Source organism: Phasianus colchicus, chromosome 4 (genome assembly GCF_987193195.1).
Source record: "Phasianus colchicus chromosome 4, bPhaCol1.hap1.1, whole genome shotgun sequence".
Classification (NCBI taxonomy): domain Eukaryota; kingdom Metazoa; phylum Chordata; class Aves; order Galliformes; family Phasianidae; genus Phasianus; species Phasianus colchicus.
Window position 1 is genome coordinate 49,467,761 of NC_143439.1, and position 72,089 is coordinate 49,539,849.

A 72,089-nucleotide genomic window follows, 5' to 3' on the forward strand; every position below is an offset into this window, starting at 1 on the left:
TATATTAAAAAAAGAAATTTTGAAACTTATAGAGAAAATACAATGCAGCTAATCAGAATGTACAAGCTACAGCACGAGTTCTATCAGGCATGACTTAACGAAAGATAGAGATATCAAAGGAGAAAAAAATGGATGGATTTCTGGGTGGCTCTGTGTAGAGCCAGGAGTTGGATGCAATGATCCTTATGGGTCCCTTCCAACTTGAAATACTCTATGATTCTAAGGAAAGTACAAAGGTGCTAACAGTCAAAATGTTTTTGTCTTTAATGTTATTTATTTTATGCTTGTACTCCAAAATTCAGAGTGCTTTTACTGATTAGCAGTCAAAGTGTTAAGAAAGCCTTTATGAATAAAACACATTTAAATCTGTGTGGATGGCGGGACAATGGCAAAAGAGCTGAATAGATTAGTAGTGTGAGTGGACCAGATAGCTATGAGTAATCATTCAAATAAAATATCTAAGCAATGTTGCAGAGCAGATTTCAAAGGAATAAAGGATTTGATATTGTGTTCTTAATAAAATCTGCTACTCTTTAGATCCTATATAACATAGCAGCAAAAACGGTCATATGGCACTTTATTTAGTAATAAAGGTATGGGAAAAGAAACTGATTTCTTTTTAACTATGCTGAGACTTCCATTTATACTGTGGAAATGTGTACAGTTTAAGTGTCCACATAGTAAAAATACCTTTTGAAAATTCTCTGATGAAAAATAAATGATCTAAACGTCGGAGAAATTGTGTTTTACTAAGGGTTTGAAAGCCCAATCTGTTCAGTCCAAACAGAGGGGCTTGAGAGGTGACTCTACTGCTTGTAAGTACCTCCACAGAAATAAATTATGTATTAAGGGGATGTTTAATATAGTAGAGATATAATAAGAACATATGGCCAGACCATAATATCATGCCAGAAAAATCTGGCATTTTTCCAGTAACGAAGATGATCAGTCATTACAGGGAACATCTAAGGGAAGTGGTGGGTTTGTAACTGTTTCATGTCTTTGTGTCAAGATAAAATGTCTCTCCTGAATGTATAAATTTGTGAAATGCAACCCATTTGGCTTTAACTAAGTGAAACAAGATGATTTAAGATCATTTGACATCTATAAATCCTGTGGATATGTATACCCGAACAAGAGCTGTGCATTGTCTGTAGGGCCCTGTGGGAATACAAGGAAGAGTCCTTTATGCATTGAAAGAGTCATTTCTTTTTTCCTCTGAATCTATTAACCTGCATGGAAGAAAATCTATGGCTATGTTCCCACCTATGTGGGGATATCTGAAAACACCTGGCAATGTAAACATTTTGCATAACTAGACAAAATCAACATCAGATTTTATATAACAATATAGCCCTATTTTCCACCTTTAAGCTACCAACTCTCACTGACTTCCCAAATAGAGTAGTTTCTGTATGTAAATATAAAATAGATTTTGTTTGGAGCTTTAGTAAGACTTGATCCTTGACAAATAGTGGTGGATCATCAAAAATAAAATGTTTTTCTTGTTGGTTGTGCTAGTTTATGGGAAGGTAGCTAATTTGACTCAAATTTCCCTTTCATTTTTTTGTGTATGTGCTTTTTGTTTGTGTGTCAACTTTTGTTTCGTAATGAAGCCTTACTCTTGCTTTGCTGGAAGACCAGTAGCCATTCTGCTTCCCTGAGAACTCTGGCTTCTGTAGATCAAGAAACAGGTGTTGTGCCCATGTGTTTTCAAGTCATCCACAGCTCTGGCACAGAATCTTGTTTTGACAGTGTTTTGACTAGTAATCACTCTTCAAATGCTGATATTTATGTCTTGTTAACATAAAATGTGAGTTATTAAATTCTTTTCCATTATGGGACTTGTCTTATTGGAGAACATATTCTGAAGCATTCCAGTCACTCAGCCCATCTATCCTCTACTGGAAAAGTATCTTTGTCGTATCTTTGGCAATCCAAAAGGTCTATGCTGAAAAGAAATGATGTCTCATTTAAAGATAATGTAGCTGATACAATTAAATAAAATTAGAATAACTCTCTTTCTTCAGACCACTATCAGCATGAAATTCAGCTGCACAGCTTGTCTTAGAGAATGGCTAGAAAATACTAGGAGACTATTCTATGGCAATCCAAAAGAACCTAATTTTTATTTCCTGCCAGCCTAGGCCTTTAAGAGGTACAGTGTTCATCACATTTCTATCCATGTGAAAGAGGTGGGGTTATACAGATAAGCTTGTGTAGGACAGAGAATCTGTGGTGCCTTCACTACAATCTTTAGAGAACTGAAAGTGTGCTGTGTATTTGGAGATAGCTGTACTACAGCTGGTTTTGGTAGATATGAGGTTAGTATGGGAATCCTGGGAAGAAAAGAGAGCAGAAGCACTTATAAGAGGTCTAAAGTCCTGAAAAGCACAGTCATAGAGCTGTATAAGGTAAGAAGTAATACATTTTGGAAATAGCTTGGGGGTTTTAGGGAAAGTCAGATAAAGCAATGAAACTATATTCTGCCTGGCAGGAGATATTTGGAATCATATATGTGTCCTTTTGAAAGGAAATCATTAAACTGCATAGGGTTATATAAGGGAAACATATATATGTAAATATATAGAATAGCTTTTTCTTAAAGCCTTGCTGATATAAAGTGCTGTGTTCCAGTTCTGTTGACTGGGAAGAAAAGTAAAACTTCAGTTTTCTGGGTGCAGAGAAAAATAAAAGGAAGCAGTAGCCCAAGGGAAAGCCAGTGCATTCTTGGTTCTGCTTGCTGCAAGCAAAGCTGAGTTTGTTAATTTGGCTTTCAAGGATGTGAAAAACATCAGCAGGAAATTACATGGTGACAATCATGTTGTGGGAATGCAGCCAGCCCTGCAACATCTGTCTTTTCCCAAGTTTTGCTGAAACCAATTACGTTTCCTTATAGCCAGCTGATCTCAATGTGACCACACACTGACTGAGCCAATGCAAGCTGAGCTTTCAGTGTGGGGCAAGGAAGAGTTCATTTCTGCCTCTGCTGCCCAGCTTAAATACAGCAGCATTAATCTTGCTCTGGTGGTCTTCCTTCACTAAACTGCTATTATCTTAAGGGTGAGGCCAAGGCCTTTTTCAAAGTACCTTCAATCTACCTTTGTGTTTTACCCCATGATCCAGGCAACCTAATGTAAACAGACAAAAATACCTAGCTATTGTTCAGTAGCAATAGTGGCCATCGTACTGATGTCAGAGTGCCCCAGTAAATGTGAGACTTTAAGTACTTTCCCAGTGCCAAGAAAACTGCAAAGCTTTATTTTCTAAAGCAGTATCTGAATGCTCCTACTCATTATGGCAAAGGCCAGACAAGCTGTTTGACGCCAGACCAAGCAATCTGTTTTGCTCCAGGTGCCTATCTGAGACAGCTTCAAAGATGACTTCTGGTTAAATTCACCTGTCCTTTGGCTTGCTGTCTTTATTTAAAAAAAAAAAAAAAAAAAAAAAAAAAAAAAAAGTGAAATCATTTGTACAAGTGCTACCTCATTTTCTCTCCTAGTAGGTTTAATTATTCAGAATAGAGGGCAAAATAATACAGAATCCTGGTTCTATTGTCTTTCTGTTCCTGTGCATCAAGCAAATTAAATTTCATTGAAAATAAAGGTTTATAGTATGGTAGTTTTCATGGAAATCATAGGCATACATTGATGAGATGTTGACAGAAATGTAAGTGAATAACAACCTGGCAAGGGATGAAGCTATTAGAAGCAAAGTGTCCTCCAAGTCACCTATAAAGATCAGTGGGTTTTTATATCCGGTAGCTTTTCTTTACATAGTGATGTTTCAGTGGGAATTACAGGAGCACAGTTTGCCTTATGTTTTTTATCTCACGTGTGAAGACTCTGCATGGTCAGTGCTTGGTAACAAAATAGAAGATGGAAAGAAAAGGAACATGAAAAACATGGTTTTGAAGTTCAGAACTGATACAGGTGTTATTTCTCTATATAACCCAGCCATATATCTCTATATGCCCTCAGCTGAGTAATTGTTATAAAGTTATTTATCTGATATCAATTTATCATCGCTGCCAAGTGAAAAGATTAGTAGTAGATTTGTTGTTGTAGGAGAAAAGTATAAATTATTGTAAAATATATTTTGCTTCTCTACAGGCATATTGTATTTTATCTTTTCATCTGCAATTCACAACATCATCAGTGCTCAATATATTTTCTTGCTTTCTCTTTATGACTAGAATTATATTCTACATAGAGACAGTTCAGTCTTGAAAACTTCCTGCATGAGCATCATTATATATATTATATATATTATATATAAATGTTATATTATCATTATAATCCACAACCTCTTCCCAGAATGCAGGCAATATTTAGACAAAGTTCTAGTTTGTTTCTCTTACAGACCAAGTCTGGAGATAAAACAATCTGTCTTATAAATCATGATCAGTCAGTAGGTGCTGGAAGACCTCAGTGGAAAGTGGCACACTTATCTAAAAAATAATATTTGTAAATATTTTTATTGTATTTTGCAGAAAGCATAAGGGATGATTCCAAAGAAACCTAGGAAATGTACACTCTAAATACAAGCATGAGAATAGCCAATGATACATATCAAAGAATGAAAGGGAAGACTTTAAGCAAGCCCACGTGCTTGTTCATGGTCTGAACACATCATTGTTTATATACATATACACATGTATTCACCATAGCAATAGTATGTACATAGTATTTCTGCATATGTGTGCATATAATTAACATGTCTGCAACCTGTTTAAGATATTCTGAGGCACAGTTTCATCTCAGAATATCTCACCTGCTTATAGTTGCTGTTGTAAACAATAGTATGATTCTGCTCTTACTTTTCCAAACCTGTTTATATCATTCAAATTATCATGTGAATTTTAAAAATGTATTTTGCAACTCAAAAGCAGTAGTATTTACATGAGTGAGAAGAGGACGCACCACAGGGACAATCTCTTCTGTGGGCTGGAAAAGACTAACTTGCTGAAGATTATTTCTTTGAAGAAAATTATTTCATGTCCTGTTCTAGCAGTGTAAGTACCTCCGTTTTGTGTTCACTCGCTGCTTGTCCCTTTAATCTCAGCCTGGGTTTCACGAGTGGCATTGCTCAGATGGCCTCTCATTGTGAGTAAAGGACCTCTGCTTATGCTGGTGTTCACCAGACATCTACTTGTCCAAACCAGGAATAATGGTTTGGATCATCTCTGTGCGAAGTGAAAGTAACAGCCCAGAAAATTCTTGTGTCAATGTCAATGTGCTCTTCCAGAGCTGGCTGCTGTGCCCTTCCCTTTTAACCTCACCCTGTTCTGAAGGCTTCAAAAGCTGCAATCATTCTGTTTCTTCTTCAAATAGAAATTATTTCTCTCTATGCTTTGTTCTTAATGATTCATTTGCGATCAAAGTGACACAAGCTTCCTGAGCAACAGGAAAAGGAAACAGGGTATTCTGCTTATGGAGAAGCAGTTCTGTCCCTCCAGCATTGCAATTTATGTTAGAGGGCATTAGTGTTGAGTCCTCAAGAAGCAAGGTCATCCCAGTGGCGCTTTTGCTACTGGGATAAAAGACAGCTGCAGGCTGAGTCTGCCTGCAGAGCTGCATTGCCTGTGATAGAAACAATTGCTGAAAATATTTTCAACCAATCTGCAAGTTTAGGCAGTTTCTGGGTTTTTTTGTTTCTTTTGTCAGGAAAGGCAATAATATGGCAATAAACCATTACGACGCTATATAGTGACGTGTCCACTGTATCACTGGTCTCAGTGTGACTACAAATTTTGCCCAACTTGCGAACAATACAGTCATTAAGGAGCTTCCTAGCAATTTTGAATTACTCCTGGTATCTTGTAAAACTGCTGACCATAAAATGCTTTCAGGACAGAATTTCACTGATAATATATTGCATATCCCATGTGGATTTCTACCTACTCTGCTGGGTTCTCATTTACAATGAAAGTAAGAACACTTTTATTTGCTGTGCTGTGCTCCAGATGCTGGATCTGTTGTTTTCATCGATACTGTGCTATCATTGTTTCCTAGTATATTGTTCTCTTTGGTGAGATTTCTTCTAATCCCTGCAGCTCATTGGTGGTATTACAAATACTATATATCGCACTTCCAGAAATAGCTGTCACTGTGATGTGACAGTTCAAAACACAAACAATATACAGCAGCTTTTGGCTGTAATTCCCCCTACCACATTACTGTGTGCTTTCCTGATCAGAAATAACTAAGCATCCAGTACTTACAAGGAGCAGCAGTGCAGATACAAAGGAGACATTCGTATCCATTCTGTCAAAGGCAAGTTCTTTCCCATTTTAATCATAATTCAGAGCAGCAGTAGGAAAACACTACAGCTATCTTACTCCCTCACTTAAGACCTCTTCTGTGAGCTCCTGACCCCTCTCGGGATTTCAAGAGGCCCAAAAGGCGCTCAGTAGCTCTATCCTGGATTTGTCAAGCAAGGTAAAGAACTGAGAAGGAAATAGCAGCCTGAGCTATGAGGTTTAGAGTTTCTTAGGTAGTTTTTTCTTTCTGCAAGCCTTTCAGTTTACATAATCTATTCCAAATTCCACAATAAAATCTGACTTTATCAAATTTGTGATGGAATACCTACACTGTCTTTTTTAATTCTGAACAAATCTCTAATTCTTCTCATAAAAGAGGGAAGGGGAATCCTCCTTTTCAGTTAGACTGTCAGTGCTATGAAAGAAGAACACCATTTTGGATGATGCTGGGTTAACATGACAAGACTCAAAGTTCATAACAACTTTGGTACAAATTCAAAGGTTTTTTGCTTTTTCCTGTGAGATACAAATTGTTTTCTAAAAAGATTATCTGAATTCCAAAACCAGTATCACCTACTGAATGAAAGAATAAATAAAAATATAGAGGTTGCTTTCTTCATTTGGTCCAAGATTATAGGAAGTCGTTGACAAAATGACCAACTACATTTTGTATGCCCCTACTTATTCCACCCATTTATATTATTCCTCATATCTACAGGGGAAGAAGTAGACTTTGCTTCAAAAATTGTTGCCTGATTGGTATACCAAGTTATTTCTGAGGATTGAAAACTACCCAAATTTCCAATATATTCTAAATTGCCCTTGTTCACATCCAGCAATATAATAAGTGCCAAAGTTGCAAAGATACCAGTATCAGCTTTTTTTTTTCTTTGACAGCCATTATTTTATTTGCTTTCCACACAGATCATGAGTTGCTGACATGGGAGTTCCAATGTGTGTCATATTACAGAGACTGCATAGTTCCCTTGTGTCAAATTTCAGATTGATACACTGGGTAACATAATAGGCCAGGGCCTGTTGTCAGTGTAGATGTTATGGCTGCATGTGATATTAGGTGTGAAAGATCTAGACAGGAAATATTTTCATCCAATAAAGATATATGGATTTAGGACCAAATGATATTAATAAATATTTGTGCAGTTTGTAATCTGAGTTATGGCCTTAGGTCAGCAGGAATTCTCACAACAAGGATTTCCTCCACCAAATCATTAAAATTCAGTCAACTCATCTAATTGATCTCTTATGATATGTGATATGCACTTAAGACATGAGCTCAGAGCAGCTTAAACTAGAGAGAGAAATCTCCTTGGAGTAAGAGATGTTCACTAAAAACAGCAACTAATTTTCAACAGGAGCATAAAATCCACAGGAAAACATCACTTTCAAAGCAGGAATGGTTTCTCTATCTGTTTAGACCTGCTCACTATACTTGTCATTTACAACAATCTGCATTATTTACATCATTTATATAGATGTATCGTTAAGTGACGCTTGGCAGCTCTTGGCTGTTTTTTGTTTCTCAAAGGTATTTCTACTCTCCTTAAACTAAATAACACTTCTGTCCCTCTGCTTCTGTTATTGGTTTCTTTATGGCAGCTCTAAAAGTCCTTCAATATCCATTTTGCTGTACTACATTTTCTGTTGTATTCAATCAGGAGGACATGTACCCTTTGCATGATTACTATTAGCAGCCTGCCATTTTTCAGCAATATTTTTCAGGATTTCATGACCTTTTCCAATGAATTAAAAATAGATTCTCAAATGACTATCTCCACATCGGGGAACTTTGAATACATCTTGGTGATATTTCTGTCTGGTCCTCCATCTTATCTACAGCTATTAAAGTGGCCAACCTTTTATTTTTTCCTTATAAGTAATCTGTGCTACAAAAAAAAGTATATCCTAAAAATGCATTAATGAGTTAATTTCTGTAGAGAATCTCATTCAGTAATAAGCAGCAGTGTTTGCAACTTAAGGCGTAGTGATGATAACCCTAAACTTGTTATACAAGTTCCCTGAAAGGCCATAATCACTGTTTTTCTCCTACGGGTCTCTCAGTCTCAGTAATGGATAAGGGCTACTTCTCTGTTCAGCCTTTTCTCTCCCTCACAGAAAACTGGTGTCTAAATTATATTATATTAAGAAGAAAGAATGTGGTTTTTACTGTAGCTACTAATTTCTTTATATAGGGATGTTTACAACATTACAAGACAGGAAAAAATAATTATAATTTTCTGGCGAGGACATTCATAGTGCTAGAGTGTAAGGCAACACATTCTGTCTTTTTTACAGGAAACACGAGACAACATTGTCATCCTTGATCTGAATTTCTTAGTGAAATTAAATACAACACAACTTTAATACAATTTTTAGGATTTTTATTAGTTTCAATGTACATTTAATATTATCAGTTGATTTTGACTGAGAGAAACTTTTATTTATTAAAAGTTTCCTGCTCTGGAAAAAAAAAAAAAAAAAAAAAATCTAATCTAAAGAATAGAAAAAATCTGTTCCTTAATTTCACTAGGAAGCTGTGATTCTAGTAATGTGACGTACTAAAATACATTTTTTTGCTATTCCAAATATTAGGAATATAACTATTATATAATGTAATTGCTATGTGAGACAGATTCTTTTTTCTTATTTAATTGTCTTAGCTGGGTTACTGGCACAGTAGAAGTTGGAGATGAATTTAGTATACAGAAAAGGCCCTGGCTAAGAAGTAAAGAGCTACAATTTAATTCAAATTGTGTACTTCAAAGGGAAAGTTTTCAGAGTTGCAAGATGAGTATTTGCCTGCAGGAATGTGAAAATGTCCAGCAAAAACCAAATTAGACATGATTTTTACATGTGATGAAATTTCTTTTTCACTGAGTGATGAATCTGCACAATCTTGGCTTGAACCACATAGTCATTCCTTTTTATTCACTTTTGATAAGGGAAAATTCAGATCCCTGTGAACAATTCAAGATTCTTTGTTAGGAAAGGAAGAAAATTACTGATATAATGAGTAGTTAAGTTTACATTGTGAATAACAGCAGCATTACCTAAGATCTGTGTGTTTTCCTAGTTGTAATGACAATTTTGGCCTTTGCATGGAGGGACACCAGCAGTGATAGCAGTAGGTGCTACTGAATCTAATATGCTACCATAGCACGCCATCCTACTGGTTCAGGAATGTGGCATAAGGGGACATCTAGAGCCTTTGCTGAAGTGCTGCAGTCTTTCACTGTGCCTCATGCAGGATTGAAGGTGTTAATGATGAATTTTAACTGGCTTTCTCCAACAAAGGTCAGGGAAAATCCTAAGTGTTGTGCAAAGAATGGCTCTACTGCATGCAGCTTCAGGTCCACCTCAGAGAATTTTGTAACTGAAAAGACAAATGCCACATGGCACCATGGGACTAGCAAAGCAAATTCATGAGGACAATGGGACAAGTGTTTGTATTATTTTCTTCAGAAACAAAGGAAGGAAAATGGGACTGTAGCTTTGTGTTTAGATCTGTGGTTTTCTTTCAGCCAATAAGTTATGTCACTTCTGGTAAATATTACCTCAGCTTTTCATTATCTTCTTTCAACTGCATTCTGAACAGATTGCACATATATAAAGAAGAAAAGTATGTAAGAGTAAGAAGTCAAATTATTTTTAGCTAATAATCTCAATTTGGTAGATTCATTTAATAGCAAAATACATGAACTACTTCTTCCAGGAAGGGTTGTTGTTTTTACTTCAATTAGATGAAGTACTGAGATTATTTTTGTGTCGTCATTGACTCTTTCTCTTGCAATTAAGGAGTAGTTGTCCTTTGTGGATAAGACATTTCCCAATATTCTGTCAATAGAAAACAACAATTCTTCTGTCTCTGTGCAAAACGGCAAGATAAAATATTTGTGGCCCGTTTCTATTGCAGGATAAAAATCATGACCAAGCAAAATAAGGTTCGGAAGTGACACATTTTTCCAAAAACTTGTGGTGACCTCTCAGTATGAAGCATGAATCCTTGCTTCGGCAGATGTGATATGATACTTAAGCGCTATTATGTAAATAAATAAATAAATAAATAAATAAAAGCCCTAACAAAAAAAAAAAAACACTCAAAGTTATGAGTGCTGAAAACATTAGAAGTGATAATAAGAATCTAATACCTCTAAACACAAGAAAACTGTGACCAAACTTTCTTCTATCAAGCTACTGCAGACATATGTTTCTAATGAGCGCTGAATTTATCTGCTGCTCAGTGTTAAGTGGAACTTAAGTGGAACTTAAAGCTTGAATGTTCAATTTACTTTTTAAGTTGAATGATTTTTGCACACAGACAGACTTTAGAACCTAAATCAGCCATGCTATGAATATTCTTAACAATTTAATTATTTCCAGGCATCTTAGCAGTATAAAATGAAGAAGAAATTAAGGAAAGTAAAACAGTCATAGTTTTTCCAATATGAAGCTTTTGGAAAATAAAATTTTATTCTCTTGAAAAAAGAAAAAAAAAAAAAAAGGAAGAAGGAAGAATGTTCTTCAGAGCATATTTTAGGGGGTATAAGTTTTAGTAAAATCCAGTTTCTTCCCAGAATTATCTATGTGAATCTAGACATCAGCAAAGATTGCTTTTCTGTGGAAATTCAGATCAATTTTATTTGCTTCATTGCGCTGAGCCAAGTTGGGATGTTAAAATGAGGATGCTAAGTCTGACTCACCATTCAGAACTTCTGTGGCGACCTTCAAGGTTTATGAAATACTTTAAGATCCACTAACAAGAATTCCTTTATTACAGATATCATCGATGTGAAATTCCATGTTGCAGGGGAAAAAGTCATTTTGAAAGAGTTTACTAAAACTCTTGAAAAGAAAGCTCACTGTGAAGTTAAGGGGAAAAGAATTAATCACTTTATCAATAGGCTGTTGCTCTGCAAGTGCACGCTAAATTAATACAAAGCCTGACAGCAGCTGAAAATTTACTAGGAAAGAGTAGAATAGACTATCTCTACTAAATAGGATGGACAAACTGAAGGAGAAAAGATGAACTGTGTGAATCCAGGATCAAACATTAAAAACAAGTTATGGTATAGCAAAGTATTCTAGACCATAAGTAATAGTACAGCAAAGGCAGGTAGTAGAAAAGCTCCTAGACAGGGCAACAGGACTTATGGCTATATTCCAAGTCTATAAATAATATAGTAAGTAGCTATACTGAGTTCATTGAAAGTAACTGTAAAGTGCAGTATGACATATTTGGCATTACTGAACATCCTATGATCTGCAAGAAGCATAAGCTGCAATAGGACATACTTATTACTATCATAGATCAGATAAAGGTCTGGAAAATAAATGCAGAAGAATATTAAAGAGTTCTTCAAACCGTACTGCTTATGAAATATGTGCTGGAAGATTGGCTATAAAAACAGGAAAGAATTCTGTTTTTAACTTTTATTTGACACAGAATATGAACTTTTAGTAGAGAATGTAAGACTGGTAAATTTGGGCTCACTATGTCCCAGGCTGGTAAAAGAACATGGGACATGAAGAAAGGAAATAGTACATCACTTGTCTGGCTGCAGTATATGCAGTGCCAGTGGATATTACAAGAGGATTCCTTCAATAGCAAAGGTGTCCCAAAACAATTAGAACAATTAAACCTGAACTTTCTGTTGTATTTGCACCAATCTTCTCAAGTTTTTAACTGATGGCTGAATAACAATAGGTACGTCCTACTTCTGCTTAAAAATACATTTCTATTACTTGATAGTATCCACATATTTTTTTTCTATCATTATGATGACAGATAAAAACTTATCAAGTATCAGTCTGCAATTAACATCAATTTGCATGAAATGCTAAAAGCAATGATTACAGTACCTCAAATATGTGAGTATTTACAATGACGTTTTATTGTTTTTGTGCTTATATTTTACACACACATAAATATAAGACTTTAACTGAGACCTTTGACTTTACAGACTGAGGCACTGATTTTATGCCCTGTCTGCTGACTAGACTCCTGTGGCAGTAGAAAGCACTGGTTGCCAGTGCAGCTCTATTGATGCAAAAGATTCAGCATAAACTTATCATCCCACAGGTTTGACTGATTTTTTGGAAGTATATCTCTGTCCTATGGTGCACTATTCCCAGGTGTCACATAACAGGGAAAATTAATGCACAAATGAACATTGTGAGACTCTGTCATCCTAAATGAATTAGGATAAGGAAGAAAATTTTCCTGTTTCTAACAGACAAGAGATTCATCTACCACATGTAATACTATAAATTAAATGAGTAAATTCTAAGTGGTAATCTTATGAATGTTGGCAATTAAATGGTGTTTTTTTTTAAGATTTATTACTGATCTTCATTTGTTAATTAGAACAGATCATGATCAATAATAAAAATAACAACTGTTGTCAGTTCTTCTATGTGGTTATATATCCTTGTGTGTTTTGAGAAATAAAATCAGATTTCATTTTTCTCCACATCAGAATATAGCCCTTTTTTGGCTACAAGAAGATATTACCTTGAAAAATATTTATATATTTTCAAATTTCAGGCCAGTAATATATAATGTCTTGTGCTTGATGTCGAATTGTTTTCAAAAAAAGAAAATCCTTCTATCAGTGGAAAAAATGAAGCCACAAAGAGAGACACAAGGCAGGTAGTATATGTCTTATTACAGTGTAGCTCCTCTTGAACAGTGAACTTACTGGATTTCATAAATCTTTGAACTCATTCTAAAGCCATTTTTCAGAGCAGAGTAGATAAGTTAGAAGAAGCTTAAGCAGCAAGGTTATTTTTTCATTTTTTTTTTACAGCTCTTTCCTTCTAATGCAATTATTTCTTGATTCATCGCCTATTAGCAAATTAACGCAAGAAGGAAGAAAAACAGGATTAAATATAACAATTTATTTCTAATAACTTCTACTTTTCAAATCATTGCTGGCTTACAATGACCATTACAATAATTTCTAAATTATTTAAAGTAAGATATGCAGACTAAATTCTTTTCCTTCCTAAATTATTTAGGGCATAAATGTTTCCTGTCAAATGCTTTTGTGGTCAAATAATGTATCTAAGGCTAAGTGGAGTATATAAAATTAAATGTAATACAATACAAAGACAGTAGATAGAAAAAATTACCATTATAAATATTCTCATGAAAATTGTAAAACTCAGCTCAGTAAAATTATTTCCCTGTTTTCATGAATAAAAACCCAAATGTCTCAGGAATTTATTTACTTTTTCATATGACACTGAGATCAAAATTGGTGTTTCATTGAAATACAAGTTTACTTGCAGCAGAACAAGCTTTTCATGTTTCAAGACCTGTCACATTCTTTTCAATCATAATAATGAATTCCTGCAAATTAAGGGTGAAAACCTTGGAGGGCTTCAAGGCACATTCATTATTTTAAAAGAGACAAATATGCTATACACTATAATAGAGTTAATTTGGAAAGTCAGACATTCACAGTGCTTCATTGGTAAAGTGAACATGGGGTAGTCCCAGTCAAACAAGTGTTTAAATCAATACAATCATTCTCCTAAACTTGAGAGGAGTGTATTTGGAATTAGTAGATGTTAGAAATAGGAAAAAGTCTTAGCTCTGTGTCTTATACTCTTTTAGATAGGAATTAGAAGGACAATTATGTCCATGCAACGTTGCCACAGAAAACCTTCTAATTGAGAATAAATATAAAATAAGTTGTTAGAGTAGATGGCTGGCAGGTAGAATCTGTCTATCTTCAGAAATGGTGCACAAAGAAAATAACCAGTGATTGAATGTAAATTGACTCTCAGAAACACTATTTCTTATTTCAAAATGGCTGGATTTTTTTTCCATAGCAAAAAAATGCTCATTATGGTTTTATTTAAATAGAGAAAAAAGTTTCTCTGCAACATAGTAAAAAAAAAAAAATTATTAAATACCGTATATTAAATAAAATTGGGAGTTTTTAGGCTCATAGCACAAGTGAGAAATGATCACTCTGAAACATGTCAACATAAAGAAAATGAAGTGAGATTTTAAATTCTGTTTAAGTGATCCTATCACTTAGAGTGACTAATTTACTTACACATTACTGTATTGAAATCCATCCTGAGGCTACGTAGGATGACATTACATAGAGGTTTGTTCAATGTGCAGTCATCTGTTGAAATTTAAAATATGAATTTCTTTCTCAGTATGACACAGCCAATGTTTAAGAACATTCATTCCATTCTTAAAAATTATCAGATCACTATGAATAATGAGAAGAGTAAGATTGTAGGTCAAAGTCTGTAAGAAAATCTGCTATTGCAGCCTTGAAGCCCAACTTCAGGCAAGTAAGGAGAAAAGTTGAAAGAAGATCCAAATCACTGACTGGTCACCAAATTCTCACATAAGTTCTCAGAGTAATTGTTCACCTCAGACAAGTCAGAATGCTCATGAGTGAATGTGTGTAGACACTGAATAGGCACTGGCAGAGACTTTATGTCACATATGGCTTCAGTTCCTAGTCCCTACCACATCAGCATTAGGTTTTGTTGTAAAAAGTAGTCCAGATATTTCTTTCTTTGATGTCCAATGGACAATTGTTCCTTTTCCACAAATTAGCCAGGTAATGTTAGCTATAGCATTCAGTACTTTTTATTTTGTTTGCTCTGTTTTTTTTCCCTCTCTTTGAAACACCCTTTTTATTTCTTTTTAAGTTTCCTTGGTTTGACTCAGTTTGTTCAAAACTTTGATGTAACCAAGCCATGCAGATTTAAATCAGAACAGAAACACACTCCTTCTCTGATCTCATACTAGCTTAGAAGTCATGTTTCTAGATGCCAGATGAGATGCCTTACAACAGGAAGTGTCATTCCCTTATCTGTAGCTATCAGTATTAATTGTTTCTGGCTCCTGGGTTTGCTTTGGCCGTCTCGTTATTCCATTGTCTCATATTCTTCCAGGCTAATTGAAAAAGCCAGACCCAAAACTGTAGGAAAGACAGCAAACCATGAGGTAAAAACATCTTCCTGCAACAATTTTTTTTTTAATTTTTTATTTTTTTTCCAGACTGTTATAATGAAAACACAGCTGGAGAGAAAGGGCCAGTAATTCCTCTGATGACAGAAGCAAAAACAAGTACTGGAAATTTGTCATTGGTTTCTTGAAAGATACAGTGTCTGGGGATTCTCTATTTATGAACATAACTTGCTCTGTAGTTTTATTACATTATCTTCTAATTTTCCATAAAAGTTCTCTGGAGAAAAAAAATAAATAAATAAGCTTGAACTCTTGATTTTATCATTTCTTCTTCAAAATAGAAAAATGAGGAGGTTTCACCATAGTAGGAACTTGTAGGAGTGAAATATCTCTTCTTGAAGGGCTGTGTCAAGGATAGGGTAGTTTCTCTTGGTTTCTTGCCTGGTCCTTAGCAGTAATTCATGGCATAAACTAGATTTAGGGTATTCATCTAATTCTCAAGAAGATGATTTTTCTTATCACCTAGAACATTGGGAAAACATGTTCAAACCCTTCTTCCTGATTAATTAAGAACTTGGTTTCACTGAAAATGTTTGATATGCTCTGACCAGTTACAGTAATTTTTCCTTGCTGTATTTCAGTGGAAGAACAGCGATATGAGCTATCTCATCATGCAATCTGGAGTGAAGACTGGAATTACAGAAATACAAATCCACTGTCATTTTCTTGGAAATTGATTTCCCTCAAAAACATGTTTGCTTATGCCACATGAGGTGTAGTATTCACTGCTGAGAATACACTTAGCCATTACAGCCATAGTATATTACTGGCTTAAAAAATAGCTTTCATGCAACAGAAATGATGACTCTAAATATCACTATTCTGCTTTATGCTACATTTCATTCCTTAATCACACCATTTTGGGCTGCAATATTAGCCAGAAATTGAAGTTACAGATTGATATTATAAGGGGATCATATTTTCTGTTTTTTATTCCTTTCCCATACACTTATAAGTTAAACACATCTGCAATTCAGTTTTATAGCTGAGGTGCTTCTAAGATTCGTGGATGTCCTCCATAGAAAATATAATCTCTCTCATGTTATGTAAAAGACCAAGACATTCACTCTGTTCCTCACTGTAGAAGCTGTAAGACCAGTAGGATCATACAGCATTTTCAAGCCTGTACAATTAGTAGCTCATAGAATACATGTTTGTCCTTTGTATTCAAAAAGATATAGTACCATTCAAAAAGATCTTAGCACCAACAACCACATCTGAATATAGCAAGTGGAATGAAGGTGGATTTGGAGAGGTCTAGAGCAGCATAAGGAGCTGCTGAGGGAACTGGGATTATTTAGTCTGGAGAAGAGGAGGTTCAGGTTAGGCCTTATTGCTCTCTACAACTACCTGAAGAGAGATTGTGATGAGATGGGGATCAGCCTCTTCTCCCATGTAACTAGTAAAGGAAAAGAGAAAATGACCTCAAGTTGTGCTAGGGGAGGTTGAATATTAGAAAAAAACTTCCCTGATCTGGTGCTGGAACAGGCTGCCCAGGGAGGTGGTATAATCACTATCCCTGGAAGTATTCAAGAAATGTTTAGATGTTGTACTGGGGGACATGTTTTAGTGGGAAATATTTGTCATATGAGGACTGGATGATCTTGGAGATCTTTTCCAACCTTGGTGATTCTATGACTCTATGAAAATGGAGAAAACTGTTTTGTTCTGCTTTGTTCTTAATTTGTTCCTAATTCTCTTGTGTTCCTTGTGGGGAAACCCTCCAAAAATGATGAAGTTGTATGCAGTGATAGAGTGTCTGACCACAGACCCTGCTGGAAAGAACAAATGCTCTAAAACAGTTGCACTAGACACCAGACCTTGATCCATAACTCTTACTAAGTTGAATATCAGAAATTTCCATGTGATAAACTATGATATATTACTTCTCACTTGTTTGGTGTTGCTGATGATTACCTGCAGAAGAAGGGAATATTTCAATACTCAAATGTAAGCACAGTAAGTTTGGTAGACAACAAATCTATCTATCAATGTAGAAACAAACACCTCGGAGTTCATAATATAGTCAGGCACAGCTTGAAAGGGTTCCAATGACCAAACCAGCAGAAGCATACTATAAATTGATTTTTATTGACTGAATTAGATAAACAGATTAATTTAAAAAAAAATCATATTACAAACTGCTGCAGTACAATAAAATTGAATTGCACATGTGGAGATGCCCTTTTTAACCTGCACAGCTTCTGCAGCGCTGTAGCCCATTCTCATTGCAAGCTGTGCACTTGAGGGCTTTGAATGAGTCCGTAAAGCAGTTTCGAAATACAGACATCTTGCTCCCATGGCACACTGAGCACGGAAGGAAACCGAAGCCCCCACATGAGAGGCACTCGTGAGGATGCTGGACTCTCTGCTCAAGGAAGAAAGTGAGAAAGATCAAAATGTTACTTCGTCAACCATCATAAGCTCTTGGACAAAGAGGCCTCTGGGACAGCTTCTCAGAAACACATTTTTGTTCCCATCTGGAGAAACTTCCACCTCCCCATCCTAAGTTATGCCACCACGGAAGAACAGTGTGTCTTTTCCTTTGTAGAGACATGCATGCAGGAGTTAGAGAGGCTCACTGTAGATCTGTCAGTCACATTATACCTCAGTAACTCATGTTCACAGTTGCCAAAATAGCTAGCAAAATGAAAGAATATGTACATTGCTCTCTTGTAGTCATCAATTCTATTAGGTACTGGAATTGATTGGTTTTATATCAATGTACATTAAGATATTATGATTTTCATCATCTGCATGCTCATGCTGACTATGCTCCTATTAAAGATTGAGCTGATCATAACAAAAAAAAACCAATTCATAGCTTCTGACAAGCAGTGCTTTAGGAAATAAGTGGTGTGTTCATCTTTATTGGTTTAGAACACTGAAGCTTTATGTGGAAAAGAGAAAGATCATCATTATTCATGTTTGGAGAAAACTGCTGCACACAAGTCTTAGGTTTGCTCAGGTGTCCTAATTCATGAGTAAAACAATGTTTTTTCTCATTTTATTTATTTATTTATTTATTTATTTGGCAGAATTAATGGAGAACACAGAAAGGGATTTTGAAGGCATGCTTAAGTTATACTTGCTGAAAGTATTGCTAATTTATTAAGTGATTGCTTAGTGGTGGTGAATTGTTCTGCTCCAAACCCATACTGCAATGTAGAAGTATGTTCCTACTTTCTTCACCTGGTCAATACTATTGATACAACAGTGCTTTGGCTCGTACACAGCAGCTATTGTGCAAATTTATCTATTTCAGTCTTAGTAGATAAGCAAAATACTTACATCATTCTTTCTTGCCATGTTTTATTGGTCTGTTAGATTATTGTTATAGGTAAGGAGAAGTCATAGGAAGACTAATAGATTATGCAATATATACATTTGTCAAGCAAAAACCAAAGTTTTATGGGAAATTTTTATGGGGGACAAAGAAACTAGAAATGCAGTAGCATGAGAGTATTAGAAGGGTTTTTTGGTTGGTTAGTTGGTTTGTTTTTTCTTCCATTCTTCTTTACTGGACAAATGACTCGTTTTACTCTAGAGGCAATACTTAGAAAAATTTAGTGCAAATCTATCAAGTACTTTTATCTCAGATGTGCCCTTGTCATTCATCATTGCAATTAATCTTAAAATTTTAATACAATATTAGTATTTTAATAATTAAATTCATTATTACTTGTTATGTTTGTAACAACCTTTCCATGCAGAAAGCTAAATATGAGAGCTAAGAAATAAACATTTTATCTTAGTGGCTCAACAATCACTATTTCTCTCTAGAACAGATTGTTTCTATAACCACTCTCTGTATCTTCAGTAATGAAGAAATATGACTGGCCCTCGTAACTGTAGCAAAACCATTTTTTGTGATAAAACCATGCAGGTAACTATGTATTCAAAGTAGTTATTGTATTCAGTGAGCAGTTATCATAGTCTGCTGCAGCCTGGCATCTTTTGTCTTTTAATTGTACCTGCTGTGCGAATATTAGGACCTACACTGGGTTTGGTACTACTGTCATAGGGCCTCCCCAAAGACAGCATATGGGGACAATTATTCCAAACTAACGAAAAATGCTGGGGAGAAGTACCAGCTATCCTCTCAGACAACAGTAATTCTGCATGTATTAATTGCACATACACATTTGTTTAAGAGTTTCTGGCTAGCTAATCAATTTCAATTTGGAATCATCAGTTTGTAACAGAAGAAAAGTAATCAGTTGAGAAAAACATTTTCAATTGTAAATATTCAGTGTTATGTTGCCTATGATTAATTGCAGAAATACGATTACCTCAATTTTGGTTAAGAGATCCTGCAGTTCCCCAGATTCATTCATTAGCAAAATTTTCTCAGCACCCTAATAGTAAGAAGAAGAAAAAGGTCAGCACGAAAAGCTTGAGATGATTAGAATATTTGGTCTTGAGAATTTAAGCAAGTTGAGTACAAATTTGACTCACATTAAGTATTTTGTAACTAGGTCAACTTCAGGAAAGCTAGAAAGAGGGAACAGTCTAATGGCAGCTATGGTAGAACTGTCTGAGGTTCATTACCAAGTGTTGTATTGCATTTCCCCATCATAAAAAGTGACATAGCTTGGAAATTCTGGTTGCGTTCACTTTATTTTATAGAGTATGCCTCCTGACAGAATAAAAAATATATTTCTAGTTACTATATCAAAAATTACAGTTACTCAAATATACAACACATCAGAGAATGCAGCTAAATGAGAGGAGAAAATTTTATTTCAAGTATTCTAGCAGCTGAGTATTGAATTAAGATATAATTTGTTGAATGTATAACAGGGGAAAAAGTGTAATGAAAATACTGTAGCGACATTAAAGTCAGACACAACAATGAATAATAATAATTCAGTCTGAATACACTGGGCCTCTGAGGGCTCTGTGAGCTGAACAAAGGCAGTGCTGAGGTAGTTCTTTTTTCCTTTTGAAAGTAAATTATGATAACTTATTAGAGAAAAAAAATGAAGGTGTTAAAGATGATATAATTTTTTTTCCTTTTTTTTTCTTTAATTAATATAATTTCTTTCCCATCTGTAACTAGAGGGCTGGATTTGACTGTTTACACATTAGTTATACAACTAAATATACTGAATTCTGACTACTACCAGTGCTTTCAGAAGATATCAATCAGTAATTCAAAAGAGTGAGAAAAGGTGAGGAAATCTAGTCATGGACAGAAGGAATGGCACATTCATTGAAGCCAGCTACTAGTAGAGCATAGACAAGGCAAGGTGTAGGTTTCCACCTCTCCAATGTCTTGTGCTTACTCACAGCTGAGGACAATTGGCCATAAGTGATGGGTTCATGCCATTGCATTTCTTCACTTTCCTTGTCCCTGAATGCCAAGACTGCTAAAATTCACCTTTGGTGAATCCGTGAGCAAAGAGGTGCAAGGGGATTCTGGGACAGGCTGCAGGCTGACAGATCAGACTAGCCGTTACTTTGAGTCAACCACAGTCACATCTCCCAAGGTGCAGAGTAGGCAGGGAAAGGGCCAGCAATTCTGCCTGTGGCTAAGTACTGTACACAGGACCAATTCAGAGTGTGGCCCAAAAGTCAGACAAGGGGCATAAAAACTTTGAAGGAAATTTGCATGACAGCCTAGTGAATTTGTTGAAAGACTTTTTACTGTGGCTTTGCAAAAGAAATGCACTTCTGACTCTGTGTAGGTGATACACTACATAGGTCCACTGCAGACACATTTACCTTGTTTGTTATGTCTTATGCAAAGATGTTTGTAATTATAGGACTGCATTTCATTTAAGAAGAAGATATTAATATTTTAGTAGTGTTAGTGCCACTTCTGCAGTAAATGCTACTCTTTCAGTGTTCCACTTCCAAAACGATCTAAGGAAAAACTACCTGCAACGTAATTAATTGTTGTTAATTATGTGGAATGTGACATGAGACAGACCAGCTATCATTGCTTGTGCTGAAATCTATTACATATGGTGCACACAGAGTGTACCAGCTTCAACATGTGCATCACAGTCCTCTGTGTCCCCAGCAGAGAAGCTTTTAGCAGCCTCCTTCACACTTGTCCTCTCATCTTTCTCTGTTTTAACACAGAATGGCCAGCAGGAGCGACTGGCACAGCAAAATCAAGGTTTGCCAAGAAGGCCCACCTTGGTGACCATTAGCTCAGGCTCAAACATCAGCACTGGCTTGAGAGAGTTTGCACTGACTGTGCTAAGAAGAAACATTAAGGATTTGCAGCTTTACAGATATAATTGCAGCACTGCTAATTCTCTAAGCAGGTCAAGCCCTTATTTGCCCTCATGTAGGTGGAGATCATTTCTTGTGAAACCATTCTTGTGACTTCTGCTCAGTGATTCAGTGGTACTGTACAGCAACACTGACTGGCTTTGGGAAGCCTGTAATTAAAAGTCTGACAGGTTTCTTATAATAGATTGATATTTCAAAGGATTTATATTTCAGATGACATTCAGTCAGCCAGCTGTGTTATTCCCAAAGTGGAAAGTCTCATTACTACGTCTTTAAAATTAAAAACCATACTTCCAAATGACTATCAGCATTTTCAAGTGCTTAAGTATGTCCTTTTGATTAACGTCTGCCTCAAGTGAAATTTGAATAAAAGATACTTTGCAGAGGTTAATCTACCCTTTGAATCTGTGAAGCCTAATGTGCAGTGTCTGTAATTAATGGAGTAATTAAAGCAGCTGTTAAAGAAGTCCAATAGCTGCTTTCTGATCACAGACTGATGCCTCTTTTTTTCTCAGATTGTAGTCAGTCCACAATTGACCACAAAGGGATGTGACACAGTTAAGAGTCTCTCCATCTAAAGATGGACATCGAGAGCACAACTTAGGGGGGGCCACAACATTTAGCTGAGAGAGGAGAGCTTTCAGTTTTGTGAACCAGAGAAATATTCCAAACTCTAGCCTGCTAATGCTCCATCTGCTAGTTTAAATTGCTGTCTGCATGGTCCAGCTCAGGGGCTGCAGTGAGGTGATTGCTTTCCTTTTGATAGGCAAATGCTATGTTCAGACTTTGCTAAATCGTTCAAATGGTTTTCTATGCCGTTTTTATTCTTCAAACTATTTTCTCTGCTTTCCTTTGAGATTATCCAGTAATTAGCATCATATTTCAGGTATGGTCCCACTAATTGCAGAACTAGGACAAGCACAGTAAATTACCTACTACGTCAGCTCTGTCTTGTTAAACTAGCCTGATGCTCATCCGTCATGACTGTAACCCGTTACCATTGCCATGATGTAATTCCTCATCACGGAATGCGCCTTTATCTGTGTATGGGTTTGGCTGAACTAGAATGCCTGCTGATGTGGGGAAGTAGCCTCTCTTCTGCATCATTCCTTACATACAGAGAAAAATTAGCACAGCACAGAAATAGTAAATGAAGGTGGGCATGAAGCCAATCTTGGCTGCTTTGTGGTTTGTAGGGAACAGCTGAACTCAAGTATCTCTTGTGAACATGTATGGAATGAGATTAAACACCTGGAAATCTGCCAACAAACTGAGAAAAGTGCAACTGCAGTGTGATATAAGCACCAGAAATTTTATACTTGAAATGCAAAGAGCTAACAGATTTCTTATTAAGAGGACACGCAATTAAATCCCACAGTTCCTGAAATTTCAAAGCAGGGGAAGCATATGAGTGAATGCAGCAATCATATCATAGCTTTACTGCCACAGAGCTGTTCACTTCTTCCCCACCAAGGAAAAGCCAGAAAATATGTTTACTGTAGTAAAACATGAATGCAATTGAGAGCTACTAATTATAAATGGGCACTGGAAAGAAGCAAAAAGGAAAGCGTTATTATTTGAATAATAAATTATACTTTACACAGGTATTTTCTAAAAACAATTACAAAAATGGCTTCATCAGTCTTAGGAAATAGTAATAAATAATTTATGAAAATATTTTTACTGAAAATCTCGCACCGTAGTAGATTGATTTCAGCTGAGGAAACTAAGTAGGAAGTTGTTTCTTTGCAACAGTAATTATCATAAATGTACGTATTTGAAAATATTTAAAGTAGATTCAAATGACAGCTGAGTACTGGCATTTAGTCACATATTTAAAGTGAAAAATAAATGAATTAATTATGTTTTAAAATTATAAAGCAGTGAGCAAATGTGTTTATTAGGACTGATTCTATTTGTCTTTATTTTCGTCCCCTTCCCAGTAGGGAGGGGCTTTATGTAACATCAATGTTTAGCAATTCTGGGTGCCTTTGTGAAAGAGTAAATGAATGCTCCAGTGTTTTGGGTTTTTTTTCCATGTTGCTTTCTGCTTTCGGCTTTCTGGAAATCATTTTTCACTCTGCTTTGATACCCCAGCAGATGGCATAATTCCATTTCAGATGGAGACAGCCTCTGGTGTAGGGCATGAGGGAACTGGATCAGATGGTAAAGAGCATGCTGCAGAAAGAAAGAACCTGCATTTTGCTGAAACACTGATCTTTAGAGAGCATGTATCAACATATACAATGATTCAATCTTGAAAAAAAAAAAAGAGATTAATAAACCTGCGGTACTGCAGCAAGCAGGACTTCCCTTGCTAGGGACTAAATACGGTTTTTATTTTGCTTCTACCCAAGAAGCTGGTTTGTTTCATTCCCCTGTGCAGGCAATGATAAATTCCACAGCCCTGTGATGATTTATCCACACAGCTTGCATTACTCCACAACCCCAACAGGCTTTCTGAGCAATTCAAATACTGTGTTCTTTGTCACATGCATATAAGCTTTGTTCCAGTGCTTTTGTTACATTTATCTCATTAAAAATAATCTTGTCTCCTTTCAAAACTGTTCATACTTTAATGAGGATGGTTTTTTATCCTTATGACTCATTGAAAGGTGCCTGGTTCAGTACAGATCCTCTTTTGTATTACTACATACCATCTCCTTCAGGAAAGGATTTACTAGGAACTAAATATTCAAAATTAAAGAGAGAGGGGGTCAAAAAATAATACATGATTAATTTACAAACACCAGGCTTCTGGATTTCTGTGTACATTTGTACTGCAGAAGATAATTATCACAAAAAGGCATTACAGAAATATCCACTGTCACCAACAAGATCAAAGTATGTACTGAGCTCTCCATTACACTTTACTGAAACAAAAGTACAGCACAGTGTTGCCCTGCAAACACCCACCTCACCTACAGGGCAGCAGATAGAATCATGGAATCAAAATCTTTTTGGAAGGGATCCTTAAAGGCCATTTAGTCAAACTCCCCTGGAACAAATGGGAACAGCTAGTGCTAGATCAGGGTGCCCAGAGTCATGTCCAGCCTGGCCTAGCTAGAGTGACTGCTTCCACATCCTGGAAGAACGGGTAAATAACCATAACCTTCCCAGCATGCAAACTGGCCTGCAAATTATTTCTCTTCCTCACTGATTTGATCTTGTCCTCTTTTCTTTTTTATTAGATCAACAGATACCTTTTCTTTCCTTAAACAATATGAATAGAGTTTGCATATTGTAATAGATGTTTTCTAAACCAGAATTCTTTCTTCATTTTTTAATTGCTGGTGCCAGCAGGTAGTTTGACATCTAGATACGTCTCTCCCCTATTCAACTGGTTCCCTCATTTCCTTTCCTTCATCCCTCATTTCTACACCTATGCAAAATACCCCATAAAATACTTAGTTTTAATAAAATTGTATTGCTTGCTACACTGTTGCTCCTCCATTAAAAACAAATTTCCCTTGCTATTCTAAAAAAAAAGAAAAAAGCTGTGAATTAATGGGCCATCCATCATACAAAAAGGACTGCAATCAGGCTGAGCAAATAATTTATTCAATACATTTCAGTATTTTAAATTATTTCTTCTGATGGACAGACCGGAGCAAGATATTCTTGAACTTGGTCATAGCTCATGTGGATTAATTTATTTATATATTTAACATGCCAGTTAGGTGAGCAAAGCTTAGTCCAAATCCTGGTGAATTTTAAGCTGCTCTTGAAAGTAGCAGTGCTGTTCCTGGTTGGCTGGAGAACTGTCCGTCCAAGGACTTTGATAAAAGCAGTCACTACTGTGAAATGAAATTCTCTGTCTGCCGATGCCCACTTGCACGTTGCCCATTCTGCAGGTTCTGCAACTGTCTGGTGAAGTGAGCTGCTCAGGGAAAGGCAGAGCACTGAGAGTTTGGCAGAATCCCAGTCTCCCAGGAAAAGGGAGAAAGGGTGCCTGAGTGTTCTTTGCATCAACATCAATTATGTGCTGTTTGTTGATTGCATTTTATTTCATTACTTAAATCTTTTATAATACCAACAAACCAGCCCCGCTGTGTTTAAATACAGTTTGCCTCCGCAAATCATAGACTCACTGTTGGTGCTAATTGCTACTTCTTTACCACTTGAGATGGATACCTTTTCTAAGCTCCCAGGCTATTTTGTTCATGTCACTTTACATTTACAGAGTTTTTTTGTGTTTTTCTTTTTGCTTTAAAACTCTGATTCTTTTCAGTTTCTGAAAAACATTTCTAAAGAACAGGCCTGAACAAAATGGTGTTTTCCTTACCCCAAAGTACAAATTTTAATTGTAGTTTTCTATTCCTGCAACAGAGCAGCCTTGGGCAGTTTTTTTTCTCTTTTTGGTGCTAGATTTTAAATATTAATCAATTCTGTATTTAAAACAATGTTCAGCTGATTATAGTTTCTTGATACACTACCTAGTGCATGCTTAAGCTCTTAAGCCCTAAGCTGCTAGACAGGCTCATATTCAATGCAGATATTACTAAATGAAATATTCATGCAATGTGTATTAATTTTCCTGGGTCAGCCATCTTTCTCATGAAGAAAAAAGACAATTTCTCTAGATTTTCATGGTTTCAATTACGAAATAAGGTTTGTTTTTTTTTTTTTTTTAAGATACACAGGATAGCTTAGATGAAATTACTACATCTCACTCCCCTCCCTCCCTCTCCCCAGCTGTCTGTTCTGTCTTTGCATGGAACATAGCAGTGTATACCAGAGTTCCTATCATTCCAACCACTGCAAACAATTTCACTAATAACATAACAATTTACATTTGTTCTTATAGACTTCACTGATTCATGCTTTACTTACCCCAAGGTAATGGCCATCAATAAACACAACAGGGAGGGATGGGGCTTCACACACACTCCTGCATCTCTCGTCAAGTTCTTTTCCATAATCACTGTTCAGAGCAATATTTTTTTCTTCAAATTTAACTCTGTGGTTTTGAAATATCTTTCTAACCAGTTCGCATCTTTCAAAAGTGGTTCTCACCACACGAAGGCTGGTGGTATAAATTACTATGCGGCCAAATTCTGGCACTGTAGACACCTGGAAAGAAATAAAATTAGTTCCCATTGCAGTTCATGAAATGTTAACAGTCTGTTTCCCTGACTGCTGTAATAGCATGCAAATATTGAGCAATATCATTAAAAATATTATTTAAGCACAAAAAAAATGAAACTGTTTATCAACATAAGGTTGTTAATATTACAAAAAAATAGACATATTTTAGATCCTGATGAGATTCCAAATGTTAAAAAGTAATTGCCTTTTTGCTGCTGTGGCATGCACAGAGTCACCCACATTCCCCAACCTGAAAGATGCTTTGAATTAGTTTAATTTCATTTGTAAAAGCACAAATTCTTCAAAGATGCAACAGAAACACTGTTTTTAGAGCTGTCTGTTTCTGTTAAAACTGTGAGTCCTGTTTGTTTGTACAAACCAAATCTGATAATGCCCATGCTAAATCCGAGCTGCTAGTTCAGGTATTAACACTCTCCTTTAGGCAAGGGCAAGAGCTTGAAGGAGCTAGAAACTTCATAACAAACTTGAGTCAACACTGACCTATTTTAGCTCTCTCCATGCTGAACTAGATCATGATTGCAGAAGTGACAGATATATCCCTAATTTTTAGTGAGGTATTCAGTCAAAACACTATAAAATCCAACCAGCACTAAAGAAAGTGCTTCTTATGCATATTCAGTGTTCAATTCCATTGGGCATAGTAAGATACAGTGGAGGTTTGACATTTTTTCACAGTTACTTAAGATAAATTTCATAGTTCACCTTTCCTTTCTTCAATGAAGATATTTGAGGAATGTAAATACGGCAGGGATATGAATTTTCCAGATCACTTATAAATCACTGGAATTATAACTGCAACCATATGCAATTTAGTGGGCAATTTTGGAAATAGGTGGACAGTTGTACTAGATGATCTTAGAGGTCTTTTCCAACCTTATTAATTCTATGACTCTATCTGCAGTTTACTTATTTTCCATCTCAAATCTCAGAAAAGAGGCTTGTTGTGATAGGTGAGCATTAATTTCTTTTAGGAAATAAGTTTATAAACAGAGAGCTACTTTTCACTATCCTATTTTCTAGTTAAAATCTGTTATATCTCTCCTGCAGAACTGACTCTTCTCCAACATATTATTCACACATTCCAAGTGAGAGAATTAGCTTTTCCTCTGCTTAAAATCTACTTTTCCTCCACATAGACGGCCAAAAAGTTTAGTAATGTTGCATAGGTCACAGGAATGCGAAGTTCATCCTTTTCAGAAGTAACCAAAAGGAGGTCTTACAGTATTCTTTCAAAAGGTATTTTCATATGCTTTTACTCTTTTGAGTGAAAATACATTTTGAAGAGCAAAACTATTCAAAGGGATGGAAATTCATGCTCCTCCAGAGTGGTAATCTCTAGTGCTGTTTGTTCCCAGACAACAGGGCTGGCAGGATAGCTACAGACTGTCATTATCTAGCAAACCATCAAGGCTGTGGTGTCCCTGCAGAATACAAATAAGCAGTTGAAGACATGGAAAAAATGGAAAGTTGTAAAGTGATCTGGAAAGATATCAAGTGGAAGACGTGTAAGCAGAGTCACTTTTATGCTTATCCCTTTATTTTTCCCCGATGTGGAACAGTGAAGAAAAACCCTAGTTTTCACTGCAAAGAAATACAAGGGCATTGAATAAATAATCATTTAGGAAAATTTTAATAAACATCTGGTTTTCTATGCTATAAATATGCAAAACTTTTCCTAGGCAGGACTTTATCATATCAGGGAAAATCATTCCTGTCACCTGTCCTGAACCACGCTGTAAAAAGAGAGGGAAAGAAAATTAGAGAGATTTACGAGTTACTTTCTTAATGATAATCTATGTTCATTTGTATTTTGTTATCCATTTCAGTAGTTGAAGCCTGTAATATTTATTTGATAGAATATGCTCTTGAAAGTAAATCAGCAGAATGATATTATAGCACTCTGCTTTTCATTCCTAGGCTGGAACTGAAGCAAAAATTAAGTAAATAAATAAATGGCATGAATATTTACAATTTAATGTAAAAAATCCAGGTTAAAATAATCCTATGACTCATACTTGCACAGAAAATTTTAGCTGTAGTTAAACAGAAGATAATTCTCTGGTTAATGACTAGGATAAAACCTTCTTTAGGCTGTGGGAGTTGGACAGATGCAAAAACCAAAAGGTTTGGAGTCACATACAAACACTGACTGTTTTCTCACACCTGTGAGATTCTCACTGAAACCTGAAGGCTGTGAAAATCCTCCAGTCAGAGGGGGCAACTTTTGTGTCAAATGCAGAAATTACCAAGCACACAGGCCAAAGAATGTGGCTTCAGAGGGAAAAAAAAAATTGTTCTATCAACAGTATTCTACATCATTTACAGCTCACAGGTTATCAGCACCGTGCTATCAACTTCCACGGAAGCATTCAAAGGCACTGTCTGTTTTATTGCATCAGTATGAACAGCTTGTGTTTTGCTTGGGACCATCCAGCAGGAAGCAACAACAACAGCATGACCTGCATGGCTTCTTGGCGCAGATGCTACTCTCAGTGACTCAGGAACAGCTGCCCTTTTTTCATTAAGGAAGAGACAGAGAGACAAAAAGGAAGGAAGGAAGGAAGGAAGGAAGGAAGGAAGGAAGGAAGGAAGGAAGGAAGGAAGGAAGGAAGGAAGGAAGGAAGGAAGGAAGGAAGGAAGGAAGGAAGGAAGGAAGGAAGGAAGGAAGGAAGGAAGGAAGGAAGAGACAGAGAGACAGGAAGGAAGGAAGGAAGGAAGGAAGGAAGGAAGGAAGGGCAAAAAGAAACGCAGAAAAAGAAATTAAAATGAAGAATACCCACAATAACAAAAAAAAAAAAAAAAGAAAAGAAAAACACAAATTGTCATAATGAGAAAGTAAGAGTCATGCAACTAAATGTATAAATAATAATACTAAAAATATGACATAAAAGAAACAGTGAAAAGAAATGTAGTAAATAATAAACCTTTCTAATTTTCCCTCTGGACAGAAGGTCTGAATGCATGTTTTACTCTCATTGGTGTGAAAAGAATATCTATTTACATTCTTGCTCATAAATAATTAATTTCAGTGGTGGTGTCGCCTGAAAATTTGCACTTTTAATGTACTTGTTTCCAATAACATGAAAAACAAACTAGCAAACAAACAAGCAAACAAAAAGAAATTGTATTTTGCATTATAGGAGCAACTGTATTCTAGCAAAAACAGAATCTTTTTCTCTTAGGATTAATGGTCTACAGTAATATTCTGGCAAAAGCTAAATTTCAATGCTAACCTTTATTATATATGAGATTTTTAAAGGCTTTTACTATATTCAAATATAACATTCAACTAACATTATTCATGCTGTAGTGAATTGTTTCTTTGACCTAAATCAATGGCTGATATGCCCTTCTCTGTCTCAGAATATCATCTTTCAACATCTCGGAGTGTTCTACTGAAATATGCACCTCTTGGCTTCGTAATTAGATACTATCAGACTGGCAAAGTATCTCCTATCCACTAAGGTAGTTGAGGAAGAAACCTAGAGTGCATTCTAAACCCTGCTCCAGAGATGTTTCAGTGAGTAAATGTAGTATTCAAAGTCTAAAGAAAACACTGTGCAAGAAAAAAAGATGTATGTATAAAATTTTGTATTTATGCATGTATGTGTCAACTTATATGTTTTTAACATATCTACAAGTTTTAAATTAAGCTGCTTAATGCAATTCATATTTGGTATTGCATAACTTATAGCTTGAATTAGAATCAGTATCCGACTGGCAAGAAGAATTACAATCTAACTAATCTTCTGATCATTATTTGGACATTTTGTTTTCTCTTTACACTCAGAAATAGAAGGGACTAAATCAGCTATGACTTCATTGTTGATGAAATTCTGAAGAAAAAAAAAAGTCAGTCTAAGCATTTAATTCCTGCAGGATTGAAAAGTTCTTACTATTGGCTATTGCAACTATGCATACTGGCAATATGATTTTAAATTTTAAATATCAACAAAATGTTTCTGGTTTTTATTATATTTCATTAGAACATCATATTCCAAAATGCATAGTGTTTAATGAAAAGCATACATTTCAGTATGACACAGTCTAGGTGAAAATGTGCAACATTCTTTGAATGAGGTAGCTGGAGAATGAAAGTCAGTGTTGCAGAGAAAACTATTCAGCATCACACTATGCTAATAGAGTGGGTGAACTAGTCTATTTGGTCTGCTCTTTTTGGTTGCCTATTTTGAATAAAGGATTGAATAAAGGATTTTAATGGCATTTTTAAAAAAGAATTGGTTCCCAGACCAGAAGATCTCTCACAATGAACAAATCTCATGTTCCAAAGTAACATAAGTTTCTTTGACAGGTAAGGTTTGTTTACAAATACAGAAAGAATTGCAAACTGCCACAGTGTGTGCTCTCAGTACAAAATCACATTCTGTTCCTTTTCATTGTTTGTAGTTCATAGTTCATAGTCCATAGGCTCTCACATTCCAAAGCACAGAGTGCACTTAATTTTAAATTTAAGCACTCTCTAAAGTACTTTATTACATTAAAGCTCTTAGTTCTGTTTGCATTGTCTTCAAGGACCTGGCTCTATATCAACAATTGGGAAAATTCAGAAGCTGAACTTCATTAAGTATAGAAATCTATGCATTTTTGTAGGTCACAATAGAATAAAGATGAGTTTTCTGCAGCAGTGCTACTCAAACACTCAAGGTCAAAGCATGTACTGATCTTTTTTTAAATGCATCACTTTGTTAATAGTACACTTTATCTGATTTGATACTTTCAGGGACCATAAACATCAGACTTGGAGTCTGTGAGCCTTTTTCATTATAACAATAAAAATTTCTCTCCAGTTATCATCCATAACCATCAGCAAGATGGTCTGTCAATACTAATTTACAAAACTGGTGAGTGCAACACACCCCTAAACTAGATATATGTAATCCTGGGACAGTCCCAGGTTGAGACAGTAGTTTTGTTGTCTCCATGAAAGTGGTCAAATCACATGTTTTCTCAGCTTTTAAGGTAGCAAATCTATTCTTCTGCCTTTTACCTGCCTACTTCCTGACACTCTCCATCCCACAAAAAGCAGACCTAGGAACGTAACTATTTCCAGGAGCTATATAAGAAAAACTGTTCTTTCACTTGATTGTGTATTCCAGCAGAGGGCATGAATATTTATTTCTGTTTCAGTTTCATGAGATAACTCTGAGGATCTGGTCACCGAGAAGGGCAGTGATCCAAAAACAACACGAACTCTTTGACTTCCCAGCTCTTGGACAGCTCTTCTCTTTCTTACCTATACATCCATCATATAATGAAGACTGTAAAATAGTACAGCTGGCATATTTAAAATTGTTCATCAACTGCAAAGTAAAATAGATACAGGATTTCATTACACAGAAGGAACAGGTATTGTTTCTTTATGTATGCATGTAATTAATTTTTACTTCTGAGACCATGCATTAGTTTTGTGGACATCTGATGAAAATAACAAAACTAGTAATACTGTTAGATGTGATATTTATATTGCTCCTTTCATACCAAAGAATGCCAGGACATTTTATTAAAAAAAAAAAAGAAAAAAGAAAAAAGAAAGAAAAAGAAAAAAAAAAGTTTAACATTATTATCAGCATTCAAGTCACTTGACTGAGTACTAAGAAAAAAAAAAAGGGATGAGGTAAATCTGCCTATCCTCTAACTCCAAGTATATGAATGTTGGGACCCTTTTTGTTCTTCAAGTGATAGAACATAACACTGTGGCTTGTTTCTACCACTGCAAGCTTTCCCAAATGCCCTTCAGCACGGAGTGCTGTTCAGGAGATGTCAAAGAATTTTCATGTGAAATCAGAAAAAAAATTGCAGTACTACAGCAATGGAATAGAGGACACAACATTGCCAATCCTTGCTCTTTGGAATGCTTCAGATACTCATGAAGGGTTCATGAAGGGTTCATGAAGTACAAAGACTGCAGCTGAGCTCACTACCCATGTTCCTGTTATCATTCATCCTGCACACACCCATGAAGCCATGCTGTGAGCTGCTCTCAGTGACCCCACTTCAGATGATAGAACAGGTTATGCCCTCGGGTTCATGGCTTTTACCAGACGCTCTACCAGCATGGTGCTGACCTTGGGACAGAGTGCAGTCTCTAGCTAGTGAAGCATAGTAATGCTAGGGAAGTCAGCCAGGGCAAAGTATGATACAGTGTTCAGATTAGTAGGGAAAAAAAAAATCAATATCCGTCCATGCCTAATTGCGTTTTATTTATCAGGCTTTCAGAAGCCTATCAGTATTCTCTTATTAGTGTATTTATTCCTTTCTGCAGAAGAAAGGACTAAATGAAACCTTTAAAATCATAAGCAAAAAAATTAATTTCCATGGGTAACTCTAATCTAGCTTGCAATTTTTGAGGGGTGGGGTGGCAGAGGGGGGAGGGGGAGGAGGAAAAGGGAGGAAGAAGGCTGGGAACAAACCAGCACCATGCTGGTTTCTCTCTTTCTCTCTCTTACTCTCTACTTCTCTGTCTTTATAACTACCAACTCAACATCTCTGAGATGTTTTTCCCGGGGAAAAAGAGAAGCATTTCTGGGAAGACATTTTTGGAAATCAGAGAATCACAGAATTGTAGGGACTGGAAGGAACCTCCAATCTCCCTGCAAAGCAGACACCTTACAGCAGGTTGCACAGGTAGGAATCCAGGCTGGTTTTGAATATCTCCAGAGAATCCACAATCTCCCTAGGCAGCCTGTTCCATCCCCTTGACTGTGAAGAATTTCCTTTACATGTTGGTGGGAACTCCCTGTTCTCCAGTTTATTGCCCTTTCCCCTTGTCCCCTTGTCCACAGACCACTGAAAAGAGGTTGGCCATGTCTCTTTGAATCCCACACTTAAGATATTTATAAACATTAATAAGATCACCTCTCTGTCTTCTTTTCTCAAGGCTGAACAGACCCAGTTTGCTCAGCCTTTCTTCATAGCGAAGATGCTCCAGGCCCTTTATATCATCTTTGTGGCCCTTCGCTGGATTCCCTCCAGGAGATCTTTGTTTGTCTGTTTGTTTGTTTGTTTGTACCAGGCAGCCAGAACTGGAAATAGTACTCCAGGTGATGCCTGACCAGGGCAGAGTAGGGTGGAGTATCACCTCCCCTGACCTGCTGGCCACACTCCTTTTCATGCACCCCAGGATCCCATTGGCCTTCTTGGCCACCTGCGCACACTGTTGGCTCATCCAATGTAAAATGGGATTACAAGAAAAGAGAAGTGTTGCGTTATTGTCCACAATGACTGAAGAGGAAGAAGAAAGAACAGCTGAAGATACCTTTGTCCTCAGCGGTTTGAGGGAGGCACTAGTTATTTGCAAAAGAGTCTTTGGTAACAGTGTTCAACAATCTCATCTAACATCATAAAATAAAATAAAAGAGGGGTGGCCAGCAAGGACAGGGAGATGATTGTCCCCCTCTACTCTGCTCTTGTGAGGCCCCATCTGCGGGCGTCCAAGTGTGGAGCCCCCAGCACAAAAAAGACAGGAGAGGGTCCAGAGGAGGGCCACGAAGATGATCAGGGGACTGGAGCACCTCCCCTATGAAGACAGGCTGAGGGTGCTGGCCTTGTTCAGCCTGGAGAAAAGAAGGCTGCGGGGTGACCTCACTGCAGCATTTCAGTACCTAAAGGGAGCCTACAAACAGGAGGGGAATCGACTCTTTGAAAGGGTTGATAACTGCAGGACAAGGGAAAATGGTTTTAAGTTGAGGGAGGGAAGATTTAGGTTGGATGTCAGGGGGAAACTCTTTACAGAGAGAGTGGTGAGATGCTGGAACAGGCTGCCCAGAGAGGTTGTGGATTCCCCGTCCCTGGAAGTGTTCAAGGCCAGATCGGATGGGGCCCTGAGCAGCCTGATCTAGTATTAAATGTGGAGGTTGATGGCCCTGCATGTGGCAGGGGGGTTGGAGATTCATGATCCTTGAAGTCCCTTCCAACCCTGGCCATTCTGTGATTCTGTGATTCTGTGATCGTACAGTACTTATTGTTTCTGTTGTTGGAGGAAGAAGACTGAAGCCAGACAAATAGTACCTAGGTTGTCCAGTAACACATTGAACACATTGAAACTATTTTTAAGTATTTTGTCATATGGAAAGTTTTAAGTAGGTAACAGGGTAACAGTTGAATTGTTTACTCTAGGTCAGTGTTTCTACATTTACCTTCTTTTTATACCTTCCAGATCTCATCGTACACCTAGACTACCAATAACTTTGAAACTTCCACTACCACTGCAAAAAAAAATCTTCATGATTGCATCCACAGGGGGAAAATCTGACATAAATCATGATGGTGCAATTCTATTAACAGCAATAGCAAGAAAACATGATTTCAGAAAATTTTCAGTTAGCACAGTCACTGTGCAAAAACAGTATATAATTACTTTTTAGGGGTAAAGATTCAGTTCTTTGCCATTTTCAGCCTAAAACTCCATGCTCAGTTCTAAGGCAGCTGTCAAGAAAAATCCAAACCAACATTCAGCAAGTTGAAGAAACATACTTCTTTTGTAATTGAAACCTGCTATACTATCTTCCATCCTTTCTGTAATCTTACGTGCAAAGTATGGCTCCAGAGCCAAGTGTTTCCTGGATTATGTAGCAGACAAATTCAGGATTTGGGTGTTGACCTATTGCTTTAGATGAGAGTAAATCAACCACTGAAAGTCACAGAAAAGTTGGTGCTAGGATGATTATTTTATATCAATTAGTTTAAGCACATTTGGAGTTTTTTAGATCAATCCACAGGGCTTCTAATTTATGAAGTTAATGAAACTGCAATATTTCTTAGAGCATAATACATAAATGAAAATTATCTGTCACTAAGAATGTTGATTGGAAGCAAATTTCATAGAATTATATTCTTGCTCTTGGATTATCATTTTCTTCAGCACACATGCATGAAGATTTACTTGAGTGAAGTTCTATGACAGTTTCTTGGTGTATTTATTTTACCAGGTATAATATTTACTTGTCAGGTTAGAGAAGTGGCCTCAACGCACATGGAAGGTACACTTGATTTTTCTGATATTGATCTTCATCTTCACTGAGAGCTTCTCAGTCTTCAATGGCAGGGTGAGAGCAATTTCACCTGTGTGTTCAATAACTGTAATGTCATGAAATTAACTGACTGGGGAATAGGAGAATAAAGAAAGTTCAAAATTGCTCTGACGCTGCTCATAAAACAGCCTGTTCATCTGTTTTAGTTTTCCTTTACTCTTCTCTTCCCTGATCAATTCATTCTGGAGTACCAAGATTTCCTATACAAGAGGAAGAGTGCTGGGATTATTTTATTTAATGAATTTTTTTTTTTTTTTTTTTTTTTTTAAGATAATGACCAACACTAATCTCTGAGAGCTTTTCCTTATAGAAAAATTAACTTTCAGGAAGCACATACTGTTTCTGAAAAAATATTTTTTACTTCTCACTGATGTTTCACAGTATGTTCAACAAGAACATGCTTGATGTCTATATTAACCTACACAGAACATATGATGCAAGCATCAGCATGGGTCCTAACAATAAATTTTTTTTGGCAGTGGGACATGTTATGTTCACCTATGTGCCTATTCTATGTTGAAAGATTTACTGCAGTATGCTATGAAGCTAGCATACAAACAGGGAAACATTTGTTTTCTGCAGATGCAATGGTAGTAAGAGAGCTATAAGCTAATTTTAGTAACATTTGATTACCTGCTATGTTTGATAAATGGCATTCAGCTGAACAATCTGAGTGGCATTATAAACAACTTCTCTTTGGTGTAATCACTGGATCAGGAAAACAAAATCTATACTTCTGCAAAACTGTGTTGCAGTGTTACAGGAGATATAAACTCTCTGGTTTGCTTCTTGGGTCTTTGCATATAAAAATATTACTTCCAAATGCTTATTAAATTTGCAGAGCATGTCCTAAGAAGAAGGCTATGCCAATCAGACATAAAGGAGAAGAAATTCAGAAAAATTCAAAGGTAAAAAATGGAAAAAAATTGCAAAACTTTGAATTCCCTTGACATCTGGAAAAATTGTGCTAGAGATTGTTCTTCAGACTGCAATAAAATTAGAAAGAAAATTAATCATAGAGGTGTCTGAAATGTGGGTATGTTTAAGTTGTAATCCAAAGAATCAAAAGGTTTTTTTTATGTTTGACACCAACAGGTGCTGCTGCAGCAAAATGTGAGAATGCCTTATTTCCTCCCATTCATATCACATTGCCATACTTTCTCTAACCTCTAACAGAAAACTTGTGTTTCCTTATTCCTTTCCTTAACTTCAAAGAACTGATCAGCCTGCATCCAAAGCTTCCCTTCTTCTCCCACAAATGTAATTGCTCTCCCCCCCTCTTCCAGGCCAAAGCCATTTTGAGAATTTTATCATCCCATTTTCTTCAGGCCTGCAGAAGAGATTTGCACTTTCTTCAAGACTGCCAACACACAGAAGCCTTCCTTTTCCTTCTCCTCACTTTCTGGTTTATTCTCTAGAGATAGTACATCACTACCACACTTGACATTTCTGGCAGCTATTGAGGCAGTGATTTAAATGAAGTCCTTATTTTTGCATAAGATTTGCATAAGGTCAAAATTACAAACCTTATGCTGCAGGCTGAGAGAATAACTAACTGACTGCTAGAGATTTCCCTGATGCCAGCTAAGGAGCAGGTAGAGCCTCTTTGTTACCCTTCAGATGGAGCAAATGTTGAATTAGCCAAAGCGTGACAGGAGCCTAGTAGGGAACTCATAACAGAATAAACAGAAGAAATACACATCTGTCTTAAGACTTGTGTGGGTAACAAATTGGGCAGGCTCAGTTCCTTTAAATATGCCAACAAGAATCTCTCCTCTCCCTCTCTAAAACAGAAGTCCTGTCAATTGTAGCAGAATCCATCTGTGAATGATCTGTTTGCCTTTCTGGTGCAAACCAGTGCCATAAACTGGATTAGAATGAGACAAACTCAAAATCCTTGACGTTTTTTTATCAGTCACAGTTTATTCCTGAAATGGGATGAATTCAAAGCATTTCTTCCTTTTCTGGTAGGATTGTTGAGGAATTCTCTGAACCCAGGCAAACGCGTGTACCTAACCATCTTAGCTCTGTCAACATAGGGGATTTAAAACTATTGTAGAGTACCTTCAAAGCCATCCCTGAAAACCTTCCAAGCCTTAGCAATCAAACATTCCTCTCCTTTCTATCCAATATATTCTTAGTCACAGACATTGCATAGCTAGCACCTGAGTTTTTTTATAAACTATTTAGTTTATCTGTGACTGTGCACCAGCCCTGATCCTCATCACCACCTTCCTTCCTTCAACTTTCTCCTTTGACCCGACCTTACAGACAAGTCTTGTACAGGTTGACAGTGAGCAACACTATTGATAACATTCTTTCTAAAACAGATTAACATCCACAAATCTGCCTCAAATTTGGGGGCTGAAAGAATTGATAGCAGACACCTGGTTTGACAGCTGAGGACTAATTGAGTATGCAAAGAAATCATCTTACCCCATAAATAGTAAGCAACCCAAGGCCTCCTTGTAAGCTTTGGACTAGTGGTTGGTGGCCCTGTTTGTGCAGGAGGGTTGAAACTAGATGATCATTGTGGTCCTTTTCAACCCTAGGCCACTTTATAAAGCTCTCTTGCATGGTAGCTGGCTGTATAATAGGACTTTCCCTTAGCAGGGATGCTTCTTGAGGTTATGCCTGCACAAAGATCCTTTACACCTTAACATCAAGGTGCCATTCTAATTCAGATCCTTGGTAAGTGACTAATTGCTTATTCTAGACTTTGTTAGCTTCACTAAGATCATCTCTTACATTAGTCATCTTAGACTTTCTTAGCCTTCCTAAGGTCCTATCTTGTTTGATTTTGAGCATGTAATTCCTTAAATGTAAACTGTTGACAAAAATCTGGGTCTAGGAGTGAATTCAGCTGCATCCAGGCTCAATGCTTACAAAACAATGTAGTGTTATTTTGCTGTATGAATTATGTGACTGTTCATGGGTCTGAACATTCACTGTATTTAAAGTCACTTTAACTCCAGTAGTATGTCTGATCTATGCAGAGCTTTCAGGTGATCCTTCTGAGAATTTATGTATTACATTAATAAGAAAGCAAAAGAAAAGATCTGAATTTCTATACTGATCACTTACAGCAGTTTACCTGCTGTTCTAAAGACAGAGTGTGACTGTTTGTGCAGTGTATCTATACATTTCTCATGTCAAAAGCACACTGCACAAACAGTGCAGTGCACAGAGTTAAAATGGAAAGCCAAATAAAATAGGCAAACAAAGATGATAGATTCATAGCATATCCAAGTTTTCTGTGTCTACTAACACAACAGAGAACAAACAAACAAGAAGATCTTTGCTACTTCTCCAAATTACCTTGCAAATGTAACTAATTTAAGGGGGGGTGGAGGGAAGTGTCTACTACATGTTACTCGAACAAATGTTGCCATCAGTAAATTAAAAGTGTATGACTGGAGCTGCATAGCATCTGCCTACATAAAGCTGCCTTCTGTAGGTAGTGGGGTAGGCCAGAGGACTGAAACAATGAACCACAGATGGATCATGTAAATTGTTCAGACTTGTACATTTAATACTCACATTATTTTCAAGTCCAGGAAATCTAAGAGTGAGGTTTTGTTCTTGATGATATCTTCACTGTTTAATTTCCTATTTCTTAACAGTTAAGTTACTGCTTGGTAATAAAAGTTATGTGTAGCTGTATGGAGAAGAACTATTATTAAACATTTGTTCAGCATTTACTTCACCTCTCTGTTTATTGCTGGTAACACTGAGAAACAGGATAAAATGAGAGAGGATATTCAATAGAACAGAATGGATTTTCTCAAACAAGCTTTAATTTTATATACTTTTTTTCTGAGTCTTTCTGTTTTCTAGTTCAAGTCTAAAGAAGAAGGTGGGCTTCAAATAAAAGAGCATGTAGGTCAACTTGAAGAGCTCTGACTAGTGTTCAGTGTCTGGTCAATTACCAAAAACAGAACTTTATCTATACTTAGTTGCTTGTTTAAATACATGTATGAAGTACCTAATAAATTACTAACTGCTTTTCTTGCATGGTAAATTACTATCAGTTCACATATTAGATTTTCTTTTGGGCTTCCTTTCTATTAATATGAATAGGATTTTTCAAATACTTGTCTGGAGTAGAGACATTGTATCCTAGAACTTACTTGGAATCTGGTAAGAGTCCAATTGACTCTTAATTGACAAGTCAGTTCTAAGATTGATTTGTATACAACTTATCATAATGTCATGCTGAATTATTACAAAAAAGCAATACAATACATTTGTCTTAATTAGTGTGTTCAGTTTCAGAGACCAAATCCTATCTTCTTCAGCCATAAGACAGCTCTTACTCTTCCTTATTTATCACACTGTTCAAGATATCCAAGTCCTGAGTTGCCTATCCAGGTAGGATTATTGGAAAGCTCATGTCCTACTTGAGAATATCTTTTAAAGATGGTTTTAGCCAGTAGTGAAGTAGATCAGGGCTTGCTGAGGGCTGCTAGATAAAGATAAAGCTGTTTGATACCTCAGATCATGTGAAAAAGTCAGCAAACAGCATGGCTCTGAGTGAGAGCTGTTTGAGCATGCTGCTCCCATCTGCCTATAATCACTGCTGTTTCCCCCAGTGGAACATTTCATACTGCAGGATTGTGTTGATCAGCAGCAAGTGGCTTTTATGAAAACTAGTCTCTGCTCTGGCCCATTTCTTTTTAAATTGGCAGCAACTTTGGGAAACTGTTTATTTTTGTTTGCAGTCACATGAATTTTAAAAGAAAAGGTTGCTACACCATCGTTCTTGGTCAGATTGATTTCTATTTTATACTTTCTCCTGTCTTTCACTAATCCTTCAGTCTTTTTGAAATTATTTCTTGGGTAATCTTATATGTTGAAGCGGCATGTTAATAATAATAATACATATTGATCTCTGATAATTATTTTACACTTAAACAGAGATGCAGTTAGCTCACACAGTGATCCCCTCTGCAGTTTCCAATCAGCTACAGTTCATCAAGTTAAAAGCTATGCAGGTGAACTCAGTCTATTGAGCTTCTTGCAGATGGAAATCATCAAGCTGCCCACTGGAGAACAAACTGGTTGGTAGCTGGGATCCTATTCATGATGTGACATATCTCTGTTGTCTTTGCCACAATATGCTTCATATGATGAATGGAGTTTCTTAAATATCCCCCAAAAAAAAGAAAAAAAAATCATACAAAACAAAAGAATAGTCCATGACCTGTATCTTATTTGTACCAGTGCTGCAACTGGTAATTTTCCTAGTGATAAAGATAATGCACAAGTACAAACTGTCATGAAAGAAAGCTCCTGTCATTTCGATTTAATCAGCTGGAAATTTACATTGTGAGTTAATTATGCCCTGGGGTCAGTCTGTCTTACAAAACAGAACTATTTCTGCTCTCTCAGACATCAGCAAAAGAACAGAATAGCATAAATGGATTAAGGTACCACTTCTAAACTGCAATTAGCAGCAGGAAAAACTCAATTATAATCCATTCTTTTTAATTTACTTTTCTGTTCAATAAAGCATTGAACTTGGTGCTTGAAGGTCTTTTCCAGCCTAAATATTTCTGTAAAAATCAGAGGAAAGATTTTTAAATGAAGTCTAGTTTTGATTTGGAATATGCCCTGGAGTTTTTGAATCTGGCAGATATCAAGCTTTCTGTCAGAACTTATTGTTTTATTCCTAGGAATGGCAACTAGAATGAGATGCACTGAGATTCTGAAACTCATAAGAAATATTGAGCAAAACTGGGAGACCATCGGTCTCCTTGTGTGTTTCCTTTTCTTTTCCAGACATCTGGCACTTAAGTGGAATATGGTGTGATTTTTATTTTTTTTCTTTCCCGTGGCTCTATAAAACTTCTACCTGAAAATTCTACTTATCTGGGCTGAGATAAAACAAGCTAACCTTTAACAAGCTGATGTTATCTTTTTTCTGCATGTTAAGAAAAATGCAATTTTCTAGATGCATGCAAAGCACTGTACCACCACTGTGTTTTGAGTGAAACAAAGAGCAAAGTTGAGCTGTCCACTACCTAAGAAAAGCCTTGACAGAGCACTTACTCTGCTTTGCCCTAAAATGACAGAGCCATATCAGTCAGTGTGTGGAAGTGGTGAAAAGGAAACTCTTCAAGTTATAGCACTTAGTTCTGTATTAGTATTGAGTGATGAAGGACCTAAATTACATAACAAAATCACAACTATGCTCTCAGTTATCCCCTTGTTACTTAATAGAAAGGTAGAGCTGGAGACCTTCATGCAGACAAAGGAGCAGCTCCTAGACAGCATACATAAACTAGCTCTGCCATGGAATAACCTGTACTGTCATTGCCAGTTAATATGTACGAAAAGGGGCAGATGACTCATCCACCACTACTGTGTGAGCAAAAAAGAATCATCTCAGTAGTGCACAATTATAGACACTGTTGCTAGAAAAACCTAAGCTGTAGGATTTTTTTGGCATTTTTAACCAGATAGATAAAATGTCTGAAAATCAGAATGTGACAGGTTGTATGCTTCCTACCAATTCTCCACCTGTTAGACAAAATGTCTGCTGATATAGTTATAATGTATATATATCAGTTCAGTAGTTGGAATAACTTTTTTTTTTAAGCAGGGACAATTGAGCAGCTTAATGCTCCAGTCTGAATCAGGACTTGGGCAATATGTATTTTTTTTAAATGTAAGTTGTTATTACTCATCTCCTACGGTAATATTCCTTCAATAGTAAATGTGCTGTGGACAAAGAATATTAATGTAGATGCTGTTGCTGTGATAGTTTACCTGCTTTTCTTTTGGAGCAATGCTTCCATTTTCCCTTTGCATAGCTATTACTCAATCTCCTGCATCAAATATATATTGTTAGGGTAGTTTGGTTAGGTCATGGTTGGACTTGATGATCTTCAAGGTCTTCTCCAACCTGTGATTCTATATCAGTAACAGCACTTATTCTAACATCAGTGTCTGTTATTACTTCAAAAGGCAAACTGCTAGAGCTACTGTGGATGAAATAATCTGGTGGAAGAGACTACATGGTTATACTGTTCCTAGTCAGTGGCAACAAAAAAAGACAATGTCACCTGCATGCAGCTGTGAATATTGAGTGGAAAGAGTACACTTTCAGTCCACAGTCTCTCTCATGAATATTTATGAGAATATTATGCACCAAGGAAGTTGTTAAAAGCCTCACCATCCAGCAGTTACAAATCCATCACCACCACTGCAAAATTTTGCAGGCATTTGAACAATCTATTTTCTGAACAAATAATTTAGGAGGCGTCTCTTTTTTTAATCATCACGAAAGTCTAAGTTTATGACTTGAAGGGGCTGAGTTGGTGGTTATATTTTTGGACTACTGTAGAATTTAGAAGAGCAATTGGACTTTGTCAGTGCATGTTTGGAGATATGATGAAGGGTGCTGGCCCACACCTGAAAAGGGATGCTCTCCAGAAACAGACTCTAAGACCTGCTATACGTGGAAGGAACTCTATTGCTAATGGTTAAAACTTCTCATTGTCACTATCAGTCTGTCTCTTGTGACATTTTGCACTTGAATAAAATGCTTCACAGCTGTCTGCATGGCCAGGAGGGAGAGTCCTTGTCATTTGGGATGTGAGCAGCCAGGCAGGAAAAGAACATTCTGTTTTAAATGCTAACTTCAGGTGTAGAAACAGTCTGCTTTCTTCACCACAGAAGTTGCACATGGAAATAGGTATTTACTAAGTAATATTGCATGACTCTTGTCTATTCTTAATGTCTTTAAAACTTGTACCAGTCTTCAACCCTAAAAAAGATATTTCTTTGCTGGCATTGAGTGATTTTCCATTGCATGAGAAAATATTGCACTTAGCTTTACCTTTGTAGGAATACTGGCCAGTAAGTTTTCCCATTTTTCTTTGTGATGAGGGGAGAGTGAGAAAGTTTTGCATGTGGTGTTACTGTGGTACAGAAGACATACTGTTTTGACATTACTGATGGATGCTGTCTCTAGATATCCCTACAAAGACAAATTGTACTAGGTTTGTTAAAATTATTTTCCAAAATCTGTACTAGTAATGCAGATGGCTTTTCTGTCATCTTTCTTGTCATGTGTGAAATGAGTCTCTACCTCACTGACTCCAGCTGCTCATCTGTGACCATTTCTGTTGCTTTATATTATGGAAGGCACAAAGATGCTGTGGCAGACTCTCCAGAATACAAGTGTGCAGAGGTCTGCCACTTCAGCTGAAAAGTTGTATTTTTCTTCTTCCTGTTGTCCAAATCACCAGCCTGAGGATGCTGCCCTAATTACTATTTACATTATAAGGTTTAGAAGATTTTTAATAAGATTTTACTTTTGTGCTTTGTACTACCTAGTGTGGATGTCTTCGTGCATGAAAGTAGTACTCTTCTCTCTGACAAATTACATTCTAAAGCACATTTTATTGCACTTAAGCCAAAAATTTATGGGTTGTCAAACTTAGCAGTCACAGATTAAAACTCCAGTCAGAATAAGCAGCATCTCTTTAACCATTTAGTTGTTCCAAACTGCTAATAGCATATCTTGTGCTGGTGAACTGTGTAATAAACTGTCAGCAGTACCAGACAAATGTCAGAGCAGGCTGTTGACGTAATAGAACTGTCCAGCAAATGTTGTCTGTAAATAATGCATGACTTCATTTCTTCTGCCTTAAGGAAGAAGGTAGTCCTTAATGACACGTACATGACAACTGAATTGGCAGCAGGTGACTCCTGAAATGTATCTTTGGGCAACTGCTAAAATGCATTTTTCCTGGGTCACTGTAGCAGAGCATTTATATGGCACACATACATTTGTTTGTCTAACTAGATTTTGCAAATATCAATTTTGCAAATCTTAATGAAGCAATTCTAGGGTCTCTGAACTACAGGGAATTGTAGTATAATTAATTTGCTAACAAATACAATGCCTTTTGTGGCATGAAATGAAATCTTTAGTCTGTGATTGCAGAACCACACCACCAAAGTAAATAAAATTCCTCACTCTTTGAAACTTACATTTCTGGGGGAAAAAAAAAAAGATTAGTTCTGTCCTCATAATTATCATATTTTTGCAGTTGCACAGCTGTGTGATTGTACAAACTAGTGACAAATTGGGCCAATGTAGCAAAATACTTCCTTGCAAATATAAATTGCAAATATAACTAAAATATACCTTACCTGAGATACTCAGGTGCAGTGAAGACCCTTAAGTATCTGATTGTGAGGTAATTAGTTTGCTCTAAACCATCAGCAGTGAAAGTACAAAACTGATACTGATAATTAAGCATAATAGGATGGTTCACGTAACTAAAATCAAGAGGATGGGAAGCATATATGGCATTTTCACCTTAAATGTCTCAGCTTATGACTCTTCAGAGAATTTCCCAAGGCCAGCATGCTTAGGAAACTTGCACAGTACAGTTGGGAGGCATCACGTTCCATTTGGCATTCATGTTCATTGCCGGAGAGCAAGCACACTGGTTTGTTCTTTCAAAAAGAAGGCATACACAGAAGTGGCAGAACATTTCTATTTCCAGTTTTTGAATCATGTCTACATATATTCGATCTCATCTCTGCCTCTGGTTCCTAACAATAAAGTTACAGGCTCTTCTATTACGCTTCCATGGTAAACAAATATCGCATTATAATACTTAAGTAGGAAGAATAAAGAAGCAGGAATTAAGCATGATGCTGAACTATAGCATTTGGGATGGCAAGCTGAGAGTTAGTATGCCTATCCCCCACTCTTGCCCCAGTAACTTATTCATGCTGTCTTGTGACAGCTTCACTCGGAGCCCAACTCCCACCACTGTCTCCTGCAGACACATTCTGTAACAAAGCAGCATCTGCTTATGTGCATTTTGTGTAGGATCAGACTCACTGCACATGCTCAGAGGACACCTACTGCATAGAGACCTGCAGGTGAGCCAGGCAAGGGAAAGCCTGTTTTGTGGTTCACACAGGGTGTGTAGGAGGGAGCTGTCAGGTCCTGTCAGTGATGAGATGCAGAGGCATGGCCAAAGCAGATCATTAGTCAAATTTTCATTTAATAAAAGGCTTTTACTGCCTTTCAGACAAGATGGTTTGGAAAATCAATTTTGGATGAAGTCCTTCATCAGAAGCCTATTTTTTTTTTCATTTTGGAGTTTTTTAATCTATATCTGAAGTCATAATTTGCTCTAGTATTACATATATGTATCCCATCAATACATTTTCACTGTAGCATAAGCTTAACTTGTTTGTTCTCTCCTTTGTTATGCAAAGAAAAAGGCCAGGGGGTGAGGCTTATTAATAAATCACTCTGGGAAAGTAGCCACATGGTGTAGGCTTCACAAAGGAGTATCTCTGCTTTTTCCAGTGGGCTGCATGATCTGCTGGGGCAATGGGCCCTCAGACTGGGGTAGCTCTGTTTAGTTTCAGTCCATTGTTAGAAGCTGCTTTCTCACCAGCATAAAGGAAAGTTGCAGAGTGCAAAACAATCTTCTCACTGCTGTTTGCATCCTGTTCCTGGCAGAACCTGGCTATGCTTGAGACTCGAACATCAAGGTTGTTCGCAGACTGTGCTGGGGAGTGTCATTCAACCTGTCTTGGAAGGATCACAACACCTCAGAACAAGGGTAATTTTGAGACCTCGCAGTGTGCTGGCAGGTTGGACTGACATCCAGGATGTGCTAATTAGACTGCTAGCATAAAAGCCTAGCTTTTTTTTTTTTTTTTTTTCAGCTACTGATTCTGTCTTGAAGGGGTGACAAATATAACCACAGAGTTTTTGCTTAGCTTCCTAATACTGAGTATATTGGAAAACCAAGAGTCCTCTTACCTACATTTTTTCTAAAATAAGACAGCTTAATCTTGTTGGACTCACAGCCTATACATCACTTTATGAGGTTTATGTAGTTTATAGTCTGATTACTCATCATTTTGAATCTTAAGTCAAATATTCATTTTCCAAGTCCAATAATGGCAAATACTAAAATATTATTAATTTAATTAATTAAGCCTAATAAGTCTTATCTGAGTCTAATGTTTTATTGCTGATTTAAAGGAGAACATGACAAAAATAAATACAAATATTCTAAGTACTGACCAATTCCAAGCTCCAGTTAAAAGTGCACAGGCCTGAACACCTAGTAACAGCCTTAAGTTGCACCAGAGAAGGTTCAAGTTGGACTTCAGGAAAAATTTCTTCTCAGAAGGAGTGGTAATGCACTGAAACAGGCTTCCAGGGAAGTAGTGGAGTCACCATCTCTGGAGGTGTTCAAGAAACACAAAGATGTGGCACTGAGGGATATGGTTAGTGGGCATGGTAGAGATGGGTTGATAGTTGGACTGGATGATCTTAGTGGACTTTTCTATCCTTAATTATTCTTCTGTTCTGACATTTTTTAGGTAGTGGGTGTGCAGCAACCAGCTCTGGAAATCACTTTTTCTAAAATGTAACTTTCTCAACAGTAGTGATTTTGCAACATCTGCCTTCTTTGGAAGATCATTGCATTTGCTGCTCTTTCATTTTATTTTCTCTGTGATTTGGTGTTACCAGCCCTTCTAGTTTTATAAGCTTTGCATGTCCTGTGGTGTATTCATTGTTCCAGGTCACTAACAAGAAAGAGAGGACTAGGAGTCTAACCACTGCAAAAGCTCTCATTCTCATTACAAACTTCCACCTGATTCTTAACTCTTTCCCATTTCTTTCTCTAAGTATTAATAAGCTTTATCTCACTGAATATTGACTTGCACTTTGAAACCTTAAATGTTAGCTCTGCCTGAGATACTGCACTGGAAAATATCCACTGGAAAATATCCAGTGCAAACTTGACCAAAGTTCCAGCTCAACTTAACCAAACACATTATGTCTCTCTTCTCCCACATCCCTTCTGATGCAGTATTCACAAAGGCATTAATCAGGTTTGTTAACTAGGTCTGCCCTTTCATAATAGACGTCAGCAGCCCAGCCTGAGCACGAGATCTGTAGCTAATTTAGCAGAAAGAAACCTTTCAGAGTATGCTGGAAGGCCAGTGAAGTGTATAAGCATGAGATTAGAGGAAGAGACCCATGCTGAAATGTGAAAATGAGGAGGACCTGTGTGAAGCCTTTGGCAGAGTTCCATCACTGCACGTACTGGGTGGGAAACCAGCTCTGGCATGAAACGATCATTGTAGTGCTGGAGAACTCAAGGATTTTTGCTTGCCATTTATTTCAAGGAAACAAGAATAATTTGTTCTACTTTTCTACAGGATAACACAGGATGCATCCATCATGCATAATATTTTAAGTGCTCAGAAGTTAAATATATTAAAAATAAAAATAAATTAGTAATGTGTTGATGTAAGACAATTATTTTAGATATGCAGAGAAGAGGTTTATGGGAGCAACTAGCAGGTCAGACCCCCAGCTCCAGAGCTGCTGGAGCTGTCAGTTTTAATGTTTCAGCAGGAGATAATTTCACTTATTTTGAGAGTGTGTGTGTGAACAGGGAGGCCAAGAGCTCTTGTTCCTTTGCATTATTCAGTTTTTTGAACTGTGCATATTTCTTGTGGGTAAAATATTTCCAACCATTTAATCACAGCAGCCTGTGAGAATGAGCTGCCCCTCAGGTCCCACATGAGATGTATGTAGAGGACACGTGGGCGTGACTGTGGGACAGTATAGGCTGGACTTGGTGTTGGGATGGGCTGAGCTGTGGATGAGATAGGCTGAACACTGGGGAGCTGCAGCGGCCTGCCCCTTTGGAAGATGCCTGCTGCAGGAATGTTCTCTTTGTGGAATCTGCCCCTGCATTGAAAAAGCTGGAGAGATTGCCACGAAAACTGTGTTTCCCAGAGGGTGATTTGGGCTGGTTTCTTCTCATTTTTCTGCCCTTATTATGGCCTGCCTTGGAACTGAGTTGACAACCCACATGCATGCTGTTCTGCCTTGTACCATAAAGACATCTCACTGACAAGGACACAGGACAGTTGTTGGACAATCCAATATGTTGGACCTAGTTTATCATCTTACGGAACAGCAGAAATCAGGTCCCTGGTTGTGATGGTGATGGAAGTGCTCAGCACATGGTTGCAGAAATACATAGCTGAGGATGCACATCTACTTGGCAGTAAACATTCTTACTCAGAACAGAGTTGTATCAAATAATAATAGCAATAATTCTTCCTATAAATATTTCCTGGTTGACATATTTCATACTACTCACATTCCTAAGAACTCCAGAAGATATGAAGCTTTTTAGATAAGACTGTTGTAGGGAAACAGTGTCTGAACTAATTCTGTAGAGTATGTTTAGCAATTGTGGAAAAAATACTCTAAAAGACAACTATTCCATGGAATATTAAAAATACACAAGTGCTTTTATCACAGGATTACTATATTTTTTTCTGAATATCAGACATCTAAGGTCTTGACTGAATGACTTAACAAAGTTCTGTTAACAAATTCCTTTTTATCCCTTGATCGTCTGAACTAAGCGCCTCTCCACTACCACATGAATACTTGTGGATTTTGGATAATAGGATAGTAGGATAGTAGACGGACTTCCAGATGTAATTTGAAGAATCATAATAATGATGCTGCAGAAAAGGTCCAAGAAAACCACTACTTCATGGTCACACTCATGATCAGTATTTGCCTTCTTCCACACACAGTTTAGTCAATAAATTGTCCTTTAAATACTAAGTGCTTGCATTCAAGAATTTATCAGTACTTGGGATTCAGGACTGTCAAGATGAGTATACCATGAGATTCCAAGTACCTGCTTTGACTCTGAGCAATGTATAACGAGATGATCTATTGCTGAATCAACAGAGGGGCAGAGACAAGTTTTTTGCATGGTTAAGAGATTCGATATACATCTTAGCTACTTTTAAGTGCTGCTTGCCCAAGAGAAGTGGAATGTAACCGCATATGACTTCACAATCAAGAAGAAAATTTAGGAAAGTGCCCAAATTAAGAGATTTTTTTTCATTTATATCTTCTAACACAGATGTTTCTATCTTACTGAATCTTTGAATGGAGAACTTTTGTTGCTCTTTAAGTGGTAATACTGCAAAATCAATTGTCTGGAACACACTTGCAGAAAACAAGAAGTTATCCTACATCATCATCCTAAAAGTTGTTATTCATTTGAAACTAGATGGAGTATGATCTTATTTCACATCAAGATCAGGCCATTTTCAATCAGTGCCAAAGACAAACTTTGTGTTTTGCTCTCCTCTGTGCTTACCATGTAGCATAGAGAATTGGTTCACAATATGACTTAAAAGATATGCAAACAATCATTTTCAGTACACTTTAAAATTTATCTGTGGGGAAACAGGAGCTTGTTTGTGACAAAGCCTTAAATCTCGATGTTCTGTGCATCATTGAATATATCTCTTTGATCCAAAAGGCACTTGAGATAAGATTACACAGTTCTAGGAATCAGGCATCTAGATCTGCCTAAGCAAGAAGCTGTACTTCTTCCCATACATTGTCCTCATCTGCTTTCAAAATCTGTATTATTATTGCTTTTGCAGTGCTTCTAGCACTGATTTCTTAAATCTAATTAACTGCTGTACAAAGAACTGTTGTTCATTTCCATCTAGGTTAATTTTCCCAGTTTCTTATATTGTAAAATACTACAAATTAAAAACCCTTCTCACTTTTAAAGTTGTTTATTATTTTACCAGTTCTTACTATGGGCAGCTATGGTTGACTTAACTATATATCATTTTCTGAAGCTATCAGATACTATGACTACTCTTAAGCCTTCCTTTCTTCTGGCAAAACATCTCACAGAAATAGTGCTTATCTGCTAGGAATAAAACTTCATTGCTATCCAAGTATATTAACTTCAGTCCCTGAACCTCTGAGTCTAGAACTGGAGATAGAAACAGCAAGAGAAGAGAGATGCTAACTGAGGTGTAAATGCCTGCAGATGGTTCCATTTATTTTGTTCATTCAAATTTCTTAGCTTGGTGTCAGTGATGCAGTAGAAGGATTTATGTGGTAATGAAGCTGGTAGCGAGGTGAGATAGCAAAACAACGTGGAATGGGATTTAGAATCAGGGCTGGAAAACACACACATGCCCCATTTAAGACTTCTTAACTCATACTTAATTAGAGAAGTCCTCATTGAGCTTGTTAAAAATTCTGTCAGAGTAGGGAAAGTCTCCAATGAATATGTAGAGGGAAAGCAAGCTATGTGACTGCTCTGTGATAAACACAGGCATTACAGATATTCCATCCTTGAAACAGCCCTCTCAAAGAAACATCATTATGGACAAAAATACTAAGTACCGCACAGGGGGTAGGTTCATATACAGTAGCAAGACAGTGTCTGTCAGCAGCCATTCCTAAAGTATTTTGAAATGACAATTTCAAAGTAACAAAGAACTTTTAAGATGTTTCATTTTAATACAAAAGAGCAATAATTATCAAAATCTTCGTGTTTTAGAACTGCATACTTTTTAAGAATGATGCACTGAAGTAAACTATAGGCAATTCAAATTGAGCAGTGTAATCCTGGGTTATAACAAACTTTAGAGTTTGTTTCCATACCTGTTGTTCTTCTGATTGAATATTAAAGATTTAAAGACCTGAATATTATATTTAGATAATTTATATATATGAAGTAACATTTTTAGAACTTTATCTCTTCTTTTTTTTTTTTTTTTTTTTTTTTTTTTTTTTTTTTTTCTGAGATCTGCCTTTCTCTAGCTAAGGGGTCAATGTATATAATTGCATATAAAGTTTCAAATACAGATATTCTGCTCCTTCAATGAAGTGAATGGAAAACAAACATTAACGAAAGAGACCTCCAACTAAGATTTCATTCCTCTGAAATTTTCATGTGGGAAAACAGTCATTGCTGCCATCCTGCATCTAATTTGATCTACTTTGCAGATTAAACACAATGGAATTTACAAGTATACATATTTATATTGCAAACTCATTAGAATTAATATAACAGGAGTGGAAACACAACGTGTTTCCATACAGATTAACTGTGAAGATCTCTGGTTAATTCTTCCATTTCTGTCCTGATTCTGACATGGGAAACACAACATATCCAGTGCTAGTCATCACATTTTAGGTCAGTTTTGAAAGAAAAACTTCATAGAGCAATGAGCCTCTGCATGCAAGAGCAGCCAGTGGATTGCAAGGGAGATGAGGCAGTACTGAATTCAGAGCCTGAAAAATCATCAATGAGAGAGCTCTGGACAAAGGAAAACAATAATGTGAGGAGCTGAAAGAGAAAAATGCTGAGCTTGCAGCCAGCTGAACTGCATCACTTACCTGAAATATTTTTGACAAGTTGTCAAAGAGGGCTTGACCAGCACTGACTTTGTGCTTGACACCTCTGACTGTGCCATTTTTGCTGAGAATGTTGACTCGCTTTGTACCAAAACCCTTCTCTTTCCTGGCTCGGACTAAAATGAGTAAGTCATCCTGCTCATTTTCGTTTTCATCGCACTCAGAGCCACCGTGCCCATTCTGCTGGCCTTCCACCTCACTCAGCCGGCTGGTCTGGTCAGTCTCCGAGCTGCTGGTGTATTCCGAGTCCAGTGAGTCGGTGGCCTCCCCATCAGCATAGACCTCCTTCAGCACCCGGCCACTGTGTGAGGATGCCACACGGAACCGCACTTTCCTTGACAGCCTCTCACTTTCTGCCTTCACCTCACCCTTAAACATGGTCTCTTCCACTGATATAAGCAGTTTGCATTGTTCCAGGGTGGTGTCCATCGGGTCTGCCAGTTTGTCACGCTTAACAACAATACCAGCACTGTTTTCTTCTGATGAGGATTCTCATATTAAGCCAGAGAGGATTCCCAAGAACCTACGCTGCTATTCAGCGGTTAATAATGAATGTGTTTGTGCTATGGTTACCTTTAAACTAAAACCTGTAAAATGATATCATCAATTAAATATTAAAGAGCCATTGTGTAGTTTTTAGCACTAAGGAAGAAAGGGAGAAATTGTATTATTTGAATAAAAAGTCAGAACTGTACATGATAAACCCAGACAAAGATGTTCCATGAATTTATGTAAATGCAATTTTTGTTTGCTGAACAAAAATAGGAAAGAGTTTTCCACAAGATCTGTAGATGCATGGATGTTCGTGCACATTACACCTGAGGTGAAAATTGTCATCCTCAGCACTGAAGAGGAGTTGGTGATGGGAACACCTTTCATCGCTACACTTGATTCACCTACCAGCCATACCTCAGTCACCAAAATTTTCTTTTTATGTAAGCTTACAGCAATTAGGAAGAGAGCCATGACATAGTGTTCTGTGATGCTGGCCTTCTCACAAACTAACAGAGCAGAAGAGAAGAAATTAGTCACAATTTGCTACAGAATAACACAGTGATATTAAATGGAACTAAGCCACTGCTATTATCACACAGTTACCATGGCTCTATTTTCTTGTTTTTCTCAAAGGGCTTCACCAAGGGAACGTGAACAAACGAATAGGAGAAAAATAATTAATTGGGGCAACAAGCGGCAAACAAAGAAATGAAGGACCACAGTAAGGTAAGCAAATTCTGTCACCACAAGTCATAAGCAGAGCTTGGACCAATATTGAGCACCCTACTACAGGTGTATATACCGTATAAATGCTATAGAAACTTTAGGTTTCTGGATGTCTATTCAATATAATGTAGTAAAACATATGAACACAAAGCATGGAGATCCATACTTACAGTGCTTTACTTTCATTTTCTCCATCTGAAGTAAAATGCATGTAATCACCTAGAGCAGCATCAAAAATAGCTTTCCTTTCCCACTTTCCTGTCAAATGTTCCCTATGCATTCTCTCTAGCTTCATTTTCTCTCTAGTCTCATGAATAATGAATGGCATCCCGAAGCCTGAGCCCCTCAGACAGGAATAGGCAAGAAATTAGTCCCAGCTGCTCACATGAGCAGCTGCAGAGCTTCAGGCATCTGAGGAGGCTTTCTGGACAAAATTTTGGAAATGTGAGCTCCAATCATTCAGCAATTAGATGGCAGTTATCGCAGCTTTCTTTTGAACAAGAGATATTAAATGCTGCACTTCTGCCCCAAATCACACTTCTTTGGAATAAGATATGAAATTACTTATTTTTCACCTATAAAACAGGAACACAATTTACTAGTGGTACTTTCTCACATTAGTATTTGCCACATTTCTTTCAAAAAGGAACTGTCACTATATTATCAGCTATACCTATTTCACTATATTATCAACTGTACTGTCAACTACATTAGTTTGCTACATTATCAACTAATACTATTAACACAGAAAAAAATAATTTTGTAGCAGAATGGTTGTTTCAAAATATCTTTTATGTAATTACCCAAATAGGGGTAGAGTAAATGAAACATTAAGCCTGTTGCCTACCCCAAAACTGGCTGTATCATGGTATTTTATGATTACTAGAGTAATTTCCTCTTAGAAATCTGCTGAAATTATCTTCTGCTTACTACTCTTTTTTTTTTTTTTAATTAAATAAAATACAAGTGTTTTGCAATGAATTGCCACAAATAAAGAAATCTGAGCTTCTACAACAGAAACATCTTGCAAAACATATTTATAATATTTTTAATTTCCTCTAAATGATGTTAGGTATTTTTTAACATAGAAACCACTTTATTCTAGTTGCAAAGAGAAAGCAGAAGATTTGATGATATATAAGTGATTTAAAAAGTTAATGTAGCATTGAAGAAATATAGATTTAATTTGTACAACAACTTAAAAATACTTCAAATACTGTTAATAACTTGCTCTCTGCTAGTAGGAAATTGGCTTGTCACTTAGTTTCATGGCAATCCCATTATTCACTGGAAAATATTTTTGTGTCTGGTTATGAGAACAAAAACAACTTTACACAGGATTTTCTCTACAGGAAAGCAGGAAAGCACAGTGGAGAATGCCCCTTGACAGAGGCATCTACACACACAAGATTTCATCTTGACATTCCAGCTGTGTATCTTCTCTGAGTAAATGTGACTTTTCGGGGCAAGTGCACATAGCCAGCAGGAAACAGATTACAGACTCTAAAGTGATTATATTCATGACAGAAGACATCTGAGAGTTCAGAGAACTGAAACACACATTTATACCATCTGTGGGTACACACTATCAACAAACAAAAAGGATAGAATTTGACTAAGCATCTCTGTCTCTCCTGTACAATTAAATTTGTTCACTCCTGTAATGAATGCTGACACTAACCCTGCTTATCCACTGATGATGCATCCTGACAACTGATATATTTGTGTTTCTCATTTCCTAGCTTCTCTCAAGAGTTACCTTCATTCAGAGTTATTTCTTTAAAAAACAAAAAAATTAATAAAGTCACAAGATTTGACACTAATGAGATATTTCCTTCTTGTAACAATGAATCTTCTTGAAACAGTTGGCTATCATTTGTTTCTTTTTCTTCTTGGTTTGATTTTAATATTTGGGCATTGGGACGGGATGGTCAGTATATGTAAATACAAAATATGTGGAGAAAATTTGAGATTTCTCCTAAACAGGGAATCACTGTGTAGTGGAAATGCTAAGTCAGGTCTTGAATCAGTCATTGAGCACCTGTTAGGAAGACAGGGCCAACCCAGGGGATCTCAGGTGTACACAATACACCTGAGTCACCAGAAGGGGTGAAGCCAGGATCCACCCCTTCCCAGACCTCATTTAAGAGTAGGTAGTGGAGCCAAGTGTATCTTGTTGGAAATCCCTGCATCCCTGAGGCCTTCTGAAGGTAAGCAGATTATGTCTTATGTCCTTTTTTTTTTTTTTTTTTTTTTCCCCTCCTCCTCTGTGCCAACAGATTTGTGCTTGAACAAGTCCTCGCTTGCTGCAGTCAAGGATCTTGCTGCTCTTTTCATTGTGTTAGAGTGTTATGTACTGTAGGTACTACAACTGTGTACACACTGCGTCTACTCTTGGGCTCCAGAGAAGGAATGAGTAACGAGGAACCAGACCAGTCTATTAGCTTGATGTTGTTACTAAGTAACATCATTTCCAATAAAAACTTCAAACTTAACCACTTACAATTTTATCAGTAAGTTGAAAGGAATAAAGAACATGGTGCTTCTGTTAGTTGTTGACATACTTCTTAACATACAGTTCAGGAAATTGCCTTCAAGGAAGTCCAGTGGAGAGATGCTAAACAGTGCAGCCTGAAAGATTGACATCTGCTCCCAGACAGACTTCTGAGAATCTTCCACGCTCTTATAGGCAGCATGCAATCTACTACATCTTTCCTACGTGAGAGTAGCAAAGCGTTATCTTACTAGTTTAGCCTAAATACTTACCTTTTAAATTACTGTAATTAGTCAGGTGAGCCAAATTATTCAAGAATGAATCCCATTATGGAAAAAGTTAGACTTACAACAGCGTGGAGGAAACAGCAATTGTATTTTTTCCTTATGTGTGTGTTTTTTTGGTTTTTTTTTGGTTTTTTTTTTTTCACAATACATCAGTTTAAGAGAGTCCAGAAGCATGTGAAATAAGAGGTAGTTGTTTTCTCATATTGCTCCCTGGTATAATCAATATTATAGCTTCACAGTCATTTCTATTCTCAGAGCTCCACATGAAACAGCTTCACTAGTATCAGAAATACTGGAACCCTGTCCTGAGATGCCTCATACGTTTATACATTTCTCTCAGCTTTCCAGTAGGAACATGGACTATGCATTGGGTCTGTTGCAGAAAAATGAATGTAACGCAAGTATTGGGACTAAGAATTCAGTGTTTCAGTTATGTTAGACTAAAATGAGAGTAAATAACTAATGCTGGTAAAACTCAGTTTAGAACTACTCTTCCTGAAACTACAGTTTGTTAAGTAGCCTAAGTAAGTTTTTCAGGTTGCCTTGTTCACAGACAGTATCTCTGGGTAATATCAGCTACATAAAATTTAAATATAATTCTAGCACTCTTCTATCATCTTGTGACTCTTAAATACATATATGCATATGTATACCAGATACAAGACCTTTTAGCCCTTTTCATAAAGTAGACGCCTGTTGCTTTCAGTATTTTGTACAAATTCCAGCTAAGTTGTTGTATTCTGCGTCAATAACTTTCCCTGTGCTCCTAATTGGATGTGGTGGTCTCCCCCTCATGTTGCTGTGTTCCTTTAAACAGCTGCTGAGTCCTACTGCTGAGCTGTCAGCATTTCATTAGTGAGTGACCTTATTTAAATGCTCTCTTAAAAGGTCCTTGGAGACAATAAAGATTTAATTATATAGTTTTGCTGGTTTTACTCTGAGATGCTTTTAAAGAAATGGAGGGGACTTACGAGAACTGAGAGTAGGCTTCAGATTTTCAAAATTTTATTCTTGTATTGTGAAAATGTTTTTCAGGTTGACTTATACTAATTGGCTTTAAACTGGTAATATGTGGGTTTGGACTTTACCTTGGAGAGAACCAGTGCTATCAACCTTCTCTTAACCAGATTTACTCTTCTGCAGTGTTGTAATATGCTACTGCTTGCAGACTGTATGGAAATTGTTGCTGAGCAGGCAAGTATCTGCCAAAATCCTATATCTGACCTGAGGCATACCTCCCTCAGAATTTCCATTAGGTAGCATTTATGAGATTTGATGTTTTTGGATCAAAAAATACAACTATTAATTTAGAGTCTTTGTTTGCATCTCTGGCTTTCAGAGGAGAAAAGCATCTTCAGTTTTCCTCCTATCCATTTTTTTTTTCTCCTTAAAAAATTACATCATTACTGTGATTGTAGACAGCAGATACTCCAGAGGTAATAATGTATAACAATGCAGCTTAGCTTTTACTTTGCGTGTGGGAGTAGAAGTGATGAAAATAAGATAAAGGACTTTCCTTTAGGTACATTATTACAAGCTAGAGTCTTTCTGTGGACTTCTTTTATTCAAAACTTGATACATTCTTACACATTATTTGCTATCCATTTCTCCACATCATTGTTGAGGGGAGAAAAAAAAGACTCCAAAATCTTGAAGCTGTGGTTTTTATCTTCAGCTGTGTACACTACTGTTTACATATGTAACAGCAAACTGACTCCTGTATGAGGAAGATAACCTGCCTACTCTGTGATTTTTCTATCTGGCTTCTAGTTGATAAGCTCAGTGCCTGGACTGTTGTGCTGTTCTTAATTGAAGACATGGTCACTATCAATATTGATGAAGGAAATATTTATGTATGTATAAATGTACTGAAACCTGGACAGAAAACAAAGAATAGTGTTTCATACAGTCAGCATAGCGGTGTTGCATCAGCTTCATCTTGTTTAGCCCAGAGGAGATTTATTAGCTGTGAATTCCCAAAGGTGGTTCCCTATCAGGCCAGGAGGCAGAAGGACCATATACAGAATCCAGATTGGACTGGTGTGATTTCTCCACCTCACTAACCAATGAATGTGCCTGGAGGTGAGCAGAGAGAGGCAGTAGAGGATGTGAGTATCGGAGTGCTTAATGGCTAAGCTAATTATGAGAGGCATGAGTCACTGAATCATTCAGGCTCTGCACATCTCAGCCACTCAGTTGGGATCATCTCACCCAATCTGACCCAGGCAAAAAGGAAATAACATCTACAAGTGCTCCTCTGTGGCAACTAGTGAAGTCATGCTTCTGCAGAATGAAATTGCTGCTTTACGCTAACAAAGGAAGAGTTTAGCCTGTGTAAATGAGGGACAGGCTCACGTGGTCACAGGCATGCTTGGGGGGAGCTACAGGACCCTAACATGGGCAGTACTGGTAGAGGGCAGCCCAAGGAAGTGTATGTGGGGTCAGGAGCACTGTCAGAAGAGGGGCCTTTCCTTTCCTGTTTGCTAACATTAAAACAGGTACTTCTGGATATATAGAGGAAGGAAAAGGTTGGGAGGACAGATAAGTCAAGCCTTATTAGAAGGTTATGCATGTAGTATAGTACTGAGGGGGGGGGGGGGAAAGAAAAATAAGATGCCTTTTTTAGTTACCCTGAATCTCCTTAGAACCAGCAAAACAACAGCTTCTGAGTTGAGCACCCAGCATTCTGATATCTGAACAGTTTAACACAGTGGTTTGTACATTATAATGAATCGCACATCTTCAGTCACATATGCTTTTGTCCTGTTATTATCATTATATTTGTCTTGTTGCATTCCTCAGGAAACTAGTGGCACCAAAGCAAGTATGCTATTTTAATCTTGTTTTCTTTTCACTTCAGCCTAGATTTTCAGTGCTTAGATTGAGCTAATTCAATTTAGAGGCTCATTAACCAGACTGCAAAGGAAAGGCGGAGACAGTGTGTTTCCACAGGAATCCTCAATGCCAAAACAGTCCCTGGGTTTTACAGCCTCAGGAATTCCTGGCACAGCATCCATCTGCTTTCTCTCACCTGAAATCCAAAATAAGATCCAACAGATAGAGATAGTGGCAGAGATATATAAATAGCAAAATTGTAATGCTTTCTTCTCCAGTAAGTATTAAATTGTATGTGAATTTATCTATAGGCTTCCTGGTGAAATCTCTACAAAGAGATCAGGATTTCCTTTTACTTGCGTTTTTTCGTTTTTAATTTAAATTATAACTGTTTGACAATCAAAGTAAATGTTTATTTCTATCTATAACCGTCTCTACCTTTATCTCTGCCAGGACTGAGGGGCAGTAGCAGCATTCAGCACTGTGATAGCAGCAGGTATCCATGTCCAAGTATGGAGACAGATATGCACAGTGTATCCACTAGAGCCTTTCTGTGCATCCAGCACACAATGTTGTTACTAACTATGTGACAGTGTCACCTTTTAGTTACAAGATTATTCACATGAATGTGAGATTCTTTAATCTATAAATTGTTTTCCTAATTAGAAGATCTTTTGGGTTGATTTGACTTTCTGTAACCGTTTTCTATTTCTTATTTCTTTCCTCCATGGAGTTGAGAAGAATGCTGAATTACAGCAGTTCCCAACGGATGAATCCTTCAGCTGGGCACTCATATATAAATGACATTTATTTTCTTTGTGGTCTGTATTCACCAGAGGTAAATTCAAATGCATGCACACTTCATTACATTCTTACATTTGAACGACATATTCACAAATGCAAGATTTCAAATCAAGTCTTTGCCAAGGTTCAGTGACAGTCTAAATAAGCTCAGAGGATTTCAGACCAGTCTGACATCAAGCTCAAGGTACTGACTGCACTGCTGTATAATTCATTTAGAATTTCGCCTATAGTCTCCAGTTAATAACACACATGCACACTCTTCTGAACATAAATAGTGGCCTTTATGCCAGGCAGCTAAATGCCTAGTGACTAAATGTCACATCTTTGAATGCAAAGATATTTCATTGTCCAGAACCATTCCTGGAACACTGAGCAGCATAATGATCCCTGATAAAATAGGCACCTGGGATGGCTGATACCACGAAGAATTTTCATAGTCATGCACAAATTCTAGAATCCCATTGTAAGGTAATCTCCAAAGATCCACATTTGTTGGATTCAAAATGTTTTTTCTACTGTTCTGCTATCACTTTTTCTTCAGGACAGATAATCTGTGATGTTTCCTCCACAATTTTTTCTGCATTTTACATTTTTGGGGGCAGATTGTTTTCTTTATTTTCAGCAACAAAACCTGGATAAGAGTGATACCTGGGCAGGTGTGCTTTCCTTCTAAATAAGTGAAGCATTTTAGTAGTTTAACTACAGCACAGATATCAGATTTTTTTTTAAAGCACATTCCAGAGAATCACTTAAATCTCAGTCACTAACTGTACTCCCTAAACATTCAAAAATTCATGAGTCAGAGTCTCTAAAATCTTTATAGTGGGTAATTATTTTACTATTTGAACATGTGTACACTTCTTTTCCTCTCTGATCTTCATCCTGCTATTGCATCCTTTGTTCTCCAACCTTGCCCTGCATCAACATGGAGAGAAATCCCATTTTTCATAGCTGAAATCTTCATGCAATTCTTCTATATTAGTAGTTGTGCCCAGGACTGTGTCCAGTCATGTTTCAAATATCTCCATATTTTTTACACTCCTTTGCTAAAGAACACCAATCATTGTAATGCTCAATGAAAATGTGCAAATATGCAAGGGTTGCTGAGCCTGTCCATTGGGGGCAGTGCACTAAGGGGCATACAACACTTGACATTCTTCTTGAGAATATGCAGTACATCTGGTTACACAAGCTGATCACTAAATCTTTCAGCAGTTGTGCACTTTAGTAAGAAGAGATGCCAAAATCTTATATCTGCTAATTCAGCATCCACTTGATTACAAGGATTTCTACTGACAGTTTTCACTGTATTCCTGTTACAGTAGTATGAGAGTGTCTTGCTAATATTTTGTAAAGTAACTTAATGTTTCGGTGAGATGAGTGTTTTCCATCAGTCATCGCCTTTGCCTACTCCTTGTTAGACCTACCAAAGCCAGCCAAGAAGTCAGCACTTGAAGCATTTGGGCTTTGAGTGATCTTAACAGACATTGGACAATGCAGCACCTACAGTCTGCAGGGGCTTAATTATCCTACCTGGCATTTTAATGACATCAATTTTATATTTCATTATGGACCAGTTCAATACAGATCATTCTCAGAAGTATTCTCATGCTGCCTGATACAGTGGCAGATGGGATTTATGAAGTGGTTATAAATACAATATGGATATCCACAGGCAAGAGCAGAAACGCTCTGATCTTCAGTAAAGCAACAACATATGCTGTGCCATGTCCTAGACCTAACATAATGTTGAGGCTCTTGACTCCTACTGAGAGAAGTAAGTCTCATTGATAGGAGTCAGAGTATTTCAAAGCCAATAAGTCTGGGATTGCATATGGCATTGACTAGAAATGGTGCCTACTGTTAACTTTCAAACCACCATCCCATTCATTCTTGATAAAAGAAATTGAACTCTAGACCTCCTACCAAAATTTTTTTTGCTGTTTCAATCCTCTTCTCCTTTAAAAATATCAGCAGCCTACCAGATTAAAGTACACAGAGAAGAGAAGGCCAAGTGGCAGAAGGAGGCCTTTTCTACTCCCTCCCTCAGGCAGCTTGACACTGAAGTGCAACAGGGGTTGCATACAGGGTGCAGGACAGAAGTGAGTTACCATTTACATGAACACATAGGATAAGGTTCATGTCAGGAATTCTAAGAGTATTTTTTGAGCTTAATATATTAACTTTTGACAACTATCAATCTGTCAAATTTGTAGAAAAAAAAATGCAAATAATGAAAGAATGCCTTTCTAAGTTTTTCTTAGCTCTGTATTACCATGATTTGCCCATTTAATGCAGATTCATTACTTTTCTGAGACCTATAGATTTTCTGATACCTATATACTCTCTGGATGTCACTTTTCATGTAAACTAAACCCACGATTATAGAGAATATTTTAAGAAAACATTAAAGTTGAAAAAGATTACAAATTGGTTCATCTCTGATTACACTTCTATTCAGGCATAATATGGTGCACATGAAAATGAACCACTATGAATGTTTTCAGACTTACGAAATTTGGAATATAGTAAGTTGACATTGTTTACAAAAAAAAACATGACCATGTTACTGAAAATACATATGTAATGTAAAATTCAATGATGCCAGTGATCCTTTAGAGCATGTGGTATTAACATATTTCATGTGTATATTACAACTTCTTTGGCTTTTATTGAAATATTTGACAAAATATTTGCATATATGTTAGTGCTGCTGACTTAGTACCATATTTGTCATCCTTGCACCTCTCTTTCTCTGTCAGACCTCATCCAGCTTAAAAATTTTCCTCTAGCTTTTGGATAACACTGACTAGAAAATAAATGAGAAAGATTAACTATATATGAAACTAAAGGAAACTATTATGTAAATTATTCTATTGGGAGAAAACAGTAATAACCAGTTTTCTAAACACATTTTGATTCAATTCAACGTTGATAGCAAATGGAGTAGTCAGGATGGAAACATTTGCATATTGAGCAAAGGTCCTTCAGTATTGATTTTGATTTTTTAAAAAAATTTTTTCTATTTCTCTGAGCCACTGCTGGTTTTGCTTCCTGTCCTAGGCTCCCCACTTTGCTAACTTTCCTTTCCTGCTCATTCCTTGGTGGATTTTACACTAGTTTTTCTTTTATAACAAAATAAAAACAAGTTCTCTAGCTTGTAATCTTCCAGTGATGTTTCTGTTCAGTAAAGTTCTTATTTGTTAACTACATATAAAAAGTACTGAGTTCCCCTGACTATAACAAAGTAGATCACAGACTTACTGTTTCCTAACATATTTTCGAACTATGCAATCTCCTGTTTCATGATCAATGGATTGTGTAATGCAAATAAGTGATTTCATACCTCTCTGATTCCCATAATGATATAGTTTTATTACACTAGAATTATATACTCAAACTGACTGCACAGCTTAATGTGTTGTCTTGAGAAACACAGCTATTCCTAAAGTGAATTTACTGATATTTTAAGTGTTTTCTTTTGCAGTTTGTTGACTTAAGAAAGCAATCTTCCTTCAGTGTTTCCAAGATTCCAGTACTTATGGGGAAGAAGCATTGTATTTCATTTGATCAGGGCTTTTACACTGTTATTTCCTTTGCTGGAATTAAGCAAGGACCAAAATTTATGCAAAGATAAGAAATTACAGGGTCTTTTCAAATTGTTTTTTTGAAGTGAAGTAATGGCTGCACTTCATACTGTTTAAATATTTAAAAGAGGAGTTAGTTTAATCAGTCTAACAATGCAGACAGGCATATTTGTACCTAGGGCCAAGGCTGTAAATTGCAGTTGGTATTTATGTCTTTGCTAACTTGTTTTCCTTTGGACATTGTTATTTCATAGGTCTAATTCACCCCTCAAGCCTGCAGTTCTGAAACATAATTGTTGTAAAACTGAAGCAATTAAGCATTTACTGATTACATAATATATTTCAAAGAAAATAGTTACCTAATCATTAATATAATTAACTTAATAGGTATTTTACTACTACTGATTTAATTATGATTTTGCATAATATTTGCCTACAATTATAAAGCTGTTAGTTATAACTCTACTATTCTGTAGATTTCTATAAATTTCATACAGTTACTATTTCTTTTACCTTTTCCTTCCCTGAGCTGCAAGTTCATCAGTCTCATCCATTCCTTTTGGACACAAACCTGAAAGTTCAGCGTTTTGCCAGGGGGCTTCATATGGCATCCCAGTGGGTGGATCAGCATCCCAGTCCACCAGTCATCTTTATTATGTCTGTAGATGTCTACACTACCTGTGTCAGAAGAGTTACACTCCTTTTTGTTTCTAAACTGATTTTATACCTTATTCTCAATTAACTCTATTTCTAGGCCCTCCTTTTTGTCATTCTTGCACTTTGTTTTCTCTGTTAGAACTTTTTCCTGTGATCCAGAGATGGACAAGATAATTTGGTTGAAGGCACATTTGACTCCTCTTCAGCTTGGAGGGCAATGCACTTGTTCTGAAGCTGTAAGCCTTAGGCAGGGCCAGAGCCTTCGTCTTGCTGCCAGAAGTAGCCAGCTTCCATCCTTCCCCTCTCCATAGGTTGCACTTATGGCTTGCTTCACTTGGAGTTCCTGATGATCTTGGATCTTGTCTCCGCAGGCTCCTAATGCAGAATGCACATGCTGCTGAGCAAGTTGTTCCCTCTATTGTTTGTCTCTGTTTGTTGAACTAGTAGGATTACCCTTAGGAGTGATTACTGAAACCCAGCCTGACACCCAAAGGATTTTTCCTAGCGCCAAAAACACCTGGCCTTGTAATTTTTTGTTGTTTCTTTTTCCCCCAGTGTTAAAATTTATAGTTTATTTATATTCACTACAGAATATCAAAACTTGGAGTTGATCTATTTATTTTTTTTCTTAGGCTGTATAACAAAAGATTATGCAGAGACCTGACTAACCTATTGATCTCTGAAAAAGAAAACAGCGACAGGAATACAAGAAAGCCTTGTCTGTAAGACAGAGTAGCCTTGGACTTTGCTGTCCTTAAGCTTTGCAGTGTTGTTTTTTTTTTTTAACCCAAATTATTTATGGAGCATCCTGTATGTCAAGCTTAAAGTCCTATGTTCATCAATATTGCCTTTCTGTAGGCTGTCCCCATTAATCACAAAGTGGTGATTTTTCTAGTGCAAAGTGAACCCTAGGGTGTTGACAACACTTAAAATTTCTCTTACAGCTTATTTGTAGCGCAGACAGGATCAGACATCTTTCTATCCATGACAAAAATACAAAAATTTCTGGTTGCACTTAATGTGTCCAGCAGAGGTTTTTTTTAAACACTTATGTTTGCAGTTCATTCATTAGGATCTTTGCACAGATGGGAGAGAAATAAACAGTAGTCTGAAGAATGTAAATATGCTGAGGGCAGATAGAAACCTGTGGAGACCTATAAAAAAAAATCACTGCATTCTTATTCTTCATTTTATCAATGTTTTGTTTACTATGCAAACATAGGAGAGGCAGAGGTGATAGGGCATTCGCTCAGGAATTATTCATCACCATCTGGCATCTTGAAGTAATTAGTCTGCACTGTACCTCCTTTAGAAACCATAGCAACTCTACAATAACTTAATTGCGTTCTCTGATTATGGCATAATAAATAATAAGCACCACTGCTGTAATATACTAATTAGTGCATTCTTAACTGCCCAACTACTGTATACAAATGCACTGCCTGTAATTGGTTTCTTGATAAAATGTGTTTGCAAAACAGAAAAAGATTCAAAAAGAGCATAATTTTGAATGACATTAGTCCTGGATGAAATCATGGAAAAGGTAGTGTGAGATTCAACTACTTAAATGTTGTAGAAATCTAACTAATATCAGTCAGCATGGCTTTATGGGGAATTAATAAGTTTTGTTAAGCAAGTCTAATTGCATCCTTTAAGAGTGTAAGTTTTGTTTATTAAAGTAACTAAGTCAATATAATTCCCACAGTTCTGTAAGATATTTGACATACTGTAACATGGCAAAGGATGACTACAAATCAGAATTAGAGTATAAAATCTATTGTAAAAAGATTACAAAACAGCTAACAAATCTTATGAAACAACAAAACTCATCAAACAAATAATTAAAAAAATATATATGTATCCTCAACAGTCACATTTTTTACACAGTCAAAGGTAGTTTTTCACATCTAGAAACAACAAATATGAACTATTCACCCAGGCTAGCTGAGTTAGAAAACAGAAAATGGAGAATGTTTTTGTGTAATCCTAGGTTAAGGAATTCATCTCACTTGCTGGAAGATTAATACAAGCTATCGAATCTGGTACTGATAAACCAAGTGTTAAGGAATGATAATAAAATTCAGGTGAAAGCTTGCCTGCAGGAAAAGAACTGATTCAAGACAGGAAGACATGCTCTACAGCAGAAAAATATGGATGATCTGCAGCACTGGCCAGAATAACAGCGTTTCCTAAATTAGCTCTTCAAAGTCATACAACTGCACAATGTAAAACAAGCCCAGTTGAGAGACAAGGATTATTTTCTTCTTGTGTCTTCCTATTCATGGCTTGTGCAAGAAATTCAGAGAAGGTTGCCCTACAATATGAGCATATGCCAGTTTGCTCAAAGATAGCCCAGGGAGCACTAACCAGGTGCAGCATTACATTATTTTAACTTGACAGTACTCTGCTGAAAATAAGATTGGGAGGTAGCTTGCTAAAAGACACCATGGGATATGAGTAACTGAAGCCCAATGGTCGTTTAGGTCCTAAAATCAAGTTGAAGACCTCTCAGGAGAGGTTGATTTCAGTACAGGAGGAGATAAAAGAAACAGTGGCCTGAACAGCCAGTGATGCATGTGGTCTGACAAAAGAAAGGAACCCAAACAGAGAAGATGGACCTATGATTTCATAAAAACTTAGTCACCTTAATACCAGCCTGTGATTGCCATCATTATATTATCATTCTGTGGAAAAACGGGGCAGCGTAGTCAGTGAGTCCTGGAACAGCGCAAAAGCTGAAATTGTTCTGTTCTCACTGAGTATTAATTTAAGATTTTCAGACACATTTCAAAATCATATATCAGTTAGTAATGTTGTAAACAGCAAAATCTGATTATTCTTCAATAATGGCAAGCTGAATTTTGAAATTTATAGAGGACGTAGAAGAAATTTATCCAGCAAAGCATTATTCCTTGAGAGTTAAATGAAAATGCCATTGCCAAGCTTTAAGAATGCCAAGACAAAGCTTTCTTCACCGACAACTACATTAATTTTGTAAAACAACAGTACAAAGCATCGTATTTATACTTCTCTTATCCTCTCCAGGCCTGTTGACCATATTATTTTTCACCCACTGTTTCTTTCATAATTCAAATATGACTGCATTGTTTTCCCAACACCCTTAGAAGGAATGCATTCATGAAATTCAGTGCAAATTAAATATTCAAAGTGGTGGCTGAAATAATTTGTAACTGACATCATAATACCCATTCCCATGCTTGCTGAAGCCCGAGCTGGGCCTCAATTCCTTACAACAGCTCTAGCATACTTCTCAGACTGTAAAAAGAATGTTACGAACAGATTTAGAAGAAAGATAGTAAGAATATTATCATATCCACTAAAGAAAAAAAAAAATGTGGTTCAAAAATGTAATGATAGATAAAAATGTATTGACAAATTAAAACAAAAAAACAAACAAACAAAAAAAAAGGCCAAATATATACACAGGGCTTTCAGATAGAGCAAATAATTATGTACAAGATAATCAGTCATTGTGCTCATATCCATCGTGATTCATATTTGACTCATGTGGTAAGTGAAATTCTAGTCACAGGCATAAGCACAACTACTTTTTTCCTAGAGGAAGCTACAAGTTGTTTTGACTGAGCATTAGCACTGTACCAGATGATCATTCCAAAAAACCTGGGGAAAAGTAATCACCCATAAGGCCTAATTCCATGCTGAATTCAAGTCCACTGGCAATCACTGAAAGATGCAAGAAAGTTATCAAGCAATTTCTTGCCATTCTTTGGTAGCCAGTCCTCCCTGTACATATCTGTCAGAGCATTTTTGTTCTACTGAATTCAGCTTTGGAATTGACGTAGGTCTCTGGAAGCTCTCCTGTCCTTTACCTTGTGGTAGTGATGCAATACATACCTTCTGCCACAGGAGGGCATGTGTCCCAGAAAATAAACAGGAAGGAGTGGCTACTCTATCACACCCTCTCTTCAAGTCTTTTGATTAGGGAGTGCATAATGGAATTAAAATCCTGGAGTATTGCATTAAACCAGCAATATCTGAGGCCCCCCAGCTCTGTGTTAGCAGCACACACAGACACATCACAGAATTGGAGTTCCTAGGTTAAAACAATTTCTTGTTTTGACAAAGTGACTGCAATTATTTGACAGTCTCAAGCAAATGCTGAGACCATAGCTCTACATTTACTTCTGAGAAAACCAGTTTGATGCAGATGCAACCATTTCATGCAATCAAGTTGGAATAAATTTGCTAAATTGGTATTTAACTTTGCAAATATTGAACAAGCTAAGGGCTGCTATTACCTGCAGTTCAACCAGTTTGAGCTCAGAGTTAAGGAACTCACTTACCCATATATGCTATAGATCTGTGTATCTAACAGTAGAACTCAATAATGTATGTATTTTTTTACCAGTTCCCTTGTAAAAGCATTCATCATCATTCATTTTCAGATAGACTAGGAGCTAAGCACAAAAATAACAGTAGCTATGTCTATGTAACGTGTGGAGTGGGAGGAAAAGGGGACTGAAACAATTTCAGAATTAATAACGATGTGCTATTTTAAGCACTGCTACTTTGTACTGATTTTCAGAGAATGTTCAGAATTGTTTAAATACTTTGTCAGATGAGCGATGCTAACTGCAGAAAGTAGCTCATGTTCTATATAGGAGGAAAGGACATTGCTCCATTTCCCTTTCTTTCTCCTTCTTTTACAATTCTCTCCCTTCCTTCCTTCTTCTCCCATTAGAAATGGGACACTTGCATTGTCATATGAGAGGTACAAACTCAGAGGCACTAACTTAATAGCCAGCATTCTAGTAATCACCTGAGCAGCCAGCTATGACTTGGTTCTTACAAAACATTTTTGGTTATGTGCCAAGTAAGCAACTATTCCAGATTAAGTCCAGCCTGAACAGTTCAATGGATGTGTTCTAAGAGAAACTTAAACATCTTGACTTAACACCCATCATCAGTCACTACACAGAAATAATTTCAGATCATTTACTGCTTAGACAGATTGAGGTCTCTCCTGATGAGTCCAGTTAATTGACAGCATCAATTAGGTAAATTCAGCACTGTGTCCAAGAACATATAGATAGGTGCTAGTTTACCCTGGCTCAGATATTTCTAGGCAGCTTATTTTAGAATATCTAAAGGATCAGATCAGATCCAATTTTATTGGCATAACTCCTACCAAAGATGCAGCTACAAAAGACCATCAAGGCAAAATAAGGAGTTTGCCCTTATGCTTCACTGCAGAAATTCACTTCTGTAAGATGCCATGTTCCCAGCCTGCTTTCATTCTCTCTGTCTTTCTGGCCTAGATAAGACATATCAACTAACAAATCAACTCGATTTGTTCCTTTATGGTGTGACACAATAGATATCGTAGCAAGTGCCCTTGGGAAATGCTGTCTAAAATATACAAAAGAGGGCCTCTTGTTGCCTTTTCTGTTCATCAAAAGTAAACACAAGGAACTACAGCTACCACCATGAACAAGAAAGCAAGAACATATCAGTGATCTCATTTCTAGTTATCAACATGTCTCTTTCTCTCTGGTTTGGGTTTAAGCACATTGTCAAAGAGAAAGACCTTGAGCTTTGTTTATGCAGACATTGCTAATTCTGTGTCCTCTTAGCAGTAAGATATTAAGGCTTGGATATATAATGTGAACAGTATTTTTTCTATTAATTATCTAATTAAAAGTAATGGCCCTGTAATTCCTACGATATATGCAGCCTTACAGCTGTCACAATCTGATAGCACTATTTGCTAATCACTGATCCCTCTTCATGAGTTGCTGCTATGATACCATGTAGCTGATAGTGACAGAAGCAGCACGTGGCAGAGGAAATACCTATTTTGAGCAAGCTTAGTTTCATCCCACCATGTTTCAAATATTTCTTTTCATCTGAAATAGAGAAACTCAACTCTGAAATAAGTGGTTCCTTTTAAAAATTAACTGGAAATTCGAAGGAACACCTTATTCTGTCTTCCCCAGCTTTCAGCCCTATGTCATACTTGCTGAGGTTCTGCCACAACAACAGAGGGAACATGCTGCATTTCTCACAGCCTTACTTGATGCCTTTTGCCCCTCAGGCATTGTGCAGACTGCTGGTTGCCTGTTGTAGGCCAGTGAGAACTTTCTTCCAAAGCACATTTCAGGGCTTCTCTCTAATCCCTGATTTTGCTAGACTGAAATCACAAGCAATCCACAGCCCCATTAGGCAAGGTATTTCAGAAAGCACTGACAACCTACATTGTAATAATGAGGTCTTTCATCAGGAAAGTCTATGAATAATTAATTCTAATTAAGTAGCTGATATACACAGTAAATCATTCATTAGTACTTACGTCCTGCACATTACTGACTGCAATAATTTTTGTTAGTGTAAATGCTGAGCAAGAGAGTATAATCAATGAAAACATTAATAAAGGTTTGAATCACTGCTAGGAAACAAATTGGAAAATTTCTTCTCTGCCTTTGTTTTCCTTACTTGCTCTTGCAGTATTAGGCAGTAGCTGTCCTTGGCCAGTGATTCACTCTACTGCAGCATTAGCCGAACAATAGTGAGGCAGTATGTACAACAGTAGAAAACATAAAGCAAAGAGGAAAAATGATGGGCTATAACCAGAAAGTGACTGGTTTTCTGTTAAGAAAAAGGAAGAGAAGAAAAATGGAGATCATAAGCCAAAGATAATGAACACAGAAAGCTTATTTGGCGAGCTTTACATTCCATGGACTGTCATCATACCTACTGCCCAAAACTTTAGATTTATGAAGCTGCACATTGTGCCTAATTCTGAGATTATGTATACCTTGTTGTTTAGGTTCTATTGTTAAATTCTGTAAATTGTTATATACGTGTGAAAACTAATGGCAAAATCGTTGTAATAAATATGGTTGTGATTACATACAGAATCACAATGCAAGAACTATAAAAGTTCACATAGGATTCATGTTTACTCAAAGCCTGAACATGTGGTATCTATTTCAAATGGACAGTGTTCTCCTTTGAGCCAAATACTCATACCCTGCAGAAGAGAGAGAACCAAGCAAATGCTGGCTTCAGAGTAATCAGAGGTGAGGAGATTTTCTGTGGAGAACCCCATCTCTTTGATGAGTACTGAGACATTAGACAGGCTGACTTACAATTCATGTGCTAAAACACTGTTGAAGTTTTTGTCTTTGAAATCTGTTGCTATCATAGCACTCATCTTAATTTTTCTCCTGAAAGAGAATCATAATCTAACTCCAGGAAGAAAAGCTTTATTGAGATTCTCCACGTGTCCTGAGACTCCACATTAAGACATGAGAGACAGCAAACTTTTGCAGTAGCTCAGCCCTTTAGAATTCAGTTAAGGATTCAAGTCTTTATGTGCTTGGGATATGAGATAATAAAAAGAATCATTCAGTGTCACATTCAGTGTGTATGAAATGGAGAAAATATAAGTGAGGCTGTCCAATATAATTTTTAGAGAAGAGGCGTAATTACAAAAGGCAGTACAAGCAAAAGTAAGAAGTAATGAAAAAATCAAGATCACGGAGGATTTAAAAGAATGTAAATTGCCAAGTCTGCAAAGAAAAGTAAGAAAAAAAAATTGATGCCTGTAAAGAAAAGAAATATATGAATGTTGTAGGACAAATACAGAAGTATTTCCTCAAAATAGTTCCTACTTTTTTTGCATTTTCAGGTTTTTATGATAGCAGTAAAAAATGTGGCAATTTAAGTGGATGCCTAGCAAGAAGCCAGAATTTAAAAACTGTAATGCAAATAAAACAAAAAAGCAAGCCTATAAACAGAGACTGATTTAATGACATTGTTTCTCCATGAGGATATTCACTGATGTTGTACTTCTGCAGCACTGCAGTATCCAGCACCACAGGAGACACTGAACATTCTGTACTTATGTTTTTCACTACAGTGAATTGTACAAATTGTCAGACACATAAATTCTTATTTGGAGAAGGAAATAAAAACCTAAATTGCATGCAAAGGCTCAGAGCTAAAAGCACAGCTTTGGTCATTATGGGGAATACTGTTGAATGCAAGAAAGTATATGATGCTTGCATCTTTGTAGAATCAAGGCTGAAATTTGCCATAAATGTGGAATAAAAAAGATTTGTCTGACAGCTGGAAGAAATGATAAGTCCTGCAGCGTGCTTCTCTGGTGTGAAATTGCAATAAACAACAGTACCTTTCTTTCCTTCCCTTTTAATGCGTATATATATCCTTTGCCATCACAAATTATAAGCCATCA

General features: G+C 36.8%; 1 protein-coding gene and 1 long non-coding RNA gene across 3 annotated transcripts; one reads left to right on the forward strand and one right to left on the reverse strand.

Annotated features, from left to right (window-relative positions):
- Window positions 1-17,365: 17,365 nt before the first annotated feature.
- On the reverse strand, window positions 17,366-52,394 carry GRXCR1 (glutaredoxin and cysteine rich domain containing 1). 2 transcript variants are annotated; one of them, XM_031588747.2, is made up of 5 exons: window positions 51,948-52,343; window positions 49,423-49,425; window positions 26,364-26,603; window positions 19,577-19,642; window positions 17,366-17,652 (listed from the first exon to the last, which is right to left on the reverse strand). In XM_031588747.2, the coding sequence occupies exons 1-5, from the start codon at window positions 52,341-52,343 to the stop codon at window positions 17,473-17,475; spliced, it is 885 nt and encodes a 294-aa protein (XP_031444607.1). In that variant the 3' UTR covers window positions 17,366-17,472. The 2 variants fall into 2 exon arrangements, with proteins under 2 accessions (XP_031444607.1, XP_089996217.1); XM_090140091.1 differs by lacking the exon at window positions 49,423-49,425 and having other exon boundaries at window positions 51,948-52,394.
- Window positions 46,187-54,644, forward strand: LOC149918244 (uncharacterized). Its single transcript, XR_016466469.1, has 3 exons — window positions 46,187-46,293; window positions 53,094-53,186; window positions 54,539-54,644. It is a non-coding gene; the product is annotated as an uncharacterized LOC149918244 (long non-coding RNA).
- Window positions 54,645-72,089: the final 17,445 nt, after the last annotated feature.

Excerpts from the sequence above, each read along its gene's own strand:
- GRXCR1 (XM_090140091.1), bottom strand. The coding sequence starts at position 52,394 with ATGGACACCACCCTGGAACAATGCAAACTGCTTATATCAGTGGAAGAG. Across the intron at positions 26,604-51,947 it reads ACTTGTCAAAAATATTTCAG|GTGTCTACAGTGCCAGAATT; the intron begins GTAAGTGATGCA and ends ATTTCTTTCCAG. Across the intron at positions 19,643-26,363 it reads TTGATGGCCATTACCTTGGG|GGTGCTGAGAAAATTTTGCT; the intron begins GTAAGTAAAGCA and ends TCTTACTATTAG.